The sequence below is a fragment of the Strix uralensis genome, chromosome 7, assembly GCF_047716275.1.
Source record: "Strix uralensis isolate ZFMK-TIS-50842 chromosome 7, bStrUra1, whole genome shotgun sequence".
Classification (NCBI taxonomy): domain Eukaryota; kingdom Metazoa; phylum Chordata; class Aves; order Strigiformes; family Strigidae; genus Strix; species Strix uralensis.
In genome coordinates this window covers 31353349-31414296 of record NC_133978.1, presented here as the reverse complement: position 1 = coordinate 31414296, position 60948 = coordinate 31353349, and the positions used below count along the sequence as shown (strand labels likewise).

Here is a 60948-nt window from a genome sequence, read left to right as displayed (position 1 = left end):
GCTTTCATCAACATTCGTGATGAGCCTGAAGTTATTTGATGATGTTTATCATCATCTGGAATACTTCCAGTGGAAAACATGATCTTGCTGACCTGGAATCTAACTCAGCTCCTGCGATCTATATATTCAGAGTAAGAGTCAACAGACAAATTCACACTGACATTTAGTGCAGAGAAGCAAAGGACTCTGAAGTTACCTGAAATGATCGGCTCACCTGTTGAGGTCATCTTCTAAAATTAGCCTTTCAGTTCAGAACCTACAGCTCTTGTTCATGTCACTGAACTACCGCAGCTGCTAACCTTTCGTCAGGTCCTTCCCCTTTAGAAAAGATAAAAGGGCTTTTAAAGTCATATTCCTACTGGGAATATGAAGAATATCCACTGGATTGTAGAAATAGATTTTGTAAATAAATATCATAGGGAGTGAAAAATGACAAAACAGTCTTGAGAGACGGACAATTATGGAGGGAAAAAACCCCTAAACATTATTGTAACCATGGAGGAAAAAAGTAACCATTATTGTCTGTGATGACAAATTAGTTTATTGAAACATCTGACATCTAGGATAGGGAAATAATAAGAATTAAAAAAACTTTTACTTGAACTCTGGAGGGCTTCTCCTTTGTTACTTCCCACTTCAGTAGCAAATTTACCTCTTTATCAGCATCTGATGAGAAAGGGCATAGAAAAGGAAAGCAAGGACAAATACTGGGATAAAAAGAAACATGAATTGAAGAGCAATAACTCATGGTCACAGGTAACACAGCTAAAGCTTCACCGTCTCAGAAAATAATCCTAAAAAAACCCCTAGTGACATACTGTAGATGAGGCTACAAGAAGATGGATGCACAGCTTCTTGGAAAACTTTACTCACAGCTGGTATGAGTAGTTTGCTGTCAAACTAGAAAGGTGTATCATTTGAGAATCTGTAAGGGTTAAGTCCTTTTCCTGTATTGTTATGTGACAGTCTGGGTAACAGATCAGATGACACATTTGAAATCTGCCTGTGGGGTAAGGTGCCGTAGGCAAACCAGAGCAGGGAAAGAGTTTTCAGAACGATTTGGAGAGATCAGAGAAATGGTCTGAAAAACATGGGATTCAACTGAGCAAGGATAGGTGATAAGTCCTGTACTTAGGAAGGGAAAATATTGTCTGGGGAAGTACAGGATGGGGACTGACTAGACAGATAACAGTTGTTCTGAATAGGATTTGGGGAGTATTACAGAGGATCAGAGCTGAACATGAGTCAACAATATCATGCTGTTGCAAAGAAGGCATCCATCAACGTGAGCTGTACAAACAGGAGTTTCGTCTGACGTCATTCCCTTATTTTTCTTGGTGGTGATAAGGCCTCAGTTAGAACACTACATCCAGTCTGGCAGTTGCATGTTAAGTAGGAAGTGGATTGAGCAATTCAGAAGAAAGGATAGGACTAATCAAAAGCCTACAAAAGGAGAGCCACAAAAAAAGGATGATGGAAAGGGTATTGTTCAGTCTAGAAAGGAGAAGACTGAAGACAGAAAATAACCTTTAAAGAAAAATGGAATAAATCAGTTTTGATATCCAGGGTGAAAAAGATGGAAGAAAGGAGACTTAAATCACAGCAATAGAAGTTCAGATTAAACCTCCTAATGGTAAATGAGGGAGTATGCCAAATTTTGAAACCTCTGACACTAGCAGTTTTAAAAATAGGTTGCACAAAACATCTGTCAGGAATGATTTAAACATGATCCACCTTTGGAGCAGGAGGAAGGATTAGATCACTCCTAGGTGTCCCATTTTGCATGATTACAGGAACAAGCAGACTCTGTGATGGCAATGAAATACACAAAATCCCTTGGAAAGCAAGAAGTACAAAAGTTGATATAACTTGTGTAGTTTGCAGGCTCTAGCAATTCTTCACAGTCCTTACAAGTCCACGGTTCAGGAGATTTTAAGATGGCCAACAGTTTATGTTAATAAATGGCACAACCATGCAACTAAAGAGGGTCTTGAAAGTGATGAATAGATACAGTCAAAGTAGGGAAGAAGAAAAGGCCATTTTATTAGGGAGAGGGACAGAAGCAGAGATCACACAAACATTTTAAATATTTGTATCTAGTGAGAAGGGAAGTCATAGAGTGTCTCTGAGAAGTGCATCACTCTCCCAGACACAGAAGCCATTGCAGGCACAGGCTCTTAGCAGATAGCACGATTTCACACATGGAATATGTCTTAAATTCAGCTCCATCCGGGAAGCCCTGAACTGCAGCCTAAGGAAAGCTTAGTTTAACAGATGCTTGTTTAAATCCAAATTATTAAATGTTTTAGCTAATAGACAGAGCCCTGAAAAAGCCATGTCTCCCCATACAAAATATAAAATAAATACTGTCATGTCAGGATACTCCACACTTAAAAAAGAATCCTGGCTGAACAGCATCAGATGCTTTAATTCACTCATAAAGCCAGCCCCTTTTTCCTCCACTGTTAAAAAAAGATGTGTGATGAGAATGTGGCTAGTAATCCTGGGTTGAAAGAGCAGCATAAAACCCACCCATCATTCACAGTCCACAAAGCTTTTACTTGGACTGCCCTCAGCTGTGATGACAACACATCGTTACGAGTCTTCCAATCATTATGCACATACAATATGGAATGCAAGAACGACCATACAGTCCATAAACAGACTGAAGCAATGACATTGGATTAGCTCAGTCTCAGGATTCAAGGAAAAGCAAAACTACCCTTCAGTCGGGGAAAGCCCTTACCTGAAATCACTTACGAAATTAATTCTGATGTCCAGAAGTGCTCAGTTATAAAACTGGGAAAACTCACAGTATTGTCCTTGAACCAAACATCACAAAATCCAAACTAGGGAGTGAAATCTCCCTTTAGTAGTTTGCAAGGAAATTAATTAGGTTGTAGTTACAATATATAGACTTTTCCTTTTTTTTTTCTTTAACTGGGCACCTGCAGGGCAAAAAGCTATAAAAAAGAAAAAACAACTTTTAAAATTGTACCTTTACTCTTCATTTTTTCCCCTTTCCACTTGTTTTTTTGTAGAGAACTTGACATTTCAGTTTTTTCCTGTAAGCCAATCAATTGCCAAAAAAATGCAGCCTCAAGCAAACTTATCAATCAGCTAGTGTTGAAATCAGCCCATGAGAAAAGTAACACTCCTGAAAGAATTATATCATTCATCTTCATTTCTCTCACAGTCACAGTTGTGTCCTTACCCTCTCTGTTTCAAAAGAGACACTAAAATTGTAAGCAGCAGCATTACAGACACTACAAATGAGGTCACATGCTGGAGAGGAGCAAGGAAACGTCTCAAGACCCCTGTGATATTAAAAAAAAGCCCAGTGATAAGGACAGACAGATTGAAGGTAAGACAGACTCCAAATGTAAAATTAATCCTGAATAGTTCCAGTTTGATAAAATTGTAAGTGATTAAAAATAGGTTATTAGTAAAGAGAAATGTCAGGAAAGTTCAAACTCGTCCTCTGCCTTTTCAGAGCACGAATTTGAACTGCAGGTTCCCATCTCTCCAAAGATACCTTAATTACCAGTCTTCTGAGTTTCTGGAACTGGACTCTTTTTTTTATATATTGAAGTTACTTTAGCTAATATAAACATGCAAAAGGCAAAGCAGCAGGAATTCAATTCATATGCATGTCACCCCTCCCTAGGTCTGACTTCTGGTAAAGCTTCCATGAGATCAGAGATTATTTTTCTTTCTCTATGTTTTGGAATGAACATCTACATGTAAAACAACTTCCTTCAGTTCTCAAAATATTCTCATAAAAGTTGTTTTCTGGGACAAGCTGAAACAAAATGGTGTTTGGCCAATGACCAGAAACAGTTCTTTGGCTGCAGTATTTGCTTCCAGCTGACTTTTTTTGAAGGTCTCCAGCTAAAATGTCTATCCTTTCCTAGGATATGATTACAGGACAATGTATTATTTGGTTCACATTGTGAAAAGTTCAGAAAATTGTTTTTCATCAAGAAATTCAGCAGCTCTACACTGTGGAGAACAGACATGAAGAATGCAGGAGATCCAGCTGCTTTTCCAGGGCATATTATGGAGTAGGAGAAGTAAGGGGGGAAAAAAAAAGAGTTTGTCAGTATGGAACCAAGCATGCATGCCTCTTCAGTACAAACGGGTGACAGGAGTTTTCTCAGCAGGGCTTGTACTATACACCCTATCTGCCTCAGCACCAACACCAAGCAGACATGTCAACCATGGACCCTTCCTAGAAGCTCCTAAGTGCAAAAGGCATATGGGATTGGTAGGCAGCGGGAACTAAGGCTGCTCATCTCACACTGGCTGCAGCACACAAAGCTGCAGGCACCTGGTATCCTAGGGAGCTGAGAATGAGGTAAGTAGATACAATTACTCTCAATCTTTCTCCTGGCCCAGCTACCTGAGGTTCAGGGGAGTCATCACTAGAGGCATGTCAGAGTTAGGCAATGAGCTCCCTAGATATTCTGCTTCACTGGCACAGATCAAGATCATAGAATGGTTTGGGTCAGAAGGGACCTTAAAGATCATCTAGTTCCAACCCCCCTGCCATGAGCAGGGACACCTTCCACTAGACCAGGTTGCTCAAAGCCCCATCCAACCTGGCCTTGAACACTTCCAGGGAGGGGGCATCCACAACCTCTCTGGGCAACCTGTTCCAGTGTCTCACCACCCTCATAATGAAGAATTTCTTCCTTAGATCTAATACAAATCTACCGTCTTTTAGTTTAAAGGCATTACCCTATCGCTACATGCCCTTGTAAAAAGTCCCTCCCCATCTTTCCTGTAGCCCCCTTTAGGTACTGGAAGGCCGCTATAAGGTCTCCCCAGAGCCTTCTCTTCTCCAGGCTGAACAACCCCAACTCTCTCAGCCTGTCCTCATAGGGGAGGTGTTCCAGCCCTCTGATCATCTTCGTGGCCTCCTCTGGCCCCGCCCGAGCAGGTCCATGTCCTTCTTATGCTGAAGGCCCCAGAGAAGGACACAGCACTGCAGGTGGGGTCTCATGACAGTGGAGTAGAGGGGGAGAATCACCTCCCTTGACCTGCTGGTCACTGGTGGCTTTCGATGCAGCCCAGGATACGGTTGGCTTTCTGGGCTGCGAGTGCACATTGCTGGGTCATGTTGAGCTTCTTGCCAACCAAACCCCCCAAGTCCTTCTCTGCAGGGCTGCTCTCAATCCATTTTCCACCCAGCCTGTATTTGTGCTTGGGATTGACCTGACCCATGTGCAGGACCTTGCACTTAGCCTTGTTCAACTTCATGAGGTTTGCACAGTCCCACCTCTCGAGCCTGCCCAGGTCCCTCTGGATGGCACATCCCTTCCCTCCAGCACGTTGACTGCACCACACAGCTTGGTATCACTGGTAAACTTGCTGAGGGTGCACTCAATCCCACTGTCCATGTTGCCAATAAAAGTGTTAAACAGCACCGGTCCCAACACTGACCCCTGAGGAACACCACTCATGCTGACAAACCTGATGTCCTTCTATGACAAGATGACCCGACTATTGGAAGAGGGAAAAGCTGTTGATATTATCTACCTGGATTTTCGAAAAGCATTCGACACAGTTCCCCATAGAATTCTCATAGAAAAACTGGCTGCCCATGGCCTGGATGAGCGAACAGTCTGCTGGGTCAAGCACTGGTTGGATGGATGGTCCCAGAGAGTGGTGGTCAATGGAGCTAAATCCAGCTGGCGGCTGGTCACAAGTGGTGTTACTCAGGGCTCAGTGTTGGGACCATTTCTGTTCAACATCTTCATTGATGATCTTGATAAGGACATTGAGTGTATTATCAGTAAACTCGCAGATGACACCAAGTTAAGCGCGGGTGTCGATCTGCATGAAGATAGGGAGGCACTACAGAGAGACTTGGATAGATTGGATCAGTGGGCCAACATTAACAGGATGAGCTTCAACAAGGCCAAGTGCCAGGTCCTGCACTTGGGCCACAGCAAGCCCATGCATCGCTACAGGCTTGGGGAGGTGTGGCTGGAGAGCTGTGTGGAAGAGAAGGATCTGGGGGTTCTAATTGACAAGCAGCTGAGCATGAGCCAGCAGTGTACCCAGATGGCCAAGAAAGCCAACGGCATCCTGGCTTGTATTAGAAATAGCGTGACCAGCAGAAGTAGGGAGGTGATAGTCCCCCTGTACTCTGCACTGATGAGGCCACACCTGGAGTATTGTGTCCAGTTTTGGGCACCTCAATATGAGAGGGATATCGAGGTGCTGGAGCGAGTGCAGAGGAGGACAACGAAGCTGGTGAAGGGCCTGGAGAACAGATCCTATGAGGAGAGATTGAGGGAGCTGGGGCTGTTCAGTTTGAGGAGGAGAAGGCTGAGGGGAGACCTCATCGCTCTCTACAGCTACCTGAAAGGACAGTGTAGAGAGGTTGGTGCTGGTCTCTTCTCACAGGTGATTAGTGACAGAACAAGGGGGAACAGCTTTAAACTCCAACAGGGGAGGTTTAGACTGGATATTAGGAAAAAAATTTTTACAGAAAGAGTGTTTAGACAGTGGAATAGGCTGCCCAGGGAGGTGGTGGAGTCACCATCCCTGGGTGTGTTTAAGGGTTGTTTAGATGAGATGATGGGGGATATGGTGTAGGGGAGAACTTTGTAGAGTAGGGCTGATGGTTGGACTCGATGATCCCAAGGGTCTTTTCCAACCTGAATGATTCTATGGTTCTATGATCACTGCTCTCCACTCAGACATCGACCCATTGACTGCAACTCTATGAGTGCGACCATCCAGGCAACTGCTTCTCCACCAAGTGGTCCATCCATCAAACCCATGTCTCTCCAATTTAGAGACAAGGATGTTGTGCGGGACAGTGTCAAATGCTTTGCACAAGTCCAGGTAGATGACGTCAATTGCTCTTACCTTAGCCACCAATGCTGTAATCCCACCAGTGTTGATGCTCATACTGTCTATTAAACATTGCAGTCTGATAGCATACATTTATCCTCTCCTCCTCAACTGTATTTTCCAAGAAGTCTCTTCTGCTCTGTTCTTGATGTAGGCAGGAAAAGCCAAAGCCCTAATTAACTTCTGATTGATCTTTTATTAACTTAAATATGTAGGGCTTGCAGACATTATCACAGCCTGGAAGACAACATTTGTTAGATTTGTTAAAGTAAGCTGGCACCAGCCTCACTACATAGCCTCAGGCAACCCAGGAAAACGTCAGTAAACTTTTACCTAGCAACAAAATCCTCTCTAAAGAGGAGATCCAAAAATGTTCAGAAATTGGTGGCTCCTTCTCCCTGCCCTCTGTGACTGAAAGCTTTGAAAAAATTGCAATCTCTGCATCGCATTTCCTTAAATTCTATCTTTTTTTCCTGATAATTCTTCTGCCTTATTAGTGCTATGTAAAAAAGTTTTTCTAAGCCATCTGAAAAATCTCCTCCTCTTTTCACATAGGACCTGGCTGAGCCATCAGTGACTTAGCTGCCCAGCTCCTGTAGCTTGTAGAGCCTTCTTGACAGCACCAAAACCACTGCTAGAACTTATAAGAGGTTAGAGCAGCCAGAAGGACCCAGCCCAGTGGGTCTGAGGGTGCAGCACTCACCAGGAGCCTTCATCACCTCAAGGAAATGGCCTCAGTTACATGAGTTACAGATAGTTCTGCCATTACCCAGGCAGTGAGAACACACCCCCTTTCGAAGGGAGCATCCAGATAAAGGTACAGCTGGATGACAGTGCACAGTAAATGATACCATAAATTGCTTCACAGTAATATTGTTCCACTGAGGTATCTGCTTCATTATTCCAGCTAGTGGTGAGTTTATGCTCTGAAACATGAGGATTGGTGGTCCCTGATGTTTTATCCAAACTAATCTGACTACAGATGCTGTTTTTATAATCCGAAATGCCTAATCCTTATTTTCAAAATGTTTTTAAATTGTCTTGACAGCATCCTACAACTGTAAGCACAGGTTAAATAGAAATTATTATTTGTTTTATATTAGCAGCTCATAACTCACTTCTGAAGCGAGCCGTAAAGAGTGAGGCTGGATGGAGAACCTTTCACGCTCTCCCCACCTTGAGCAATCCTATTACAGTACCTGGCCCCCATTCTGGATATGGCCGTGAGTGACTTACCCTGAGCCATTCAAGAAATTCATGGTAAACCTGGGTATTGAAACTAGCTCTCCCAAGGGCTCATCCAGAGCTTATTTAAGTCAACACAGGTCTTTCCAATTGACTTCAATTAACTTTTGAGCAGGTTCTGAGTCTCGGGGCACTGTCCTTGGTGTGACAGCATGCTTTTTATACTGCTCATTTTATACACCTATCAGATTTCTTCCAACAATTCTTTCCAAATTAAATTGCCTTAGGGTGTAAGGGGACATTTCAGGGAGATGAGGGACTGTAAGCTATCATATTCTCATTGAAAATCAATGTGACTTGGATACCTATCTGCAATTTGTGCCATTTCAAATTTTCCCTTTAATCAAGCCAGACCTTTCTGCAATGAGTTTCTCCATTTTTATCTCTTTCCCAAGGATCACTTTTGCTGTCTTTTCTCATGCATAATGGGAAGATGACAGGAGATCCTAGCACAGCTGTACACTAGACATCACTGATGCATAAGAAACCTATCTCAGAGTACAGTCCCAGAAAAAGGATTTATTAAAAATGGATTAAATTGGTTATTAGTTTAGTTGAGATGTTCTCCTCCAGTTTTATCCTCTGATTCCAGTAGTACACAAAAAAAAGCTGGAGTGCTGCCATGACAAAATAGGCCTATCATTTTCCAGTGGCTTTAATATGGGTCAAAACACTTAATCAGCCAATATTAATTTATTTTAGTATTCCCTGGGGAAACCCAGGGTGACTTTAACACAGAGCTCCTTCTAGCTATTTAAACAAAGAAGAAATGGAAAGACATCCGCTGTGATTTATTTTCTCTGGATGATCAGTGGAGAAATTGGATACGCATGACACACATTCATTTAGTCCTCACTTCCCTTTGATGATTAGGGCTGAATTTTCATTCTGGTGTATGGGGATTTGTGTGTGTCACTCCAAGCAACAAGTGTCATACATCTAAGTCCAAATGTAACTTTCCAAGAGTGAAGCTTAGAGACACAAAACTCCAGTGTAAGTGGCCAAAATAGAATATTATAATTGCATGCAAGCAATAGTTACACTCTAAAGTTGAAGCTTGAGCCGCACAGGGGCTTGATTGAATTTCTAATTAAGATCCTTTCCCTAGCTTTGGTAAAAGAGCACGTTGGAAAGATGTGCAGGCATCAACTTAATTAAATCTATAACAATTGATTAGCCATTTCAGAACATCTGTTACTTGGTCCTTTGTACACTATTGCATATAACCTCAATAATGAGGTGTGACCAATGGTTTTATTGCGCGAGCACTGCCGCCTCGGCAGAGGAAGGCTGAAGAGGCGTAGCTGTAGCTCAGACTGATTGCAGTGAAATGCTAGGTCTGTGTAGCCAAGTGATGGAATTTCATTTGTTTATAACAATCATTTGTTTATTAATATAACCTTTTTACAGACCATGAGAATCAGACAGATATGTGAGCAACTGTTTTTCAGAAACAGTCCCTTTAACCTTCAGGACTACCTGACATTAACTAGAAGAAAGGAGTTGTCCAAACAAAAGCTAATGGAAGGATGAAAAAAAGCTTATAATGGATTATAAAGCTTTGTAATCGCTGCTGGCAAACCCAGAGGTGATTTGAAAGGCTACTACTATGGCGTAATATTTTCCAGTTTTCATGTGGTCTCAATGTCAAGTGATACAAGCAATAAAGCTCTCTCTTCCCTTCCCCTGTAAGACTATTCCATACATCACATTGTGAGCAAGTTTTATTTTTGGACTGTGATGAACACCTCACAGGATCAGGCCAGTAGGAAGGCACCAAGCACGTGGTAGTGATACATCACATGGATTCAGAAACAACTGCCTTCCACCAATGCAGCACTGGGTGCGCTCATTGAAATGACCACAGAATTAAAAATACAGCACAATCACATTGCTGTTTAAAACCTGAAGAAACATAATCTTGACTAAATAATCACACTGCACTCAGATTCTAAACATCTGGTGGAGCTATTTTAAGAATAGACGTGTGCCACCCCCTGGACAGGTCCAGGGATCCAGTCCCAAGGAATCAGATGTGAGTGCACTGTGAGAATGGGAAGACTGACCTTGAATCTGCCGAGCTGTATCCAGCAAAAGACAGGTGGCAACAGCAAGCAACTGAAGCTCTACTTTGAGGAGACAGCAGCCGCGAAGCTGCCTCTGCTTCATCTGCAGATAACCATCCCTGATCCCGCTCAGGAGAGGGTGCTAATACACTTGGTATCTGAAGCACCTCAGCCTTCTGTGTACATACATTCTATGCATAAATCTGGAGAAGGGGGGGGGAAAAAAAGCAAGAGAAACGTAACTTTTTGGTATCCAAGGTTTATGTCCGGCCATTTAAGAAAACAGAGCAATTCTAAAATGGAACAATGCTATGGCTCTGTTTCAGCTGGGAAGCTTAAAACAAATTGCTTGAGGGAAATGAGAGAAAAGCAGAAGTTTTTAATAGGCATTGTCATGCAGAAAGAGTGAAATAGAGAAAACATTCTTTTCTGTTATTCCTCAACAAGGTTCAGATTTCCAAATTTCAGGCATTAGCATTTCAAAACCTTTGCAGTGGAAGCTCCAGCAGACTCCTGTGGCAGCAGAAGGCCCGGGCTGCAGTACACTAAGAAAACGTAAGTCAGATAATCGTCACACAAAATTTCCGTGCTGGAGCATTTAATATTGTAATTTCCAGCACACATGGATAAACCCCTGCTGGAAGAATAACACAAAACAAACCCATTCCCACTGGACAGGCTGTTTCAGCTCTGATTCCACATAATAGATTGCTTAATACACTGGGGGAAGCTGGCTTTTTTCAGCATCTTCACTGAATATTGCAGAAGAATTTCAGTGGAAACTGTAATACTAACAACATCCTATGCACAAAGGTAAGGGACAGGCAGTCCTACAAATTCATGACACGCTGTCCAGCTGGAAGTCTTCACCCAAGCTGTTCTCAACCTGGGGGTTGAGATTAAGGAGATAGTCTTTTAGGTCATAGAGTATATGTGAAAATTTGGAAACAATTTAGCCTTTCAGACCAGTTATTGATACACCCTACACAGTTTTGGTTTTGATTTTTTACTCTCTTTCACTGCAAATTTTACGATTAGATGGGTGAGATGGCACATTTTGTATGGATTATTAGACTGATAGGGGTTGAAAGCACTTGGCCTACAGCCTTGTATCTCACTGCATGCCCTAGGCCTCTGATAATCCTTCAGAAATACACCGTGCATCGAATCTTGTTGCTTCATTAGAAGCATACTTTCTCAGACTGCTTTCCAAAAATCTTTCAAGGCATCCAGTAGCTGTGTGGTAAGACACTCAAATCACAGGTGGTGAAGGACCAATAAGCCAGACTGAAGTAGACTTTATTGGCAAAACTCACACATGTTTGCCAGCAGATGATTTTTTACTGCAACTACTTCCCTTCTTTGGGGTTCCTTCCATAAAAACCTATGACCCAGATCAATGTGTAGAAACTACAGAAGAGTTGAACTTCCCGTGGAGCATTTAGACACTTCCACGGTGTTTACTGTGTGCTCCTTCACCTTGCATCCATTTCCAATTCTGTGGAAAGCATTTCTTTTACCTTCTTAAATATTTTTAAGTAACTGCTAAAATACTGCATATCATTTTTCCAGAGATCAATAACTGTAGATCGAATCTACATAGGATATCTAATTGATATGACGAAAATAGTAAAAATTTTTATTCAGGTCCTCACACCAGTGTGGACTTCAACTGGAAAATTACAGCTAAATATCCTGGAAAATTTAACTCAAAACTGACTGCTATAAAACATTTCAATTTCTTACAAAAGCCACCTATCACCACTCTTTACATAATCAATCTGACTGAAAGATCAGACAAGCTGAAGGATCAGCTTATGCAGCAGTGTGAACCCACCATTACAATGGTCTTTGGAAATGTGTATGTTTTAGCGCTCTCTCACCTAACTTGCAGTTAGGACCCTCATTTCTGATGAGCACCTCAAGAGTTGTCTTTCCCATTTCTGTTCTCAAAACAGGGTTGTATTTTTCCTAAATCCCAAGTTTGCACAGAGAAAACTCAAACTGAATAGATGTATTTTAAAGGTCTTATAAAAAGAAGCATGAAAACCAGGTATTTTTCAAACTCTTTGTTAGTTGCATCTCTCATCTGAATGTTTTTAAGTAAAATTATTTATTTTAAGAATTAATTTAATTCATTATAACAGTATTACTATTAAAAAAAAAAAAATCAAACTCCTGCACTTTTGAGCCTTTAACATGTGTAGCACAGACAGCAGAATTAACTGATTGTGTATACCAGAAAGTTTAACTTTTGTCTCTATGACAGTTGACAGATTCAGCCTTTATACCCTTATCCAGGCATAATGCCACTCTTCTGCAGTAAAGGGCCACAAAAGCAGCTGTTAGTATTACAACCACGTGACAATTTCCAATAAATTTCAAAATTAAATAAGCCACTTCCCACTGATTCTTTGATATAATTTAATTTTCTGCTAATTGATAAAGTCAGAGAGACAGAAGTCTCAGAGTAATCTGAATTCTATTGTTCCAAACTTTTCTTCCCTACAAGAAGCAAACCATTTTCTGCTTCGGTCTTTGAGGGATTATTAAGACAGAGGAACTATTATAACAACCATGAAGGGAATGTTTGATTTTCATATCAACTCATAAGCCCATCTCTGTTCTTGAAACTGAGATCCTTTATGCTGTGGTATACACTGAGAATGGATCAAAAGTTGCCCGAGCTCAGAGGCTCATTAACACTTCAAGACTAATAAAGCATCAGGAAAACAGACGCATTAAACTTTTTATTAGTCACCCTGCTACCAAGCCCCCTTTTCCTCACACTGAATTTACATGCCATCTATTCATTTTCTCTTCCTCTAGGTCACTCCATAGTAAGAGGTCCCAGTAAAGTCATGAAGAGAGAGGCTTAAGCAGTTTTTAAGCTAAATCCCAGCAGGAAAAACCAAGGCTATGTCTATGCTGCCTCTGATGGGAGGGCCAAGGCTCCCTCATGGCAGATCTACTCATCTCTATACTGTGGTCCTGCAAGAGCCTGTAAGTGTACACTCTGGACTATGCGTGAGGGATAGCACAGCACCCAACTCCGTGCAGTCGCTCTGGGTGCCAAGGCGGGCGGGCAAGCACGGGGACTCACATACCTGTGACGGCTCTAAGACCAACCTATCTAAACCAGATCTTTAAGAGGCTGGACTCTTCTCAAGGGGTGAGAGCAGCTAATTGTATTTGCAGATATTATCCTTTAGCATCAACCTCTTCAGCTGCTTCATGTCCAGACAGCACTACTTGGACCCACAAGATAAAACTCTGACCACTGCAGTTAAAACAGGTTCAAATGTATTTGCGATGTACTTGAAATCAGCCAAAGGAAAAAAAAAAAAAAAAAAAAGAGCTGAAAACTAACAACCCCTTGGAGTCTATTGTGCATAGAATTTGCATCGCATTACTCATAATTTTTCCTTGTCAAAGGTAATCCTGATCTAGAATCACAAGAGAGTTACTCTTTTCCACGCATCCTGCATCTGCTCTGTCATCAGATGTTACATTTTGATTACTTTCCATGTGTAGGAATTTCCCCTTCTTTCTCATTTCTGGTCAACTCCATTAAATCTCATTCCATCGTTCCCTCTGCTAGCTCAGTACCACCTCTTCCAAAGATGTTAACGCAAATCTCATGACACTCTGTACCATCTTTTAGCCCTACATGATAGTCATATCACCGCATGGGAATTTCAGGCTTCAATTAAAAAGAAGTTCCTGGCCTTCTTGGATACATACAACTGCTTTGAAGTATGGTTTGCATGCACCTTTAAAGGCCAACATGGAAGCATCGAAGAGAAAGAACCTACTGCCTTCTATTTAAAAACAAACCAAGCCCCATGATTTCCATACGCTCTCACTTTTTTTTTTTTATACTTGACTCATCATTTTGTAACACCACTGGCAATACTGCAGAAGTCCCTTCCCTGTGGAGCTGCACAGGCGCTCATATATCCTTATCATGACTGCCAACAGCAGTAAATAAGCCTTCCAGTCTTACACTCACGCTAAAGATCTAGCTGTTTACAGAAAAGCTTCCCAAAGATTCCCCAAGTGCTTGCAGAGATCTTTACCACTGCAAGCTGTTACATAAAGTCTTTTGTATCCATGCACTTAATCCAAAGCCCAATAAACTCAGTAGAAAAATTCCCATTAATCTCAGAAATCTTTGGACCAAGTTCTACAGTTACTGATACTGCCTTAGTTTATTAGGGGTGAGCCTTCATATCTGTTTAACTGCTGATACTTATGTCACTATCATATATTTTTATTTCAGGCAAGGAGCAAAATGGAATGAGCCAAGACAAATTTACTTGGCTTTCTATTTCTGTTTCATCAAAGCCTCCATCTGTCTCAGTGATGTCTAAGCACGTCTGCATTTAACATTTTCAGACCTATGTTCAGTTCATTTGATTTCAAGTGTCCTCTGCAATTTTTGGTGCAAATCAGGAAGTGTCCCATTTATGTTTTGAAAAATTAGCTCACTTATTAACTTTAGGCCTAAATAAAGTACTCTTCAAGTGTTAGCTACATGCATGGAGGAAGTTCCTATTATCGCATTCTTAATGTTACTGTAAATGGATCCCTCCTCCTTGCATGGCATCTCAGACCTGTGGGTGCGTAACATACTGGAGAATTACCCTAGGAAATTGAGGACTGATCCATCGTGGTCTCAGCAGTGAAGGTCACAGACCGGGGCTCCAGACCTTGACCTTGGCTGACTGCGTGACAGTGCCAACATACCAGGAAAGAGGAGAGTGGGGGGAAGGTTCAGCAGACATTGGCAACAGATGGCCTAATTCATCATCCACCAGAAATAAAAAAAAAAAAAAAAAAGCTGTTCTAAGCATTACACATACAGCGATGACTGTAAATTCCACAACTGTGGAGACCTGCCAAGCCATTATACACAGACCCATACTGCAGTCACTGTGCATAGCTCCTGAAAGGTGAAGTCAGGAGAAACTACAAAGCATAAAGGGTGCTCAGCTCTCAGGAAATTGGTTCATAAAATGGTTATCCAAGCCCTGGTGGAACTAAAAGCATGCAGAAGTTAGGGACTGATGGGATATTACAGTTGAAATATTACATATTATAAATGCATAAACAATGCATTTAAGCAATGCATAACTAGGTTATCCATGGATGTGATTCTAGATATTATGTACCTAATTAGTTTCTTTCAACACCATTTTTTTTTTATTTTGCTCTTAATAGTTTCCCAACTGGAGCTGCTTGATTGTGTGTCCTACTAAATACAGTTCTCTAGTCACCAGGCAGAGTACCTCATAGGAACTGGCAATGCTGGTGATGCTGCTCGAGTGGGATGGCATGCAGACCAAACGGAGGTTTCCCCAGACAACATACGCTGGTTTCTCTGCAAAGAGAATGAAGGAGTGTTCTGGATCCTGCTTTGGATTTTTTTGGCACCTAGAAATTCACCAAGAGCAAGGAAAGAGAGTGGCATCAGTAATGCTGTTTGTAGCACAGGCTGAGTGCCCCAAGTGGGTCTGTGAGTACAGCTTCACTAAGGACAAAGACAACAGCAGCCATTGAGTTGCTGAATGTCACAAAGCAAGTGCCAAAGAGCTTGATCACGGCCTTTGTCCAGCCCTTTAGCTTTTTCTACACAGGCCAACATCTATGCACTACACAACAAAGAGTTATTAATGCAACTTCCACAATCAGCCAATGTAAAAGCCCACACGTAGATCCTAGGTCTCCTTTCAGGGGTTCCTTAGGAGCACATGGTATGAATAGCTGCAAATTCTTGTCACTGATCTGAAACTGAAATCCATTGAGCAGCCCTTCCTTATTGCCAGGCAACTTCATTAGGATCAGACAGGAGAAGGGACTTGTTCTCTGCAAGTAGGTTCAATAAGCAAACATGCTTGACAATCCAGGTGTCCTTATCTGACTGCCAGCCTCCAAGTTCATGATTCTGGGTTGCTCCCCTAGAAGCTGGTGTTATGTCAGAGAACAACACCCTTCTGCTACCTCAGAGCCCCCGTGGGCTCCCACAGTGAAGCCACTTCTCTTGAACAAGATAAAAACAACACCCTGAAAGCCTAGCTGTCCTGGGAACCTCCTCTCCAGTTTTATCACACCAGCTGTATCCATCCATGCTTTCCCCTCATCTTGCTGCACATTCCAGAAATCAGCCCAAGCTGCCTCACTCAACAACTCAAAACCAAGAAGGAATTAGACAATAAAGCAGAAGTGCTGAATATTGCTAGGAGATGCCTCTTCTGACAGGGAACATTTTACTTGCTGTTTGAAGATCTACTCTGCATTCAGAGAGTGCCCCAGTCTCCTACGGGAGACAAGAGGAACTAAAAAACGGAAAGCAAGCAAGCATTCTCCAGTTTTCCCTGCTTACTCCAGCTAACCACCAAACTATTACTTCATGAAAACAAAGTCCTCCTCCTCCATCCAGTTTGTGGTCTTCCTGCTTTATTTACCTTTATACTGGGCACTGAGGGAATATTTACGTGATCTACCTTGAGCATTTAATCTTGGACCCTTGATGTCTCTTGTAGCAGATGGAGAGGTGTCCCCCAGGAGACAAACTCCAAATGGTCATTAGAGGTTCAGGTAACTCACACTAGTACAATCCCAGTTATTTCCCCACATCTTTTGGAAGAGCACAACTGTGTGGGTTTCCTTCTCTTATTGACCCTGAAATTTGCAAGAGACCTTTTACAGACTTAATCTAGATACACAGAGCATTGTGCATGAAAGCTTTTACATATATTCTGTAAGTACAGTCATGAACACACCTTTCAGAGTGTCCCTTATTAAACAAGAGATTTCAATGCTGCCATGCTTCTGAGTTGTGCATCCATCTACCTACACATCTGATTCTTTAGCATCAGAGCCATCTCACAAGCTTCAGCATAATTCTCTTTGTGGGGCAAGAAAAGATTCATGAAGGCAAAGAGAGGCTGAGTGATTTAAAACTTGGGCTCAGGAGCACTGCCTGGTCCCACCAGAGCATTTTTCTCTTGGAAGTTTGTTCTCTGAATGAACCAGAGAACAAAACCAATAATGCCCAGGATCTGGCACCCACCAAGAAGCATCAGGTTGAACCTCATCCTCAGTCTGCGTCACCTCCAGTAAGGCTCAGAGAAACCCTGGGAGCTAAAAATACTGGGGCACTGACTGAAAAGGGGTCAAAGAATTGTCACGCATTAAAGAGGCTTGGCAAAAGACTGCTTTTTGGCAAGGGACTGTAACCACAACGGTGATGTACTTGGTATCAAGATAAATAATCAATGCTGTAACCCACCAAATACCCCCAACATGTTATCTAGTGGCAAATCTACAGGATAAGTGTTGCAGGCAAGTGGTACTGGGAAAAAAATGTTAGGACTCCAGAACTGCCCCAACTCATGTTTTTCTGAGTCTCTTTAAAAAATAAAAAGTTTTAAAAAGGTGTTTTTAAAAATAGGTATTTAGAATAGATACCCCTGTGCATTGTAAAAACTCCGAGCAAACGCCTCCTCTACATTACAGTGCTTTTATCATCTAAGCAAGCAAAAAACAATTCGGACAAAATATTGAATATAGCACTAAGCTAAAGGGGAAAATAGTATTTCCTTAATATATGTCTTTATATACTCTAAATATATGTCTTCTGTATTATTTTAATAATATATTGTAATATATTATATATAATATACATACATACTCTAAAATTTGGAAACCCCTCCTAGCTGTTACGGCAGCTACATAGAGGAACCCTAGTACAGTTTTGGTTTCTGCAGTATCTGTCAGTTTGTAGGTAACGACAAAGCAGTGGGAATGCAATTTATTTCCAAGTAGCCAATGTTCTGAACCACAGCTGTATTTGAGAGATTCCAGCTACTCAGTATTTACAAGTTTTAATTCTAAAACTGACCATAAATTCATTTACAAGCTCAGACTTCCCCCCAGTTTAAGCAAGGGGGCAAAGTGTTTTCTCCTGCACTGAGAGCCTGCATCCAGCTGGCTAGATGCTGTTCGGGTGATCTGAACACTGAAGGTCATGGATGCATTTTTATCCTTAAAGTAGGAAATCTTGAGCTTTTCCAGAGAGACAGAGGCAGATTTTCATTACGCTTAAAGCTCCAGCAGCACCTGCTCCCAACCTTTAGTGATATCAACTGCAATTAGATGTTGTACTTCTGACTCAAATACATGCTCTGTCTGGAATGCCTCCTATTTAAAGCAGAGTATATACAGATGCTGAATCACTGAGGTCCTGTAATGCAACAACCATCTTACCGATACATCCTCTTGGGCATAGTTGCAGAAGTGGATTCTAAATGCTGATCCTACCCGCTGTAAATCTCATTTCTAGAATGGTGGGAACTGTCAGGCATCAGAACCTGAGAATGTGCATGTCATTTCTTATCTTTACATTTTCACCCAGAGAAATAAAGCTATCCCAAATGCAAGCCATGACTATCGCAAGAAATAAATTCTGTGCCTTAGCAAATGGAAGCCTGGAGGTATTTCAGAAGAATAATGTAATTCTTCTAGAAGTGCAACATGAAGCGACTGCTGATTCAGTAGCACTGAAAACTGATGCTGGGCTCAGTGTTTTTACAAAAATTCTTAGGCTAAATGTATCCTCTTTGAACACAACACTTAGCTCGAACTGCACAAATAGAGGAACCCAAGGACTACTGAACAATGATTTTTGTCCACCATTGTTGCCGCATTATATAAGAAACTTTTGTCTGAGACAAAATACATAGGCAGAAAACTAAAATTAAAAAGCTGAACTTGAGGCAATCAATCAAGGTTAACAAAAACAAGAGATGCCCCCTCGTGGTTACAGTCAAAGGTAGTAAATGAAAGACAAATGGAGAAGAGTATAAAAACTACATTAAAGGAAGAGCAATAAGGATCTTAGCCTAACTGTCCTCTCTCTGCACTTCTGCTGACTGCAAGAGGGATAAGACAGACATCATGCCAGGATCAAGGAGAAAAGTGCCTCCAATTAAAATAATCCCCAAATATGCTCATAATCGCACTAAAAGGAAATGTATTTGCTTTTCTATAAAACAATTCACTCTTTTATAATTCTCTTTGAAAAATAAGACAGCATCAGTAGTGAAATGAACTTAATTGCACATGTGAAAAGACTTAAGATTTTGTTACTGGGAATGCTTTTATTGACTATTAGGGAGATAGTAAAAGCATCCATTGTGTCTAATGAGGAATGAAAGCAGATGCTGGAAATAAAGACTTTCCAGGGTCTAAGGTTACCTTTCCCTAAGAAAATATTTTGAAACAATTATCCAAAGACTGTCAGCTTGTAAAATCAGCAGGGGTCCAACTAATAGTCAATAAAAAATTGCCCTCCCCCCCAGGTGAGAAGCATTATCTATTAGAACCTGGCACTCCAAAAGCAGAGCAGCTGTTCTTCAGAAGTGCTCTCATGTGCCTATGGATAAATACACTCAGATCGGAGCAGCTGAGAGGATCCCAGTAGCTGCTAACTTCAGCAGTCACGGTAACCCACTTCATACCTCCCATCTGAGGGAAGAATTTTAAACACAAGCAGCACATCCCCTCAGTTCATCCCTCCCTTGGAAATCAACACCTCCCACACCCACAGGTTCAGCTGCAAACTACAAAGAATTATTACTCATGTCTCAGACAAACCAGATGCTTATACTTTTGTGACAATTTTCAGATTTTTTTTTAACTTTACCAGTACAGTGTTTGTTTTTACATAAATTTGTGCATACATCTTTCTGGAATGTCACAGTTTTACCCAGTAAGAACATTTTAGCAAATTATTAAAATCTTAAAGACTTTTATAAATTTTTAAGCAAAAAGTGTGATTTATTTGCATTTACTTACATTCTTCTCCATGTAAAACTATTTATAATTTGTATTTCTCTATTTGTTCAGGATCCTCATGACCACTGTAAGTCTCTGGAATTCCAAAAACCTCATAAAAAAGTTTTGATTCTACCTTCAGCTTTAATAATAAAGCAAATTACATTTTTGCATTTAGTCCAGTTTGGCTCCATCTGCTGCCCAAAGTTACAAACTACATCTTGTAACATTTATGTAAGATTAAAAATAGAAAACTCAAAGGTGTTAATCTTAAAGTATTTGAAGGACATTTGCTAGAGATTAAAACTATCCTAAAATATCAGAAATGATCAGCGATTCAGCTGATAAGTTTCACACATTGATAATTAAGAAAATGAACAGCTGAACATCTATATTGGAGACATTCAGCAGTTACTTCCCAGGTGACTTTCAAGCTTGCAGTAGGAAATGCAGCCCCAGTTGGACATCCAGAAAACAAACAGTTGTGCTTTACTGGAATGGCAAGTATAACCAGAAAAGTGAAAATAAAATGGTAACATTCTTAAAGTTTCATGTTTCTGGATCATACCACCAGTGATCTTCTCCCAGTATACTTGGGGAACAGCAGCAGTGCGCCTGATACTGACCCAGAATACAACCCCCTGCCCTGTGTTGCCACGTTTCTGAGAAACATCTACCAGAGTCACTACGCAGATCCTGCGGGCTCCCTGGGCATAACAGATGCACCATGGGGCATTCAGGATTTCTATGATTTCTGGGATGTCCTATAGTTCAGAGCAAGTGTATAGTTTCACTGAATTCTGCCTTAAACTTCCAGGTGGAAAAAGCAGGACACCTGTGAAGAAACTCAAGGACACAGTAACTCTCAGCAAAGCTTATTTTTAAGACTCTAGACAGAATTTAAAGCACTGGCAGATAGAAGAGGCAACTTGTAAACTACAGTGTTGAGTGGACCAGAAATGAATCATCACAAACAGAACACAACACACACATACACCTTGGAAAGCTATTGCTCCAATCATTCCATTCTGCAACAGGTGTGTCACATCTTCAGATTTCTGCAGCAATCTGAAGCAAATCATTAGGGGCAGAGAGCAAAGAAAACTTTTATGCCACTCCTGGACAAAACCAGGCTGAGAAAAATCAAAATCCTCCTTTAGGTTATATGTACAGGTTATTTTTTCAAGACAATTTTTCCGCCTTTGTACAAAGACTTTCCTTAAAACATACAACAGTGGATGAGGTTCTGGTTTTCCTACTTCCATGCAGTTCCTTCTCACGCAATTTATTTTCCAATAGAGCAAGCTGGTGTGGATTTTGCTAAATAACCTAACTTACTCCATCCCTGTTTGAGGCCCTCTTCAATTCTAACTATCGCTTCTGACTTAGCAACCCAAGCTTGAAGTAGGGCATCTGCAGCACCAAAGGCAGTCCTTTGACATCTAGAGGAGATGCTGTGTAAATTATTTCAGATTTTCCCATTCCAGTCCCATGCACACCATTGTTACTGGTAACACACTTACTCAGTGACCCAGATGAAGGAACTGATGCCATTAAGTTTTTTCACTCTTGCAGTATGTGGCTGCACAGCAGAGACATCACAGCATTGAGAATAAGCATGTGGGAAGGAGCAAGCTCACAGCAAAACACAGCATCAACTTAGAAAGTAGCACCTCTAGAAATGTCACTTTTAAAGGACAGAATAAAGTTTAGTAGTCATTTAGGCTTCAACAAAAAAAATAAAATCACCACCACCTCCAAACTTAACCTGAAAAGGGATTCTGAAAGTCTTGATAAATCTCCAAAGTTTTGTGCAAATAGTCCTAAACCTTGGTCTTTAGTGGACAGGAAATTGAAGTGATAGCTAAAGGCTTGTCTATTCTTACCCTGCGTAGTATTGACTCAGTATTGAGCTGTTTCCACCAGCTTTCTAGCTACTCATTTTCCTACTGTGCTCAGTAACAACCTTAATTCTAGACTCAACCCAGAGAAAAATTTCTAACACAGCTGAAATTACTTGTTATTCAGCTGCATTTAGGCTCTATTATGCTGAGCACTGTACCAAAAAAAACCCCAACTCACCACTCTGCTATCTATTCCCACTTTAATGAGATCATTTGATAAAATTCACGATCAGTAGATGGATTTAGTAAGACACTTCCCAACTACAGTAATTAGCTTCATGGCCTATAAACTGCTTATCTCTTCCAAAATTCAAACTAACAACTGTCAAGCTGATGCCCTAGCACTGGCAAGCCTCACAAGCTAGCTGAGAGTGCAGCCCGCTATTACCACAGGCAAGTTAGGTATCTGATGGTCACAGATTACAGACCTCCAAGTGTGTCCTTACATGCACTGGATCAAACAGCATGAAATCAGTAACCAGATATGAATCTGTGGCTAGGTTCTTTAGGTCCTTCTCTGGACTTTAAACTCACTCGTATCCAGGAATGCTTTGCTCTGTAGCCACCCTCAATACATATTGAGAGCTCTGTATGCAGAGGACAAATTTTAAATTCTTTGGGGTTCTCAAATACAAAGTCTATTGACATGCTAAAAATTTTGGGGGCATTGCAGTTACTTTGGCTTCAGGAGTTTGTTTCAATGTTTTGTACCTTACTCTCTGTTCACTAAGAGGAGTGGCTAGTGTATGTAGCTAGTGACTCCCTAGAACTATAGAAAGCTTTGTTATATAAGGTACAACATCCTCCCCCCTTCTGGCTTAAGACTTACTGCAGGTAGTCATTTCCTACATGATTATCATTCCCTGGGGAAGTTACTCCATACTTTAGTCTTCTTCTCTTACCCGCCCTTGTACAGCAAGTATATGCACTCTCAGCTCACACTCTCCTTTCCTACACTTCCTGAAGTTCCCAGTGGGGAGCAAGGGTGCTTGCAGATGAAGTCCCATCAGACAGCTTTATCCTTCTGCTTCATTTAAAGTGCCCTACAAAGTCAAGACAGTATACTGTTTCTCACTGTACTGAAGTTATGTAAGGTACTGTTTAAGGTTATTTTATTTCTCTCTATATATATACACTATTGCAACATGAACTGATTTTGGGTTTACAACTACTTTGCTAAGAAATATATGGTTCATAGTGAAACCTTAAGTTTTCCAGAATAACACATCGATTATTCAATACCCCTTTGCCAAAAGCCTAGATGAGATTCACATTTTCACTGGAGGAAGAGATTCACATTTTGACTGGTGACTGTCACTTGGCTCAAGTTATGCTGGTCTCTCAGGCTGAAGGGAGACAGTGGAAGAATTTTTCAGTTCAAGAACCAGAACACTATGAATTTGGACAAGCACAGGTTTGGGGTGGTTTTCTGCCAGCATTGGCAATGTACAAAAAAGGGGAAAAAGACAGAAGAAAGAATGGCTTTAAAGAATTGTTTTGTCTCATACTTGTGAAATATGCAGCTCCAATATGACCAAATAGTATTTACTGCATCTCAGTGGAATCCTCTAAAGACAGACAATATAAACCAGAAACTTAATATATACAAGTTACAGCAATAAAACCAATCATTTTAATTGAAGCCATTTAAAAAAAAACATGTGAGGCAATATAAATGGTAAAATTATACTTAAGAAGGAATAGCTAGCACTTTCTGAAAAGCTTTAAAACAGCAACAGACACTTTACAAAAGATTTAAGGGAAGAGAATAAAATTTCCAAACTACAGGTATAAAGGTAGCATTAACAATTATCTTATAAAATACAGCAACAGAGACAAAATGGATACTCAAGCTTCTCTGAAACTAAGCCTTCTGGGGTCTTGGTTAAAATGTGTTCAAAAACTATTTTAAACAAGGACTAATTATTTCATATTTTAAATTTACAGATCCCTGGCATAAACATAGCACTATACACAGCTTCCAAACAAGCAGAAAGTACAATTTCTTTTAACCATGCGTGGTGTCATCTTCTACAAAGTCTTTGGCCATTTCTGCTGTGATGACATCAATATGACTAACCTGGTGGAACAAAAAGAAGTACACAGTTATTACAGTATCTCCTGCAGAGTAAGCCAGGCTTATTTCTGAAAGCTCCAGGACTCAGCAACAGGCTTATAATCAATTTCTAATCTCCTTTAAAGAACATGACAAGGGACGTCTGTAGATATTTAAATTCTTTTTCAGGAAGGAGAGAACTTTTACACAAGGCTGCAATATAACTAGAAATCCATCACTGAAATAAGGCTGATTCACTTTGAACTCTTAAGTCAAGTCCCAAATGCACAACTTGATAAGGTTCTCGGTAAATGCCATAACTAAAATATATTATTTACCTTGTTTCTGAATTTTACACCATAGAACTTGTCAGCTGACTCAAGCAGTTCAGGCCTAAAAGTTGTTGTAATAAACTGAGCGTGTTCAGCTAATTCCATAATCATATCTAAAAAGAACACAAAAGAGTAGGACTGGTCTTAGTATGAGACAAGCAAAGAGTTTGTTATTCATTACTCAAAATTAGGTTGTAGTTAACAAAACAAAAACCAAAACCACTCACGAATCAAGAAAGGATCCATACAGGGTTTTAAAGTACTATCGTTAATTCCAGTATCAACTCTGACAAATTCAGCCAACTTGGCAAAATCAGTGGGGTATTAAACTTCTATGATGAAAACAGAGTAAGCACTTCCCCAACAATGCAATGAGCTAAAAGTTCATATTTATAATCAAACTACAATTCAAAACAGGACTATTTCCACCACACTGAAGTGTTGTGAGGACACCCTTTAGACACAGCAGACAACACAGAGCTTCTGCCTAAAACCAAGTTCATGAAAGCTTCAAAAGGAACAAGGTTAAATTCTAACACACATGTTGGAATATTAAAAAATGTGCCTTTATGCTTAAAAGCTTTTATCTTAAATGTCAGGGAGGAGAAGACATAGACTATCACCTTCAACCACAACGAAGATGAATAAAGGTAGACAGTTACCTGAAACAGCTTTTCTGTGCTGAGCATCCAAGGCTTGGTCGATTTCATCAAACAAGTAAAATGGAGCTGGATCACATTTCTGGATAGCAAATATCAGGGCTAGAGCCACTAAGGATTTCTGTCCACCTGAAAGTTGCTGCATTTCTCTCATTTCACCCTGCTTCCCTGTGAACGATACCTAAGAAAACAATGCAACAGAAAGATGATTTCAAAATATTGAACTGCAATGTCACTTGCTATTATAGTAAATAAACAGAACCAATTTAATGTTGCCTTTTAAAAATAAAAGGCAATCTAAACAAATATTTGGAGTACTGAAACACAAAATATTTTTCTTTACCCTTATGCCAACTCCAGTGAACTGGTCTACAGATGGAACACTGCTCTGAGATCCAGATCCCCTTTCACTCTCGGTGCTGCCTTCACCTTCATCCTGGGACTGACTGCCCTCCACATCTCCTTTCTTCATCACTAATGTGGCCTTGCCACCAGGGACTAACTTCTGGAATACTTCACTGAAATTTTTTGACACCTGAAAAACAAACAGTCAATCACCAGCTCATTTTTACACAGTAAAATCAAATGCAGACAACAGCTGGTTTTACTCACACTAAGTATCTGCTACAAAGCAGAGACCAACATTCATTCTTAAGTGGAAATAGAAGTGAGAAACATACGCTACACAGAGCTTGGTTTAAAAACATTTAAGCCAACTGTTCTTGTAGCATGAGAATTTTCACAAGTTTTTTCAAGGAAGTGGTAGAATTAACATATAAAACAGCAGCAAAAGCAAGTATGATCTATATCTCAAGTTTACTGAAGAGATCTCTCTTAAGCAAATGACCTTTTATGAGAAGACTTTACAAACTTTGTAGCTAAGATCCTTTGTTAACATTAGGAATTACTTTCACTAAATCTGAAGAATGGATTTGGAGCAGAGTTTTTTACCAGACATTCACTAGAAAGGGTTGTATGTACTACAAAGAAATGAAGTATTCACCAGAAATGAAGTATTTAACAGGTTTAAACCAAAGCTAGAGTTGCAATACAACCAAGAGGAGCACCTATTTAAAATACTAGCCTATTTCAGTATTTAAAAACCCACAAACCTTAAGTTACATGATACTGCCTTCTATTATTATAGATGTACTTAATATCTGCTTCTTCCCATATAGCTGCTACATAATGGGACAATTTGATTTCAGCACAGTTTCTTTACAGTTGTTGCCATTTTGTTACCTGTTTGAAAGTCAGCTGAATAGCCTCGTATTTCCTGAGCTCGAGGACATTCATCAGCTCCATGATGGATTTGTAGCCCCTGTCCAGTTCCTCTTGTCTTTTTATCAATTTTTCTTTCTGCTCTGAGAAATTCACAAACTGATCTAAAGCTTTTTTATTAACATGACTGTATTTCTTCAGTTCCGTATTGCACTGCTCCAGTTTGCGGAATAACTGTAAATGGAAAATATTAACGTATCTAAGTGACTTGCAATTCTAGCCACATCTGACACTCAAGATGTTTCGTGACCCGAAATGTTAGTGTCACGTACATAAAGCCAAGCACACTTATTACCTGCTTTAAACTTAAAGTCTGATACTTTTCAAAGGCTTCCTGTGGAAGTGAACCCAACTCTCGGATTTTCTTCATGCATTCCTCTTTCTTCTTGAGAAGCATGCCTTGTCTGTTAGTCATTTTTTCCAGTTCTTTTGTATCATGGTTAATGGCATCCATATGTTCCTTTTCCATGTTCTTCCAGCGTTCCATGCTCTTTTGAAGCTCTTTAATTCCTGCTTCCGTTTTGTCAATAGAATTATCCAGATCTGAGATATTGGGTGAAAGCACAAAACCCCGAAGTGGTAAGTCTTACATGCCTGCATAAAATCAGCAATTATCCAGTCAAGTATTTATGAAACAAAAAGATAATCGAAAGAAAAAGATCTATTAAGGAGTAGAAAGTTAATTTTAAGACAAAAAGCTGGAACTTGCTCTCTTCTTCCCCATGAGTATATGGCTTAAAAGACACCCTAACAAACATACTAAGGTCATACAGGGTATAGAAAGAGAAGCCTGAAGTTTGAGCCATCCAGATGCTATTTCCTATTTGACAGCAACTTAGTTTTAGACAGGTTAGACAAAATTCAAGAACAACTATACAAGATCATGCTTGTATGAAGGTTGTTTCAAGAGTACTATGCCCTGAAGCCAGAAGTCTGTTATCACCAATACATACTTACTGGTATTAGTGTGCAACTGTGGACAATTTCTTTGTGCACAACATGCACAAAAACCTTATTTCACTTATCTTTTGTAGTAAGTTCCAGAAATCTGTTACACACTGTGTAACTACTACAGCATATTTGAAATTAATGATTACTTCTCGTATTTTGGTTTAAGAAACAGACCACAATATGGCACATGTGAACTTTCAAAACCCTGCAGAATTTTCTTTCAAAAAATGATGCTACCAACCATCTGACCGTGCCAGCGTATCTTTCACTCGTTTGTTGATAGCCTCAAGTTCCGATGTTGTGGCAGTAAGAACTGTGCCACCTTCTGTTTCTCGAAGCTCGTTCAGTTCCTATGGGACAAAGTAAATGTCACCAAGCTTCAGCACGGAGGGCAACAAAAGTATAAGCCAGACAAACAAGTTATCTTCTGCTACTCTACATATAACTGTATTTAGTATTTTATTAATGTTAGATTTCCAAACAAATCTGTCATGATGGTGCTCTTTATATATAGGCTGTATATTTAAAGTAGGATTTCTGTCAAAAATTCATGTCTAAAATACTGTGCTGAAACTTACATAAAGCAGCTAACTCAGCTTGTATATAGGGAAGCAAAACCCATCACAGATAATGCAGAGTAACGAACATTTATCAAACGATTTAATACCTTAAAGCCCCAGAAAGAAACCAAAAACAGATTGCAAAAGTACATTTAAGAGAAAATCCTTACTTGTTCTACTTGGTCTAAGCGTTTTCTTAGATTCTCATTGAGATATGTTTCAACTCTTGTGATAATGCCTTCCAGTTTAATCCTCTCATTCAAAAGCTGTCTGTTTTCCTGAAAAAAAATGAAAAGTGTACAAATAGCCTTAACTGACTTTTAAACAACTATTTTTAACTTTTTAAAAAAATTAAGACAAACCCCCCACTCTTCACACAATTCTATGTACTAAAATATCACACAATGCTTTGGACTGTTGCTCTAATTTTAACAGATAGAAGGAAACAAATGGGAAGTATTTTTGCAGCTGTCTAGTGTAAAAGTCAGCCATAAAACCCAGTAAGTTTTAAGAAACCGTATTAGCATCTGAATTCAATTCTTAAACCCAGAAGAGCAACTACTTAAGTAGTATTTTTTCAAGAAGATGGGTATCGGACAAAACTTTAGTTTTTGTCCCATCTACCATGTGCTTAAAGGCACTATTTTCCCACACTGCGCATTATCCCTTTCAGATTGTATCTATTTGCATTTATTGTTGTAAAGTCCAAGAGCAGTAGCAAGAAAACTGTGATGATTCCAATGCAAACAGCCATAACTCTCACACAATACAGCTAGTAAAACTTACCCAGCATTTGAGAAACATGCAAATACACTTTGCAGATGAGAAAACTCCAAACATGCCTAGGTACTACTGATGAAACTAATTACGGTATATTCATAAGTGACTTCTCACACAAAAGGACAAAAATAAGTTTATTGGGAAGAAAGATACCACACATTTAATGGCAAGACATTTTCATTTCCTTACTTGCTGTAGTTGTCGAATTTCATCATTAAGGGCATCCACACGTTTCTGATCTTCAAGACTGAGCTGAGACAACAAATCAGTCCCCAGCTCTGCTTTTAATGATTCTCTAGTTGACTCCATAGCATGTAAACTTGCCTCCAAGCTCTGCAAACTGCGTTGCTATGGAACAGATATGAGACAGAATTATTCCTCAAAGCAATCTGTAGATTTATATAAGTTCCACTTTTCTGTTTATATATTTTTGTGACATCTCCAGTCATCTCTTTGTATTTCACATTATGATGTTAACCAGAAAGGAATGCAAGTTTATCAGTAATATTACAGAAACAATTAATATAAAAACAGTAACAGCTTTCAATAGCCCCATAGTATACCTTAGGCATAAATGTCTTCTCAGACTGTTGCCTTTTCTCCTTCAGCATTTTCATCTCTGACAAAATACTGTCTCGAGAGGCTTTGAACTTTCTCTGCTGTGTCTCAATTTGCTGCATTTGGTTCATTAGCTGGTCAATCTCATTATTAATCCATTCCGTGGGCTAAGGAAAACACTGTCCTTGTTTTAAAAAGCATTTTATTACATAGTAGTACCTTCAATTTTTATTCTGCTTTGCATATTCAGCTGCCATGAAAATAATAAAAAAAAACCTCCCACAAAACCAAAACATTCAGTTGTACAGGAGACATCAAGTAACTTGAGCACCCTTATCAATGCCAAGAACAAACAAGGAAAGCTTAATTTAACGTAATTTTACAACATGGCACTTGGAAGAACACAGGGATACATTTGAACTTGTAAGGAAAACTCAGATCTTACAAAATATAGAAGAGCAGATACCTACGTTTAAAAAGAAATATTAGAACAATACAATTATCCCTTACTCAATTCTAAGGCAAAAAGTGTAATCTGTTCATGCTAATTTTAATATAATGGCTTAAGTCATGATGCAGGGCTTGCAGAAGATTGTTTTAATTTATGTTGAATCACTAACATCATGTTACTCCTACTACAATGTATATTTTAACACAGTATCAACTTAAATGCTCTAAAACTTAAGTAATTCCCCTAAGCAGAGGTTACAGTAAAATACTTCCCTACATCATTGAACATTTTGGGAAACTGAATGAGCTACACAACAGCAAGTTAGTGGGAATGGTTATTTTACTTTCAAAACTACTGAGGTCTGTTTGCGTTATGTTCTAAAAGTTACTGTCAAACTGCAGTAACAGCTCTTACTACAGTCACTGATCTACCACAGCTGAAGGGTATGCCTCATAGGAATTTCTATCGGTTAGATGAGTACCCTACCTACATTCCCTACAGATCCCTTCTCAAAATGAAAACTCAGGCCTAAAGATTTTGACTCAAATGATAGCAAGAAACATATCTCAGTTCCAAAATAGCAGTCCTGATTAAAAGTTAAGTTATACTGAAACCAAAGGGTCTAACAGGTAATTGGGAAATTTAACTACAAGCACCAGGAATTCAAGCTCCTGTTCCTAGTTACAAAAAGGCGGCTACCTGTACAATGCACGCTGAGATTAATGTTAAAATTAGTTTCTGCACAAATCCTTTTAAAACCATATACCTACATATCTGTAGCTTAAAAAAGAACTAAAGAAGGAGAAAATACCACACTCAAATATTTAATTGTAGATACTCATATTGGGTCCTGCACATTGCTTACAGGAACAATAAGAAGGGCGAAAGACATTCATTATTGCTGCTGCATGTAAAGCCAGTTGGCAAATTCAGTTTATTTAAGTCACGTTTAACAGACCATTTCGACATTTTTCCACTGACTTAACATAGTCACAGGTACATACTTTTATAGTTTTGCTAATCAGCTGTGGATCTAAGTGTTCTGTGGCTTCAGTGTTCTGCCCATCTGCTGCACCAAAAATGTCTCTAATGCACTGCTGCAGGTCAAAAAACAAAAGGAGTTCAGTTCAAAGGACAGAATGACCTGGATAATGGAGAATAAAATTGTATAAATCTCCCTTGTCCTTGAATTTTAGATACTGGATCTCAAAAGGACACTGTAGCATTAAAGGGGTTAGAGAAAAATGTGAGTTACGTGAATTTTTGTACAAAGAGACTGAAAAGACCAAGACTGCCAAGCAACACGGAGCTTAATTATAATATAATGCCCTCCATCTCCTCCCCACAGCATAAGTGGACTATGGAACACACCAATTCAGGACACAAGTACTAAAAATATAGCATGAGTCAGAAGAAGCAGTGAAGATTAACACAGATAAGAATATCTGGTTATAGCAGTTACTACAACAAACTCTAGAAGCCACAGAAGACTCATAATTTAGGGTTTAACCTCATCTCTAAGCTTTAAAGATCAAGATCAAATTTTAACAGGGACAGACTACTAATGCTCCTTTTCCCCGAAGCCTACAGTGCCAGCCACTCTCTGAAGCAAACTATTTGGACAAGGTGTCCTTCAATTACTATTTTTCAGTCCAGTTTCCCCAGTACAGAAGTGGTATAGAAACTATTTCTTAACCACATTGATCTAAATATTATTTTTTCAAAAGAATGCAATTCAGCCACATAAACAATGGATATGTATTAAAATCTGTTGTTTTCACTGTTTGTACACCAATTTTCACATGCAGGTGTTTTGTTTGTTTTACCATTGATTTCTTTGCTACTAAAATCTCTACAGTAACATTAATACAGAACCAGGTTGCACAAACAACAGCCAAAACAAACGCCACAGCTAAATACGTAACATTAACAGAAGTTAGTCTCCTGTTTTTTATCTATTACTGCAACCACAAAACAAAAGCTTTGTCATCATGCAACCTTTCCCCCAAAACAACAAAAGGATATTTTCAATGTTTCTGCGTAAATTTTCATTGAGTTTTGCTTCAAGTTCACCAAGTTCTTCTTCCGCCTTTCTAACATCTTTTTGCAATTCAAGCCGAGACTTCCTTGTGTCATAATAACCTCCAGTCAAAGCACCACGATGGCTGACTTGATCACCTAAAGGCATAACAGAATGAGACTATAAACTGCCCCCTGTATGCTCTCCGTAATGTTCAGAGCAGTTTCTACAATACAACTTAGCAGGCTAACTAGAACATTTCAACTTACCTACAGAGAAGCGCTGCACCAGTATCAGGAATCACATATATATGTTTATAGTAATTAGGGAAATGTTTATTTCTGTATTTGATTTAAAGTGCATTTCCTTTCTCAAGACCACAGATTGATATGATCTCCTTTAAGCATTAGCTGATTTCTGTTTTGTTTTTAATTAACTTCCGAAACCATGCAGCGTGAAGGAAAAAAAAATACTTATATTAAGGGGAAAATGCAAATGCCTAGCACTACCAGTTTAAAAAAAAAATCTCAGATACTCTGTAAGGGAGAAAACAAAAGAGAGGCTGAGTAATTAGCAGCCTTTGTGGCTTGTAGAGTATGATGTTACTGAAAAATTGTTTCCTCCTCAGGCATCCTTAGCATTTTTTTTCAAATTGACTTTAAGAGACAAAAAGATAACAGTAAACCTGCCGGGAATATGCCCTCTGAGAACAGGCAATTAACAAGAGATACAGATTATTACAGAGAACATGGAAATGTGTCTGGTATGCAGAAGAATTCACCTTGCATTTATTGGTAATTAAAGCTGTACATTTACACCCTAACACTGGTTTAAGTTTGTGGAAAACACCATGAATACTCCAGGAAAACAAACACCTGTTAAATTGCCTAAAACAAATTGAATACAAACCTAATCTGCTTTACAATTCTTGAGGATGGAGATATGTAGTTACTAACTTTTAAATCATAAGGAAATTCAACAGCTTGTGAAGAGATTGTGTATTTTTAAGTACAGTACTTGACCAAGTGCAACACTGTACATCTCAGTCAAGTATACTATTACTTAAAATAATCTTACTTTGACAACGCTAACAGACCATATTTAAGGAGCCTTACCTTCCAGGGATCCCATTTTTAAAAGAAATAATTTCTAAGATTGCAACATTTACCTTCCAGAGTAATACAATCCATAGTGAAAGCTCTGGCCAGCTGGGTAGACACTTCCATGCTACGACAAATTAGAGTCTTGCCAAAAACATGTTTGAAAGCTTTGTCGAATCTTGGATTGTATCTCAGTTTACTGATCATAGGAATAGCATCCTGAAGTGACAGTGATTTTAATGAGAAGAACATATTGATACAAATATGGCAAGTATATTGCAACTAATTCATATACAGAATTAAAGAGAGCCCTGGAAAAAAGAAACTACCACCAAGAGTAAAAATAGAATACACTCTAGCTTTATAACAAGAATTTCTAAAAGCTTAGCATAGCTCAAATTCACTGAATATTAACATTGGTTTCACAATCAATAAACTACTAGAATGAAGACTTCTGGAGCTGTGTGTTTCATTATTTACATACAGGATGTCAAACCCTGAACTCAAAAGCACAATATTGTGAATGATACTTTGGAAATAAACAGCTGTCAGTTGGTAGAAGGATGACACACTGACTGAACATTACCAAGACAAATACAAACACTCTATGGAAATCAAGCACAAGATTTTGCAATTTTAGCTTTTAACAGCTAGGCTTAAGTCTTAAGTTGACTAAGTCTGCCAGGACTCTTATCCGAGTATTAAATTGATACTGAAACAAGAGTTGAGTAAGTATCATAAATTCGCAGTAAAATTTTTTTCCTCCAAAAAAATTGTTCCTTTCTGTAGAAAGTAGGACACAAACATTAACACAGCTTTACTAGTAAATCCCTCCCAAATAAGCACCCTAGAAGTCTGATTGTTTATTTCTTTTTTCCTGCTTACCTGAGGAAAAAAGAAAAAAACATTAAAAAAACCTTATTCTACCATGATTATTGTAGGAAGCAGTTAACATTTACACAATTTGTTCACTATTAAAATTTCAAACAACAGATACTTTCTTGAAATATGTTTCAGAACTACTTTTTAAATGGCTGTCACTGAAGATTTATTTATGCATTTTTTAAATATAAAACCACAACTTATTTCCAACAACTTTGAGAAACTGCCCATGGTTGTAACATGGCTCTTCAGCTTTTGTCCATGGCAGCATTTCAGCTTAATGAATTACAATTCAGTAATTCAGGCAATTATTATCAGGTTACAATAAAATGTTACTTCTTTTTAGTATCACCTATTTACTGGTAAGGTGAAGTTAAGCTTTACAGAGCAAATACCTGGTAGGAAAGTATTTTCCTATAACAGTTTTTTATGTTGTGAAGCATACATTCGAAATAGTATCTGACTGCAGACATTCAACAGCAAAGCAAGTGGTGGGCAAAAAGCAATACACACAAACAAATCAAAATATGAGACTTTGTAGAGGAAGACTCAAAAGGAACTCTCACTCACATTAGTCTCAGGATAAGCAGTATCTCTAACATCCAGCTTGTTCAGAGGGAGGAAAGTAACTTCTCCAGGAAGGTTCATTTTGTTAAATTCCATTAGGATCTTTGTACTGACCTCATCAGAATCCACAATGTGATAAAACAACCTAATAAACAAGCCCAACAAATAAGCAAAACTTTACTGTGCTAAAATCACTAACATATTTTATGGGAACAGTAAGCATGCAGGTACTATTAAATAACATACCAATATAATGCTGCACTGCATTTTCTCTTCAAGCCTGTGCCTTAGAATAAGTTGATACTCACTTTCATTAAAAGGGGATCAGCCAAGAATTTTACATTCCACCCTCCAGTCACAAGAGCAGCTCAATATGCGTACAGCATTGCTATGTACACTGCCTTTTTCGGTTCAACTGCAACTCTCTGTCCTCCACACCACTTCAGTAAACAATAGTCAGTCCTCTGCATGGATTTACAGAGTTTGCATCTTATGCTTCTGTACACAATCAACAGAAACAGAGACCACATATCTCCCTGTGCATGACTGGGACTAGCACCAGAGAAACTGAAATAAGTGATCTTTCTTTTCCAAGTTCAACTACAGTTTGTTTGTTACTGCTTTTTCCAAACTACGGGGCACAACAGGATTCAGAGAGAACTGAAGTACTTTGAGAAGACACCCATGTTCATGCAGACACAGATGTTTCAGATGAGGGACTGCATTTTAAATTGTGGTAGCATCAAGATTTCTTTTTATGTGGTAGTTTGCAAGATCACGTCACCTCTGTCCTCCTTCCTGCCCTTAGGCACTATCTGCGTTTCAACAGAACAAGAATTTGTATGGCTACTTGTGAATTGAAACAGGGGACTGATGACACAGAAAGACAATTTAAATTAATTTGAAGTTTCAGATGCTGCAGGAAGTGGTGGATTACCCAGCAGGCACTTACTTCTTCTAGAACATACATTACAGACTCGTTAACACTCAACATCTTTTCAGATAGCTGGTTTTGACAGTCTAGAGACCATCCTCACCCATGAGATTTTCTAGTTTAAGTGAAATAATTCTTATCGATTGTTACCATTGAAACATCAGCACTGCCTACTGTAGAATTCTCCACACCAAAAGATGACATCCACTTTATTCAATATAGCTCAGCCTCACCACCAACCCTTCTGGCAATGTCAGGAGTGTGGATCTGGGGCCCTTTTTTGAGGTCTTTGTGTAGTTTTGTTTTAGGTTGGGTTTTTTTTAGACAAGATCAAGACCAGCTAGGATTAATTTTTAAATAGACAGAATTCTTCTTAGTTCCTTCTCAAAGGAGTAGCAGTTTGATCATGCTATACAGAAGGCACTTTGACAAAACAAGGATGAGAGCTCAAGCTCAAGAGTAAAACTTTCAGTAGCAACTAGCACCAACAACTAAATGGTAACACTGTAGCTACTTTAACTTATGTAACACTAAATAGTATGTAATTACCTGTTCCCTGCAGTAACTTCAACACAGGTGTAGAAAGCTGGTTCACATTCAAAGTTATTCATCACAATGCCATGATAGCCATTTAGAACATGCTGGTTTATGCCTTTTCGACGGAAGTGCTCCAAGACTTTGTTTATGCTATCTATACCATTCAAAATGGCCTGTTAAAATATAACTCATCATTGTACTGCAATTAAAAGATGCACAAGTAATACCCATTTTACTTTTAACTTTGTGAAAGTTGTAGCCTCCTTTTTCACTAAGTCCCTGCTAACTAACCTACAGCTCTAACAGAAGATATCCAAATATTTGAGTCTACCCTATTCAAGGACTTTTTTTTTTTTTCTTCTCCTCCTTAAAAGCAAAAAGATATCAGAAGAAATTTTCAAAGTATTCCATTTTTACCTGGTCTCCTTACCTCTCCTCAATTACCTTGCACTTACAAAACTAATTTCTAGTTAGGTCTAAAGCTGAATTTTTCAAATATTTATAGCTCATAAATACAATTTGTCCATTTTAGTTATGACACCATAACCAAAAGAAATAACTGTCATATCTTTCAGATATAACTATGACTTGTCCTTTAAGAATGAGAAGAAAAGCTTCCACAAGAACTTCTCAAATACAAGGTATCTTACCTTTCCTGTTGCTGCTCTGAGAAGCTGCTGTTTCTTTTCTAAATCCTCCCGCTTTGCAGCGAGAGCTTGTTGTTCTGCATTCTCTTCTCTCCACAGATAACTACAGAACAAAAATAATTAAAATATTTTAAGTGTGAATGAAGTCTGAAGATTTTTTTTTAATTGTCATTATTATTCTCAAAGACTGCTAATTTAACAGGAAGGCGAAGTGCAGGAGTTCATACATGGCTGTATTTAAAAAAAACATACCTACATGCTATGTTAACAACTACACAGTTGGGGTCCTTCACATTAAGTGAGATTCAGACATATTTCAATTAATTACTAACTTTCTTTCGCTCTGTAGTTCATCCTTTTTATTTTTCACTTCATAGTATTTTCTGTCCAGTTCTTCAACACGAGCTTTCACTTCATTAAGATCCTGGTCCAGTTTCTAACACAAAGAAAAGAATAGTATGAACTACAGCTCTCTGGTCAAAAAAGAAAAGTCTTTATTTTATTCAATATTAAGTTACTACTTAAAATTCAGAAATGATTCCTACAGGTGTTTTAACCAATTTACAACAATCTGCAAAAGCACTAAGAATAAATACATCTTTGTAAGGGAGCAGTAACAAGGTGAAGTTATCAAGCGGACTGCAAGGCAGGCACTAAGTTGAGCTGTGCATTGGGGTATTACAGCAAAATGGCTCACGAAGTCACAGTAAGAAACTGAACCAAAACAGTAGCTATCATACACAGAACTGTGTAATCATGCTCTGAAAGAACATCTGTGATAAGAACATACATAGTAGCCTTGCATTACATGCCATATTGCTATTAGTCAACAATATTAGCCTGCTCTCCAGCACTACTAGTACTTTACCACAGCAGCTGTCAACAATGTGCTGTTTAAGCCAACACATAGACATCCCCGCCCCCCCCCCCTTGCTCATTTAACATTTGCCACTTTCAAAGCAGCTCAGGGCTAGCACTCAGATGTTTTTAATTATCTGTGTACAGGAGGACTAGCTGTGTTCTCAAAACATAGCCAAGTTTTTCCAACCTAACTTTGCAAGCTTTCCATCACGTTCACCCAAGACATCTCCCTCCCCTTCGAATAACAAAAAGCTATGCAACTCTTAGCCCAAGTATAAATCAATCTTCCTTAAGGAGAAAAAGAAAACCAAGACATGTTTATAAAAGGAATCAAAGGCCACCTCAAATTTAACTTCTTCAATTCTACAGAATTCTATTGAGCAGTACAATATAGTCAGGGGTAAATGTAATTTCTTTCATTCACCAATTCAGAGAATCATTACTTTGCTAACATGAGCCCCATCCAAACAGTATTTTAGCAGAACATCATTGTCTTTGTACCACTACCTTCCTAGATTTTGTCAGACCGATCCTTGATTTTGGTAGATGTATTACACAAAGACCAAGAGCACTGTCTACCAGCACATGCAGGGTAGTAGCACTAGCACTGGATGCTCTCCCACCATTAGATATGGGGTTTTCATTCCTGCAGCTCCTAGCAGAAGTGGCATTTTTGGATTGTACTGCTGTATTTGCAGTGTAAGAGCTGTTTCTGAATAGAAATTAAAATCTAAAAGTTATGCAAATAATACTTAGATTAGTCTTCTAACATCGATAGGGACACAACTTCTAACCAGCTGCAATTGTGGTGCAAAGGTGCAGTGCTTGCAGCACAGTTTAAAAGACGCCCTGTTTAGGGAAAATAAAGAGCTAAAACAACCAATGCAGACCTCTATAAAAACATAACAAGGTGTTACCTATATGAAATGGCCATGTTCAACATAGACAAGAGCAAGTCTCTTCCTGAAAACTCAGGCCAGACACTTTGGGGAAAGTACCAGAAAGTCAACATAAAGAGTGAAGTTAAATGCAGTGCTAAAGGGAGTTCAGAGTCTATCTGCAGATGTTTTCATAACACATTTTTAAGAGACCACACCCAACCAGAAAGTCTCATCTTCCTTATAAATAGGCATTAAAGTTTAATTGTCCAAAATCAAGTGTTTAACCCCTCTCTCAAAAATACTGACAAGTAGTAAGCTGAAAACATACACTGTACTGTTCCAAATTTTTCTCCTTGTTTGCCTCTGTATCCTCCAAATCCTTGTGTATAGCTGCAATTTGCCGCTTCTTGTCATTGATGGCTTGATCTAAAGACTTCAGTTCTTTCTTTATCCACTTATCCCTTTCTTCTTTGGAAGTAAACTGGCTTCCTCGACCTTGTTTTGCATAAAGATCTGTTCTTTCCTGTGTAGCCTGTGCAAGCCTATTTTGAGAAGGGAAAGACATGGTATTATAAAGAACTCTTTGAATTTATTAAGAGCAAGCATTAAGAACTACCATAAGAATTTTCATAAAGCATCAAATCAGACTCTAAAATTTTAGCACTTCACAAAACAACAAATTTGACAACAGCCCAAAGTGATTAAACTTAAATATCAATGTCACCAATACTGTTCCCCCCCAACAATAAAGGAGGCTTTTTACAGACCATCTGTAAGTATATATAGCTACCACCCCACTCTCAAGCAACAAGTACAACTCAGAATTGCACATATGGATAGTACTGATAGTATCTTGGGGTTTTTTTAAATGCTTTGACTCCCCATTGTAGAATGGCACAGACCTAGCAATTCCCCTCTCTTCTTTTTCTTTTACACTGTTGAATTTCGGCTCCGTTTCTGCTAATTCTTTCTGCTTCTCCTCAATTTTCTCAAGAAGCTTTTGCCTCTCTTTTAACAGTCTTTTCTGAAAGTCAAACAAAGCAGTATTTAAAGTTAGGTAGTATCAGGAACTGTATTATGATAAATAAAGGATAACAACACAGGAGTCTATGTTTACATCCCCTGGAAGCACACTGAAAACATCCCAAAAACCTAAGATATCTGTCCAACAAACCTTAGAAAATAATGAAATGCTGCAGTCTAAAACCAAAACTTCAATACACAAGCATAATACCTTGTGACAAAGACATTTTAAATGACTTCACCGCTGTTACATACCCTTTGTTCACTGTTGCCAGCTAATTCATCCTGCAGGTCTTTAGCCTTCAGCTCCAATTTAGTCCTCTGTTTAATCTGCTCCTGTCTTTCAGCACTAAGTTGTTCTTTCTCTTCTTTCATTGCCGAAATCTTTGTCTTCAGTTCTCGAACCTGTCGTTCTATTTCCTATGCAAATTTAAATATGCAGTAACTTAAACACTGCATGCACATTTCAGTATCTATTAAAACTCACAAGACTATTATTATGTAGATCAAGATACACTTAAAGTGTGAAAAACTTCTCCTGTTTCCAAACGGGATGAGAGCATAAAATAGAATTTAACAGTTTTAGAAACCACCTGCCAAAAAAAACCCAGAAAGCAAACCACACCTCTGGAGAGACCTTGTTAAAAGTATTTTTACCTCCATTTTATCTCTAGCATCTTGCTGTGCATCTCTCAGCTGCCTGGATTTCTCTCCACTTGTCTCCCGCTTGGCAGAAAGCTGTACGGAAATATCACCAATAGCTTAAGTAGTAAGATTCTGGTTTAGTAATAGTTCCAGAAAGAAAATAATTTGTTAAATTAGTGAAGAACATTGACAGATTCTATCAAGCAATGCAAGGAGACGTTGGCAAAAAGCAAATCAACAGCTCATGTTATGATTTACATTAGCCAAGATATTTTACCTCATCAAGCTTAGCTCGGGTTTCATTAAGCTCCTGATTATAAATGGTGTATTCTAACGCCCGCCTCATTTTATCCCATTTCTGGTACTGAGCCAGCTCTTCTTTCTCCTCTTCTAGAGTATGCAGTCGCTCTTCGATGTATTTCAACAACTCATTGATCTTCTCTCGCTTGCCCTCTTGAGAAAAGATGACAAGATTGAAGTGCAGTTAAACACTGGAATACATTCCCACAACTTTAAAGCTACTGAATCTCCAGGGATTAACTATGTCAACAGTTACAAAATATGAAAAGGAGAACCCATGTTCAGAAATTCCTCAAAGAAACATCCTACCAGCAGAACTGTTGATATTAGTTATGTAAGGCAACACAAGCATGTACACTTAAAATTTTATACTATACTACATAAATTTTAGAGTTTGCATAGCAGTATGTATCCTGATTTTTGGATCATTGCCAGCTGACATCACTCATGTTTTGAACAGTACGAATACCCCTATTAGTCTAGCTAAAAAGTTTTATTAGTAAAAGCACACATTAAGTCACTTATTAAACCTTTTGAGATTTTTAAAATTCAAGGAGTAAATATGACATGCTCTGTATCATTTAACATACCACAAACAAGATCTATCTAGCAATTAGCCTTACTGAAAAAGCCATAAACCTTTAGAGTTAATGGAATTAATGTGGTACAAAACATCCACTTCTTAAACTATTTTTACCTGTTTCTTTCATTAGTGAAATACTCTCTTCTTTACGTTCATCGTACACTCTGGTACCAGCTACTTCTCTTAGTAACTTCAGTCTTTGAGAGTCAGGAGCTGTGGCCATCTGGTTGATCTAAAAATTCAAGATCTATGATTTCAATAGCCTGCTCTGGATGTATAACTAAACACAACAGATCAAAGATCGCACTTTTTTTGCTGTGTCTGCTTGCCTGAGGTTTTGGCAAAAGATTCACTTTAGGATGGCAAGTATTCTGCTTGTAATGAATTTTGTTGTTTTTCAAATGCTACCAGTTATTGCTAAAACTTCAGATACTAGTATTACGTAAACTGAAGAAATCATTACCCGCTCAAAATTATGTTTAGAGAAACTCAAGCTTGGGCTTTCAAGTTCTAGTGCTAAACCAAATAGTTTAAATGCCTCCATAAAACCACACCAAAATGTAGGGGTTATAATCTTAGAATAATTCGCGTCGTGAAACACTCGCTCACCCAACATTAAATTAATCATACAATTAAACCCCATGTAAAACTCACTTTCCTTCAGTAGAATTTCAGTGCTTGCATCCTTTTATAAGAAGGTAAATAAGGTAACTGTTTCTGATTTGTACTGTATTAAAACCAGTATGTGTATTTTGGCTGAGTCATGTGCACCAATCCCCATGACAAAACACAAGTGACTTTCCAGCTGAAGTTGTTTCTTCCAAATACACATGTTCAGCCATACAGGAAAATTCATCCTGATAAACAATCCCAGACTGCACCGCTGGGTCAGCATTTCTGCCATCAAGTGCTTCTCTTCTCCTGCATTCTCCTTTCACTAATCTTTTGGAGCTGAGTTATCAGCATCTCCACAGTGTCCCACCCAGTGAGCCATGACAAGTAATCCCTCCTTTGTCTCCAGATCTCGGTGTCCTTTGAAAGCTCTGGTAAGTGTGCTTGGGTCTTGAAAGACCAGTTAATACAGGCCATGCTGTGAGCCCTTTCCCTGCTGGGAGATCACTTTTGGTGCTTCCACACTCCTCCACTGACAGTATTTTAAGCCTCTTAAAATTCTCTACAATTACTTTACTGCCTCATCTTAAGGCTCAGAAATCTATGAATTTACACTGAAATAGTCATAGGAATTAAGTCTGCTTTGTTTTTAAGAATACCGAAAAGCACATGATTGCAAAGATTACCATGAAAAACCAAACTTTTCTAAGTATCAACATTACAGACATTAAATTATTTTTCTTAATATCGACATAAACTACTAAACCAGTAATATTTGCAAAAGCAGCAACTACAGAACTGTTTCCAACTACAATGGATTTAGGTTTTGGTTTACTTCTGCAATAATTGAACTAAGTTTGGCATCCAGGAAACATAATACTCTTAATGATTTCTTCCACTTTGTGAAAAAGAATCTTACCTTTCCTTGTTTGACAATGTAGTAGGGATTACTGCGAGAAAATCCAGCACTTTCAAGAAGATTCATTACATCATTTTTCCTGAAACGTTATTGTGAATCTATTAAAAACACTTACAGTAAAAGTGACAGCCGTAAAAATTCAGTAAAGTATCACAACTATACATCACATACTATAATCACTGTGTGCAATGCATGCTCTGTTTGAAGAAGCTTCTTTATTTGGTAATAGCTAATTCTAGAAGTAAATGAGAGAATGAAAGTGGAAAATATCCAAAATACTATAGTGTTGGAAAGAGATTAAGCAAGAAGCACCTTGAAGCAAAGAGGCAAATACAGATAAAGATATCACAAGGAAGGATATGAAACAACCTAAAGTCTGGCAACTCTTCTATTTAAAAAAAAGCCCTGAAAGAAATACCATATAAGCAGTTAAATATCACACTAATGAACAGATTAAACCGTAAATTCAGTCTGCTGTCTATTGCATAAGGACTAATTCCCTTGCTGTCAAACTACTGGTACTTGGCATTACACAACTGATTTACTTCAGACTAGAGATGCAAGTGTTCAGTTTGACTAGAGAATTTTACAGAAATCCTACTGGTCTCATTCAGCTAAGGAAAAGAAGTACCTACGTCACCATTTTCTTGTCTAAGAAATATTGGTCCTTCTTGGCTCCAATGACTCTGCGAAGTGAGACTTCCTCTTTATCAATCTTAAGAAAACAAAATCCAATAAATTCAACTGCTTGCAGTAGGTATGTATTACTAATCCAGAATGTTTATGGTACTTTTTACTAGAACTGACTCAAAAGCAGTTACTGTACTGAAAACTTCACTCATACTGAGATTACTAGAGTCAGAAATAATCATCTATTTCTGAAGTAGTGTATTCAACTTACCGGTAACCTGTTGTCCGAATTGTCAAAAATAATTTCCACAAATGCTGAAATAACACGAGGACCTGTACCTTCCTGAGAAAAGAAATATTTTAGTTACATAATTCCCACATTAGAAGGATTTTAAGCTCACTCATCTCTCCTTTTCCCTAACAATCCCACTTCCCCTTTCATTCCAAGGATTTGAAAATCAAGAGCATCTATGTAAGATCCAGTACATACATTTTTATTTCTGAAAATCTTGGATATACATTCACCAGTGTGCATTATCAACATAATGTTTTACTTTGTTATAAATTCCCTTTTGCCAAAGGCAAACAAAAAACGTTTAAGAATGCTTTCAAAATAATTGGCTTAAAATATCCACAGCCCAGCAGTTTACCATTTTTGCAGTAACATGCAAATGCATTAGCTTATTCTTTAGTCTTGTTGTTGTACACCTTCACTTACATGCAACAAAGCCAGTCTCTGCTCTGGGCGAAGATGACTAAACTCATCACTGAGGACAAACTGAATTGCTGTAATAAAATAGTAATGAAACAGAAGATTTATTCTTTCCTTTAGGGAGATATGCAGCAGTTTCTTTAACTCAAAACATACTGTTTTACTGTTACATAGTACAGTCATACCACTGCTAATACCTTACAATGTTTCTTCATTAAAAACGTTCATCCGCTGGATCTTCATCACTCAGCCTGCTGTACACTACAATTTCTCTGAAGAAGTCTCATTGTCGCCACCTTACTAATTCACCGCGTAAGCATTAACAACGCTGCCCACCTAAGGATTCATGAGCTTTCCTCTACAAATACACAGCACGCAGACTAAGTTAAAAGTATTGCTAAAATACTTAACACTTGACAATTTATAAAGACTACCATCACAAAGGCCACTAACACCTCTGACTAGCGTCTTTGCTCCTTCACTGATGCTCCCACCCCACAAAATGCCCCTCATAGCCATATGTTAAAAGGTTGTATAAGCTGTGCCATACCGCTATGGAACCAGCTTAGAATGTAGCCACTGAGAATGTCTAAAGCAACTGCAAACATCCCAAGCAGCTTTCAAGGTGGACTTTTAGAATCAGTTTCCTCCTCTAAATACTTTTTTCACCATTTAAAATCTTGGAAGGCCCTTAATAAGAGAAGCCGAATACTAGGGAAAAACCTGAAGGTAGCTATTAAACAAGCTCAGAGATCTGCCTTTGATCATTGCCAAGTAATTACCAATGTGCCACTCCTTACTGAGGAAGAACATTTGGTAAAACAACTTCCGGCAAAACTCTGTCAGCCTGTTACCATCAACATCCCCATGCTATTGTATTAAGAAATCTGTGCTTACCATAAAAAAAGTTGCTTTTCCCAGATCCATTTCTTCCTACTGAAAATTGAATCACAAAGTATAATCTCAAGTTGACATAGGTTAACATTGCAATGTACCTTAAATGTTGCGTATAAATATTCAAGAACAGAACCCAAATATAACACAGCCAAATAAAATCTCAGTGGGATGAGGCAAACTTAGCAGGTGAATGACTTAGTCATTGTGTGAGAATAAGAGAGCAGTCCTTTCCCCACTCAGACACATTACAATAACTTACAAACTCCAACACTATTCCACAATGAGAGTAATGGTTAAAACAATCCTATTTATTCCCATCCTTTTTTTTTTTTTTAATACTGATCTCCTGATGGGATAAGAACAGTAGACCTAAATCCAACTCTTCTGGTCCCAGCATCAGTTTTTTTATATTTAACCAAAGGAATTCACTTGTACATTCAGGCTGACTCTGAACTTTTTAATACTACACTTGCTAGTTCAGGAATGTTTTGTTTTAAAAAGACTGGAAGAAGTGCTATTTCTATTTAAAAATTAAAGGTTTAAGAATACAGCACTATGCCAACATAGAGTCATCTCAGTGTTTATTCCTATGTGTTTCAGCAAGGCTCAATGTCTTATCTTTAAGATCAGCAGCTACTGTATTAATTTTGAAACTGCTTGCCTTCCAGTAGCAATGAACATCCCAGGCTTTTCATCCCTTCCTGCCTACATGCCCTCCAGATTCACTTCATCCCCCAAACTACTTGGGATTGCTATTGAGGTATTTAAAAAGGCAAAAAATAGTGAAGCTGGGCTTTTTTTTCTTTTCCTTTTTTTTCTTTTAAAAATACTAATACCTGGAAAAAGTTTGAGGTCTCGCTGAATTAACATTACATAACAGAACATGCTATTCAAGTCGTGTGCACGCTTTTCCAGTCTCAGAGTAAATCCTAACTACTAAGTTTTGATGTCCAAAATTGACTGTTTTCTGTTGTGTCAGCAGTCTCAAAGTTGCTGCACAGTCGCTAAAAATCAGTGCAAATGAAAACGCAGTACCAGGCATCCATGGGCAAAACCAGGAAAAGGCATGCGAATGGTGGACAGAAACATGCTGTTAGATTAGGTGTTATTTATAAAACTACACTTTGAAATTTATGTTATACTTTTTGACAGTCCACATTCCACAAATTCATTCCTCCAAAGCTGGAAGAAAGAGGATCATCTTCTCTGCAGCAGTTTATAGTAGGTAGTGTGCTTATCAAGAATGATCACACTTGCACACACACACAAAAAGAATCCCATACAAATTCTCTGCTGCTGTTCCTGCAAGGACAGCTTTTAATGGGGATCTGGCTGACAGAGATCTGCACATATGAAGGCATTTACAGACCTCACCCTATTTCTGAAGACTCAGACTACTGTCACAGTAAAACTGAATGTTAGCATTACTTTGCTGTAAGTGGAATACCCCTTGTGATATGTTACAGACAACTGTAAAGAAGTTTCTTAAACAGAAAATACATTCAACAAACATAGGCAGAATATTAAAAACTATAAAGGACTCTAATGTGAACATCATCTGAAATAACACTGCAACTCTAGTTAGTGTTAAAAGACAAGTACCAGAACTTACCAATGACATTGTGTTTTGAGCTGAATGGGTCCACAATGGTTTGGTCCCTGTAGCTTCGAAAGCCCTGGATGATTACCTAATGAGAAGAGGGAGTTATTTTAACAAGGTTGTCTCTGTTCTTAAGCAGTTTTTGAACTGTAAGATTTTACAGAATATTTACATCAATTATAATATGCTTGATTTCCCACACACACTTCAACCTTCCAGCTCAAGATCAGCAACTTACATTATAAAACTTGCCCCTCACCTAAGCATCACTTTAGGGACAGATTTTTCTCCCCACATCACAAGAGATGCTGATACTTATCTAGGCCAAAGCACAGTGAACAAGAGAGTTCTAAGAATGTTTCTGTACCAGACTACAAAAAAAGATGTATTTGCATCAAGTATTGCATACAGGAAAGAAAACCACAATATAACAAGGACTTATCCTAGTAGGGCCAGATTTAAACTTATTTTTTATAATGCAATCCACATACAGCATAAGAATTCTATTTGCAAATTCTCCAAGTAGAGCAATTGCAGACTGCAAAAACTACACCAGACTCTACCTATCTTACATGCAATTCAGCCGTTTTTGTTTTACTGTGCAACCTAAAGGGAAAAGTAAAAAAAGCAAGCTATCTTCATTCTAGTGGATTTACTTCTTAAGACAAATACAAACCTACACAATTAACTTCAGGAGCTACACAACAAACAGTCACCTTGAAGCAGCATGTCAAATTCCCACTATTCCATTTCAGTAGAGATTTGAGGTGTGCCCAGTCAGGTAACATACAAGGTACAGAGTGACAATATCCTGATGCTTCAGTTCTGCACAGCAGCAAAATTTATCCAACTTACAGCATGCACATTCCAGCATTAAGCAACCTTTTCCAAACATTAAAGCTGTGCTGAAAGACTACAGTAGCTTTGCTCTGCTCAGCAAGACAGCAGAAAGACAGCCTTCACCTGAGAAGTCTTGATGTTTGCAGATCTTTCAGCAAGAATGCTTACAAAAGGACTACAGTTGACATTTAATTATGTGCTTTGCCCAGCTGTTCTCCAACAGAAGCAAGACACTGTGAAAATAATGCCAGTGTTTCACCATTATAGCTATCATAAACTAAGAATTACTTGTTAGGAAGACAGCAAAACATCTTACAATATATTTCTCAGTATTATTACCGCTGAAGTTTAGAATATGAAATTATTTAGACTTTGTTTAGTTTGTAAGGTCTACAATCCCATCACCATTTTCTCTTTCTGAACATGTCATCCCTTCTCTCACATCTTCAAGAATTAAAACAGGCCACATTCCAGAAGATGAGCATAATACTTTGTATCCAAGAAGCACACACAAAACTTCAGCAAAAACCCTAGAAGTAGTAACTGTAAACACTGAAGCAAGCCTTCACCTCCCGTACAAAATCCTACATTAACTGTACACCTGAGCAACTCAAGAAACAATTACCTTTAAAACAACATTCATGTTCTGTAATATTCTGGTAGTGTACTATACAAACAGTGGGGAAAAATCCTGTCCGTAAAATTTACTAGACAAAAGACTGGGAGAAGAAACCGCCCTGATTTATTCATGTCAAGTTAAGTCTTTCTCCCATTATGTGACAGCCCATTATCAAGGATTAGCACAGAAAACTCCTCTTACCACCTGTTTGTACTAACGGATTAAAAACATCTCACGAATACTGAATGAAAATGCCATGTCAGACAGAAAATCAAACACTCGACTTTATAAAAAATGAAATTACATAAAACTTAAAGGCATTAACTAACTTTTAGTCAAAAAATCACTGAGCCATTCTTTTCCCAGGCACTACAGTCTCCTTGTCAAATCCTCTGCAAAATTATTTCCTTACTGGAATCTGAAGCTAAGAATATGGATAGGCAGAAAATTACTAATCCTTGACCATCAAACATCAGATCTAAGCAACAGCAGCTATGCTGGAAAAGGAACTGTGTTCAAATATAACTTCCTCCAATGCCTTGCCTACCTAAACCTTTTTTTGGAAATGCGACTATGCTCCCTCTCCACGGGCAAGACAGTTTTCATTAGGTACCTGTGCTGTATTCAGATCTAAATCCAAAGCAACTATATTGGAAGTAACTAAGGATTTCAGAATGTAATGGACCAAACTACAGAAAGCAAGTTTAAGACGTGTTAGCCGAAGACTACCCAGTCGCTGTGGCTGTAAGCACAGACCCCCACCTCTTCTAAAAAACCAGTCTGCCTCATCAGCCAGACGGAGACTTTCTGTCTCCGTACCAGTGGCTTTCAAAGGCAAAATGGAAACAGCAAGTCTTACTCAACTCTTGTCCCCAGCTCTAGGCCACAGCAACTACGTTCACTCACTCTGATTTTGAAAAATAAATTAAAATTACCCTCCCCCAACATTTTGTAAACAATGCTGCTTCCCAATTCACCAGATTTCAAGAAAAAAAAAATAAAAGAACGGACAAAATATTTGATCTCCAGTATTTTTACAGTTTGCCTATAATATTCTAAAATCATCCAGATTGGAATAATTCATCTACTTTAATCTCATAAGAGTCTGAAAGCTTCTACAAAAAGGTAAAAACAACCAATAATTATTTCTTGGATATTGCTACAAAAAAAACTTTTACCACCCACATACTCAGGCACCAGAGTATGATCCAGACAAACTCTGCAAACTATTTCCCCTCCCCTCAAAGTTTTTTCCTAGATGGCTTCTCACTTCATCCATCCTACATATTCTGCAACCTCATAACTTCTTAATCCAAGGCTATACAAGGCAATAAAGACTTAAACAATTTTAATCTTCAAACTGCAGGAATGATTTCTGCGAAGCCACAAAATAAGTGATCCCTCATCCATTTTATTCTCATGTTCACACCTTGTTATGCTCTCTTCTATAGCTCCTAGAACGGTATTGGTTACTGACCACCTAAAATTTCTTTTTTTCCAGCTGTAACTGATTTCCCCCGTTCTTAATTTGGACTTCTTACTCTGATTCTATACATCTTCACTACTGTTTACTTTTGTGCAGTTCAAATCTGGAGAACAAGAATTCTTATTCAAAGACTTTAAAGCAATGTGTGCACCTGCACAATAAAGTGATTTACTAAAACACAATCAAAAGGTATTTGCAGCTCTCCCTAGTCAGCCAGTTGATGAAAACCTTATTTCTATGTAAAATATGCACTTTCAAACATGATATTCTTTTGAATAAAGATACCCTTAGGGTATCAGAAAGCCAGGTCAATTTTGAGTCCACTGAGAAACGAGAATCTCAGTAGGCTTTTTATGAACATGTATAGGCAGTGGTACGAAAACAGCCATAAAAATTCAACTATACCATGCAATACGACTGCAGGGATATACTACAGAACTGACATTAATAATTGCCTCAATCTCAAAAACTGTTTTGAAAAGGTCCATACAAGGACCTTCTTTTTAACTGAGGGTTAGCTGTAGATTGCTTATCAAGGATAAAGTATAATAGGTTAAATAGTCCATGCCCGGGGGCCTAAAGCATTACCCCAATACAAACAGTAACTGTTGTTTCTCCCAGGGGAAGGGACAGACAAAAGCAGTTTGAATTGAAACCCCAAATACAGTCACATTTCCCCATTGAAACCACGCACAGATTTAAAAAAAAAAAAAAAAGTAAAAAAGAAAAGAACCAACAACTTTAACAGCTGAAAGATGCCGCCTAACAGCTGAGGAGAGCCCTTTGTCTATGTACGAGCCCCGCATGGGTATGAGCCTCCGGGCCTTGGGTCACCCGCTGCCTGGAGAGCCAGGACAGCAGGACTGGCCCGTCCAAAGGGTCCCCACAGAGCCCGCGAACAAGTCCCGACTCCAAGAGGGCCTCGCCCCAACGCCACTTCACACCTGCAATGAATGAAACTAGCCACGGGAACCGGGGGAGGAAAGGCACCCGGCAACCTACACGGAGGACTTGCTCCGTGGCTGGCCCGAGGATGCTCCCCCTCAGCAATGGCCGCGGTTTCCCCCCTCGGGACAGTGGCGAACCAAGCAAAGGCCTTCGGACCCGCCACCACCCGGCGGGCCTCTTGCTATGGGCCAGGACATGGCTCTGCCGCTCGTCCGGAGGTCGAAGACCCTCCAGCGCCGGGGCGGGGCGGGGCAGGGCAGAGCAGGCAGGACCAAACCGACCCAGCCAGGCCCAGGTCGCACCGCACAAGGCGGGTGGCTTGGACCCCGCCGGCTTACCTGCTTGATGTACATGTCTGCGAAGGATGGGGAAGGCGCCCGCCCTGGTGCCTCCTGTTGTCACTCTGCCCGCCCTCACCGTCTCTTCCTGGCACGAGTGCTCGGCGCGACCCCGGGTCTCCACCGCCGCCGCCTTCTCCCGCCCCTTCAACCTCCTCAGACTTCCCAGCACAGCGCCCCGCTCACCCCTCACGCAAACAAAATGGCGGCGGAACCTCCCCCGTCCCGTCCCGGCGCGAACCATCCAGCACCAGATGGAGGGGGAGGTAGGGAGCAGAGAACGCGCCCCTGCTCCGCCGGAGAAGGGTCACCGGAAGAACCAGTAGGGACTGTCCTTTGTGTCAGCTGCTGAAGTGCCTCATTGACCTTCCCGGAGGTGCTCCGAAGCGGAGAAGGCTGCTGACACTGCCTCTCCCCGCAGTAGGCGTCCCCCCAAAGAGTCAGGAGAGGTGGTTTCTCCCCTGAGGGGCGGGTTGGGCGCCAAAGGCAAGTGTGAGCCGAGCGGGGGAAAGCGGCGGGGCGGGAGGGGTCGCGGCGCCTGCAGGGGGCGCTGCCGGGGCCGCGACATGGCGGAGGTTTAACCCAGGGGGAAAGGGCTGGACGCAGCGCTCTGCCCTCACCCGAGGTGGGGGGTGGTACGAGTGCTCACAGGGAACGTCAGATAAAACCTTGATCTTAAATCCTGTCTTTTATTCGAGTATCTAAAAAGTAAAACCATTAAAAAGGAAAAGAAAGAGGCATTAGCAGCGTTAGGGCCTGTGGCTGGGCTCCAGCATGCCCCCTCGCCCAGCCATTCCATCTGGCCAAGAGGCTCCAGGCCTGCCCCAGTGGCTGCACAGGGCTGGGAGTGCAGGGCCTTGAGGTGTGGATTCCAGTCCCTTCTCCCATTTTTATCGTATTTACCTCCGGTTTTGCTCTTTGTTCCCACTATGCCAACTCCAGTCCCTCCAATGAAGCAACATGAAGTCACATCAAACAGCGCCAAGCAGCCTCCAGGTGCGAGGTGCTGCAGCGCAGGGCCCAGGCGCCCTGGCAGGCCTCGGTGCCTGTGAGAGTTCAGCTCCTCGTCTGCTGTGAAACACCTGGGTGAAGCCAAATACATGCCCAGGGTGAGCTGACTAACGGGAATGATGCGAAATATTCTCAGGAAAACAGAAAGATTAGCTTGAGTCTGTACCCACTCCTTTATCTCCTGGAGAGCCACTATTCATCTCCCTGAAGGAGCTGTCAAACACAAAATCAGCACAATGAAAGAAGAGAAACATTAATTTTCTTCTAATCTCTTTCAGTTACAGTAATTTCAGGTGTTATTGTGACAACAGTAGGGGCACGATGTCTCAGAGAAAATGCAATTTTCAATTTGACAGTACTCCTTCAAAAATGCAGCTGTAGCCAACATTTTTATACATGCGATAGAATTCCTGTACTGATCCTCTTAACACTAATAAAAATTAAACAGAATGGTCTAGCTCCTACCTCCCCTAGAATAATAGGTGGATGAATTACTTTCTCTGCTGCCATGTAATGAAATGGTTTTACTAAAGGTAAACAGATTTCACCTGCACCTTTAAAGAAAGGGTTCATTGTTTCTTCAGAACGCACAGTGCTTAAAAAACTAAAGCATTCAATTATTGCTCCACAAACAAATTCAGAATGAAAATTTCCTGCCTGACTGTTCTGCATTTATTTTTAAATAGCTCAATTCAATAGGACTTGGGGAAAAAATATTTTTTCCACTTGCTTTTCAAAATCCCTTTCATTTTAGGATTTTGGGGAATCTCACAATATCTTTCTGGGATTGGTTTGTGTAATGGAATCTATTCTTCACTTTCTCCAGGGCGAGGTGAATTACAGGTGCTAGTACTTTGGGTTCCAGCTGCCTGGACCTTCCAAGGGGATTTACTGAGAGGGGCAGAAGAGAGTTTAGAAAAGAAAGGGAAGTCTAATTCCCCACTTTTCCTCACAGTACACTTAACCAATCCTATGCCTAGTTGAAAGAATTATTTACATCCACTTTTGTGTGAATATTTGCAATATTTGTAAATAAATTGCACAGATGTACATATTCTAGACAAACTTGTAATTTTCCAAATCTCCCCGAAGCACTCGGGCAGGAGAAAACAGCAACGTTTTATGCATTTGAGACTCCATTGGCACCGCACAGCAGGCAGTTTAACTTCTGTTGAAACACATCAGCGAAAGTTTTGTCCCAAGAAACAGCTGGGATATCACCTCGCCAACAGCCTTTTCTTCCTGCTAAAGACTACCGGTGGAAGGGCCACCCTGTGTTACTCATCCCTGTTTCTCAGGGCAGTAATAGGCATAGAAATGTTTTTAAATTGACAGGTTCTACAGTTCATTCCTCTTTGTCGTCTGCTTTTAGAGGTACAGGATGCTTTGAGTCATGTTTTTGAGCTTTCCTTTGTAGTTCAGAAACTTATTTTCACTTAATCATAGACTCCCAGAGCAAGGATTTAATCTTCCTTCCCTAAAGAGGGGGTTCAGAGTCACCAGGGTGGCCATCAGCTGAGGAAAATTTTGCCTTTTCTCTTGACTGCTGCACTGACATTATTGTGTCTGCATGCACCAAGTCCTCTTGAAAACCCTGGCTCAAGTCTAAAAGCTGAGATCCCATAACCTTCTGGTCCATGTCTGGTGCCCCAGCAGCTTACTGTTGTTGAGCTGTACCAAGAAGTGCATCACCCTCTGTATTATGAACAGTCACAAATAAGGACCTGGGATCTTTTTTTATCCCCAGGTGTTCATTCCCTCTTGAGGGCTTTGGATATACAGCATACTCCTGCAGTTTGGAGATGACTTATGTGTGCATACAGATGTGCACAGACACCAGGTTATATTTACTCATAGGAATAAAATCGTATCTCACTAATATGTCATCAGCAAACGCTCCCACGAGTGTGACCAGTGCTTACAAAAATAGCAACTGTATTCATCAAGGATTAAGTAGCAAATGATTGTTTAGTTCAAAGAGTGTTTCAAATGCAGGCCCCTGCATACAGGTTTTGTCACATAGCTTTTAGAGATTTGTATTTGAGGGAGCGGAGGGGTGGGGTAAGTATTATATTTTTTGTTATTCTTTTGATTTTGTAGTCCATGCTGAAAATATGCACCCAACCCACAGGTGATGTGTGTCATCTATTCTGTCAAGCTGCTGTGGCTGTAGGAGTGCAGAAAGCTTCATCTATTCTGTCAAGCTGCTGTGGCTGTAGGAGTGCAGAAAGCTGGCAGTTAGTAAAACAGCACACTTTATTCAGAACCTGCAAACATATAATCAGTACTAGCTACGCGTGGAGTTCACCTCGCTTCAGTAGGTGCTGCAGAGCTTTTTTCTATGGTCCTGTTTTATAAGCAGTGTTTTTCTATAAATACGCTAGAATTAAACATTAGCATTAGAAAGGAGAAAGTGGGAACACTGCTTTAATTCATCTAGGCTTTATTGGCGTGGAAATATATCAGGCATTTCTTTCATGAAGCTTAATGGGAACATATAGATGGGATTTCAAGTCTAGTATTTTTTTCTCTCTTCTCAAATACTAAAATTTCTGTTAGAAAAAAACATGTTAAACATACTGGGGGAGGGGAGCGTTTTAAGTGTATTATTTAAGTGTACTATTACCACTTCCAGTTGTGAACCAACATGTGTATAGACTGCTTTCATTCATGAATGGCTGCAATCACTGAGGTATTTACTGCCATTTTAAATGACTGTAGAAATCAGTAGGCTCATCACAACATCAATCACTTGCGCTTCATCACTTGAAGACTGTAGAGGAGGCAGAGCACTGCGGGGGGCCCTTCTTCGTGTTGGTGTTGTGGCAGAATCTCAGGAGCAAACCGGGAACGCGGCTTTGGTTTACACTTTGGTTAGACCCTGCAGAAACGGGTGTTCAGTGGCACTCTGAACACACAACCAGATATTCTGATATCCTAGTTTCAGCTTGTGAAACAAAGACAGTGAGAAAGTATCTTGCCCAAGTTCAAGCAGGGTAACTGTGGAACCACCAAGAATACCTCTCCTCCTAAACTACATATGTCAAGCCTGAATCCTAATGCATCAAGGCCACAGTGCAACTTTCTCCCACCTTTGAATTCAGTGGAGATTCTAGCAGGTGAAGTGAGAGAAACTAGCCCTTTCTCAACATCGGTCTTGGAGATGAGCACCGGTCTCCCTGTGCTCAACCAACCAGGCTTTCGAGGAACAAAGAACATGTATTCTGAAAAGCATGCAAGCCAGCCACACATAGATTTCCTTATCAAGAAAATCTTTTTCTTGAGCAGAGTTACCAAGCTCTTTTGCCCTCAAGCCCTGTAGGCACACCTGTGCCTTGCAATGCAAGAGTCTGACCCCTCACCAAGCCTGCAGAAATGCCTGTATCTTTGCCAGTGAGCTGTCAAAAAACTTAGACGAGGAAACCTCAAGCATTCAAGACCCTTAAAAAGTTCTGTTTGATAAGAGGTAGATGTAATTACAGGTTCAAATGCTGACTACACACCATTAGTCAGTAATATCTGTGTTGCAATGGTGGGCATCCATTCCCACCACCCAAAGACCCTTTTCTTGTTCTTTTTTGTCTCTGGTGCCAATGTTGCAGGCAGGCAGCAGACACGCCTGCTCCCTGCCTGCAACCACAGTGGGCCCGGAGGGATGCAGGGGTGATATGCTGTAAGGGCTAATAGGCTGTAAGGCACCTATGTACCTATATACAAAGTGCACACGTGCAATCAGTGGTGATAACAGCCCTTGTTTCTCTGATTTGGGAGCAAGCCAGTGGTGCTGGCCACAGCTCCTTTCAGAGGAGGAGAGCAGAGTGGTAGCTGCTTCATTGCTTCTGCCAGCCCAGCTCCAGGAGGCAGCCAGGCAGTATGTAGCCATATGCCTCCACTGCCCGGCACTGTGTGCGGATCATTAGCTCGTCTCTGTGAGGCAGCTGCCATGCGTTTTATAAGCTGCTGGGGGTGGAAGGGCAGCTGTCCTGCCAGGCCCCAGGAGACCTACCAAACTCTTCTGTTATTTCCTCACGGTGGGTGCTCTGCCGACCATGAAAAGCACTAGAGTCGTCTGTTGCTTTTTCTTTTCTGACTCTGTTTCTATTCACTTTAAACAATCCACAACAGTCAGGCAGTTTCCTTTTTTTTAAAAAAATATAATTTCTCTATCTTTATGGTCCTTTGAATGTGGAAAAGTAAATAATCATTGTTGAGTGTAAAGTATTCATCCATAAATCAATTCACCCAACAACATTTTAAGAAAGCTAACATGCTTGTCAAGAAGAGAGTGGCAGGGTAAAACAACAGTGTAAAATGAACAATAGGAAAAGGTTCCTTTTAAAAACATCGTATTTTGTTATGAATGAATCTACTACAGGTTTATTAAGGGAAAGCAGTTGTTACGCTCATCGTCTTTCAGCCGAGCCTCTCTATGATTAAAATGTGGTTGTGGTTGAATTAATTTCCCTTGGTTCGCTAATTTTATAAAGCAAGCCATTGCATACACACGAAACGAATTACACACCCGGGTGCTGCGGCGGGGCCGAGCCGGGAGCTCTGCCGGCAGGCGGCGTGGGCCACGACGGCTCCTGCCATGGGGCGAGAGGGGCCACATCCTGCCTATGTTTTTCTTTGCTCTGATGCAACAAAGAGCTTTGTTGCATTTGGAAATTCTGTGAAAGAAACTTGCTCTGCCTTTTTTCTTTTTTTAACCCCCAGACAAGGGAAGGGCCCTGCAGTGGGCTGTTAATGGAGTCAGCTGTGCTGGAGGGGACCCCCAGATGCTCCCCCAGACCTGTTTTGGGTGTGTCAGGTGTGAAGGAGAGGCAAATTAGGGACTCTGGACCTCACAGAGCTGTTGCACCCCTTGGCTTTGGTGAGGGCTGTCCTGGAGCAGAGCTGGGTCGGCAGCAGCTCACCGGCGTCAGGGCTGGGGGTGGCTGCTTTCAGGGGACTGAATGACATTCCAGTGGGGCCACCTGCTCATCCACCAGGAGGGCTTGGGGACAGCCCTGGGAGGACAGGATCAACTGGTTCTCGTCAAAATAAATGATAAACAAAGGTGATCTTTGAAGACCTGCCTAATCCCAGACTCCAGGTGAAAGATCGCCAGCTCAGACAGCAGTGCAAGCCTGGGAGATCAGGAGGTGAATTAACAACAGCCAACTTCCAAAGAATCTCCTTGTGTTCAAGCGAGCAGTAAAAGCGATCTTGGCAGTAAGAGAGCCATGCAGACATAAATATATGCATCCCATCTGCGGGACTGGCTGCTTGCTCTGAAGCTGCATCCACAGAAAGACTGATATTTTGCTATTACAAAAGAGTGGATGAGGGATTGAGGGGAAGCGGCGGTGCCTGTCCTGGCCCCGGAGGTGTTGCTGGTTGGATGATATCACTGACCAAAGGGATATTTTGCAATCCATTCCCAGCAGTGCCAGGACACAGACTAACCAAGGGCCACAAAGACTCCCTGGGGGAATTGGTGGGTGGATGCAGAGAAATCTCTGAATGTCTGTGCTCAGCACACGTGGTGAACCAGGCTGCAGGGCAAGGGGCAGAGAGAGCCCGCATGGGCCTGTGACCTAAACCGCCTCATTTCAGGGCAGCTTTTTCAGTCTTTGTGGCTGATACAGACAAAATTACATTTGACAGAGACGCCAGACTGGACATCTGACTTCCACAGAACATCCTGAAATACTGAAAAATCCCTTTCCTCCTGCCTCTTCTCATCATTGGCACCCTGAAAGGAGGTGGCTGAGGTAAATTTGTAATTAGATTAGAACAAAAATCATGATTTTGACTGACCACATCCATCCAACAAAGTAATACACATCCAAACTGATGAATCACATCAGAATTGCATTGCTTGGATTTTACTCCCTCTTTGAGCCATGTGTCTGCAGCCTCTGATTCCACAAACAAATCTGATTTTCTAACAGGGGCACCAAAACCAGCCCCAGGAAAAGGCAGACTCCTTTCTGCGAGGCATTTATACACTAAGGCAGGTGAACTGCTGACCTTACAGCATTTTACCAACAAGCTGCAGCAACTTCACCTGACACAGGGTGGCCTCTCCTAAATGTGAAATTTCCTCCTGTCCTTTGAAGATCAAAGGAAAGCAACGATAACTTTCAGCTTTATCATGGAAACTAAAACCATTACCCCAGGGATTATCTCGGACCTCTCTTCCCCTTAGGGCTCAACAATTCTCAGGCTCTTCCTAGGCTAAGCTCAGGGGCAGCAGGACATCCTTCTCTTATCACACCCAAGCTGGCAAGCTTCACTGGTGCAGCTTTTCACAGTTCAGTCCAGATAATGGGTATCTTTTTTATCTTTTCCAGCCCTCCAGAGAAGCATCTTGCTGTTTATTCTACATGATCTCCCCTTGCCCTGGCCCGCTGTGCCTGCTGCCTCCCCTGGTATGCTCAGCTACCTCCCAGAGGGGCGTTGAAGAGAAAGAAATGGGAAGAGAAACCGAGGTGGGAACACTGCCTGAAAGCTCTTGGCAGCTTCCCCTGCTGTCTGCAGACATTCCCCACTTGTCTCGATGACCTTTCCCCAGGATCCCGCAAGCCAGAGCATCAAGCACGGCAGTAGATGGTTATGCAGAAACCTTCTGCTTCCCCCTTCTTCCCCACACGCATGGCCAAGGCATATCCCCATCAGATGTCACATTCAAGTCCAGAAAAGCTTCTCGCAGCTGGGTTTGGTAATCAGGACTGCCAGGAGCTACTTTAGCACTTAGTAGCACAGGGAACAACATACCCTTCCCTTCTCCCCACTGGTGGCCCCTGATCAATTCTCTCGAGCATATCCGCCTGCGTATGTCATGCTGACTGCCAGAAAACCAGCTGCTCTTCACAGCTGGATTTAGTAAACTGAACCATGTCAATGCTTTAGCACTCGGTAGCACACAGATTTCTTGCCACCCACCCAGGGCTCCCGTCACCTGCTTCCTGGCAGAGCGGCTGCTTTACCCCGCGGTGGTTGTCTGAAAGCGCTGCGCGATTGGTTTTGTTTTTAACTAAGTAAAACATTATATCTTGGGAGCAAAAGGAAAAAAAAAGCAACAAACTCTTGTAATATGGAACATACTGCCTCACAAGCACAGTACAATAAATACATCTTAGTAATGAGATTTTGTGCTTAGGAAAGCCTTTGTCCATGAGTCTAATGTGCATTGCAAACATATGAAAAAAGCTTTATGGCTTTCTCAAAATAAGATCGATATCATTATCCCTGATGCAAGGCTGGATGCAGAGACATACGGATGAACCTGCAGAGACATACAGATAAACGTTTAGAGAGAAATTCAGGTCCACTCTAGCAGCAAAATGCTTCTTGTGTGAGCAAAGCCATATCAGCAAAGCTCTGCTTTTTACCAACAGAGCAGAAACATCTTCTGCAGGAGAAATGAGCTGTGCTGCGTAAAACACAGCTTTGCTACTACAATCCTTTTCTGTATACTCAAGGGATCCATCTGGTCAGCTTGGTCAGTTCAGGTCTCACTCACTTCCTTTATGCTTTTGATAAATGTGACTGTGCCAGCAGGATTGTGCAGAGCAACTGCATCGCTTGCCCTGGAAAGCCAAGGGCAGAGCCCACAATCGATCCCAGACTCCCTGACCCCCTGGGCTCTCTGTTAGCCACAGTAATTACTTGGGGCAACACTGGCATTGCTAGGGAGACCTCAGGTTGAAAGCATCTTTAGGAGATGAACACGCACAGTTCTGCTCCATCCCTGTTAGAAATCTGCTTCATCTTGGCCGGCCCCTCAGGGCCCAGCCGGATGGCAGTTAATGGTCATGCTGGAATTCGTGTCAATTGATTTTCCAGTTAACTTAACATGATTGGAGGCATTAGAGCAGAGAGGATATATCCGTTGTTCCAGTTTGAGTCCCGTAGACCTCATATTCCATTTCAATGCAGCGGCAAATTTAGCTCCAATTAGAACAAACAGTTCCTTAAAATAAAGATTTAATGTAAAGATTCATCCAGGGCCTGATGCGAAGCCCATTGTGTTCAGGAGCTGTCCTCCCCACTGAAGGCTATAGGCTTTGGATCAGGGCCTGGAGGCAGCTCGCAATGTATGGGCAATTTAATAACAAGAGATGACTCACTATCAAGTGCTGTCTGCTTTACAATGGAATCTCAGAAATGGAGTATCTGTGTGACAGAAATAAACCATTATTCACACACACACACAAAAAAAGAGAGTGCCCATGAAAAACTACATCGTCATTTCACTTGGGAGACTTAAGCAAGGTCCAATGAACTCTTGCTCATGTGAGTAGCTTTACTAACATGATTAGCTCAGTAAAACCAAATCTGGAAAAATGGTTATGCCAAAGGGATTTGAGGTCTTTATCAGTTTGCCTGTCATTTCTGAGTGTCTAACAGTCCCAGCAGATCAGACACATTTATGTGCTGCCTGTCTTGAAATCCTAGTCGTGACCACAGCGAGCGTGGGCTGAGGCTGTGTCATGTAGCTGTAGTATTTATACTACAGATGTTTCCCACTTCTGCTCATGTACAACATGTCTAATGGGTCCCATGGATCCCATGCATGCTTGTCTCCTAGAGGTGCTTTCCACCCATGGTCTCCCTAGCATGGGTCATATTCCAGCGTATGCAAAAAAATCCCTGACAGAAATATGAGAGTCCTAGGGCAATGCTGTCCCTAAGGAGCTTTGAGCTTCTGTGTCCCTTTCTATCTACCACGGTCACTTCTTGTCTTGAGTTACTGGCTTTCTGGGTTTGTTTGTTGTTTGTACAGCTCCTAGCACAACAGGTCCTGCTAGGATTCCCAGGAGCTACAAATAACAGCCAGTGACTTCCATGGGGTAGGCTAGTACTTGAAAGGGATACCTAGGGGCCATAAATCCTCTTTAATAGCCAGAAAAAGCTGGAAGAAGTGCTGAGCATTTCAGTTATATACACAGAAGCTATTTCTCTTGGTAACCTTTACATTCCCTGCAAGCATTCATGGGTTGGATGCATAGGGACACAGCACCGCCGTTAACAGAAAAATGAACCCATTTGGTAAGCCTTACTTAAATGTCAGAGTACTTTGAATTTTGAAGCTGAAATAAACAAATTGAAATGTCCCCATAGTTTATAATGCAAAGGTAAAACAAAGTAGGACTTTACAACTGAGGCCCCTGTGTCAGAACTTCATTTGATTTTCTCTGATGACTCAACCTATTTCACAAGCTGTTTTCATATTCCTTATTTAGTGAACTTACTCATGTCTTGGTAAAAGCCTACGATGTGATAAAGCCAAAGAACCGTAATGTGTGGTGCTGGTAACACCTCCCACGCCAAAAAAAATCCTGCTTCCATATTTATGTGGCTCTGCAAATTGGTTCCTGCCTTTTTCTCCCCAGAGAGTGAGCTGGCAGCGTGTCTTCTCTCCAATTAGCATGAAGCTGTGAAAAGTGGAGATGGAGGGTCAAATTCACCATGCCTGGACCCTCACTTATTTTTGCCATGTTACAGTCACATTTGGGCCTTTGACTTCCCGGCAAGGCAAGTATTGTTTTTAGCGTACAGATAGCAATGCCTGCAGAATACCTTCTTCATTCACGCTTTGTCTCCTGAAGAAAGAAGCTTGCCACCAGAAGGCAAGAAGCTAAGAAGAACTACCTACCTAGTGCTGCTCAGGGACTGGAGATGGGCACCTCAGGATAAACTCCCCATGGAGCAGGTGTATTTTACCTGGGTTTTTCTGGTCAGGATGTAATCTCTGTCTTTTGAAAAGACCTTTAATCAGAGAAGCAGGAGAAGCCTTTGTAACCAACATAGGCTGC

General features: G+C 40.3%; 1 protein-coding gene across 2 annotated transcripts; it reads right to left on the bottom strand.

Annotated features, from left to right (window-relative positions):
- Positions 1–23532: 23532 nt before the first annotated feature.
- On the bottom strand, positions 23533–50323 carry SMC3 (structural maintenance of chromosomes 3). Of its 2 annotated transcripts, XM_074875252.1 has the most exons (29): positions 50132–50323; positions 45913–45988; positions 44301–44339; positions 43410–43477; positions 42963–43034; positions 42697–42776; positions 42062–42140; positions 40645–40762; positions 39925–40100; positions 39660–39740; positions 39258–39422; positions 38882–39003; positions 38308–38521; positions 36570–36673; positions 36241–36340; positions 35603–35763; positions 34123–34264; positions 32739–32889; positions 31576–31728; positions 29105–29256; positions 28731–28889; positions 27932–28039; positions 27443–27551; positions 26546–26793; positions 26212–26424; positions 25313–25504; positions 24973–25150; positions 24317–24423; positions 23533–24002 (listed from the first exon to the last, which is right to left on the bottom strand). In XM_074875252.1, the coding sequence occupies exons 1-29, from the start codon at positions 50144–50146 to the stop codon at positions 23931–23933; spliced, it is 3654 nt and encodes a 1217-aa protein (XP_074731353.1). In that variant the 5' UTR covers positions 50147–50323; the 3' UTR covers positions 23533–23930. The 2 variants fall into 2 exon arrangements, with proteins under 2 accessions (XP_074731353.1, XP_074731354.1); XM_074875253.1 differs by lacking the exon at positions 44301–44339.
- Between the last annotated feature and the right edge of the window lie 10625 nt (positions 50324–60948).

Excerpts from the sequence above, each read along its gene's own strand:
- SMC3 (XM_074875252.1), bottom strand. Across the intron at positions 39,741-39,924 it reads CCCGAGCTAAGCTTGATGAG|CTTTCTGCCAAGCGGGAGAC; the intron begins GTAAAATATCTT and ends ATTTCCGTACAG. Across the intron at positions 35,764-36,240 it reads TCAGAGCAGCAACAGGAAAG|GCCATTTTGAATGGTATAGA; the intron begins GTAAGATACCTT and ends ATATTTTAACAG.